Here is a 72089-nt window from a genome sequence, read left to right on the forward strand (position 1 = left end):
CGGGTGTGTGGTGAAGGGGTTGATCTTCCGTAAGTAATGAATTTTGAATATTAGGAAACCCTTATGCATGTATATTAGATTAACGGATATGCAACTGGAGAAAGTAAATAATGCTGAGATTCAAGATTTGCCAAATCCGGAACGAGTACACAGAATAGAATAGGGTGAGGGGTGAATCTCACCGAAACTGCAAATACCAAATAGGTAGGGTCTTTCACCTCCGAAATGGCGGATTACAGAACTCCAACAGGAATTCACACAATAGAGAAAAAATACCAAAATTCGCATACCTATGACAAAGACTAACTTGGCCATATATATGGGCTCCGGAAAACTTCCCGAAGGGTTACAAACGGACTGACACAACCAAACTAAGACTTGCCGAATCTAATTAAATAAAGGGCCCGAAAGATTTGTTATTAAGTTTGGGGCCTTACAATAAAGTAATTAAATTTATTATTTAATTATATCGAGGACATCACAGTCCTCCCAGGCCAAAAATTACTTGCCCTCAAGCAATTGCAGGCTTGGATGCTCCAGAATTTGCTCACCTTCCCAGGTGGAATCCTCGATGGGTAGATTCTTCCAGCGCACAAGGAACTCCTTGACTGTGCGTGATCTCAGCCTCTTTTCTCTAACCTCGATGATCTATGCCGGCTCTAGAATTAGTTTTCCTTCCTTGTCGATGCGTGGCAAATCCTTGGACACTATGATGTGCTGCCTGACGGCCTTCTTGAGACATGATACGTGAAAAACATTGTGAATCCGACTCCCCTTAGGAAGCTCCAACTCGTAGGCAACTTCACCCACCCTCTGAACCACCTTGTAGGGTCCATAGAAACACGGCTTCAACTTCTCCTTACCACTCGTCTTCAAGGAGGATTGTCTGTACAGTTGAAGTCGGAGGTATACCAGATCGCCCACCTCAAAAGTTCGCTCAACCCGGTGTCGGTCGATATACATCTTTTGCTGGTTCTGAGCCTTCTACAGGTTATCTTTGAGAGATGTCAGGATGTCTAAAATCTCCTAAAGCCAATCTTTGGCCCTCGGTGCACGATTGTCTCCCAATGCTAGATCAACAAATGAAGAAGGTTCATAACCGTACAATGCTTTGAAGGGTGGCATGCCTATCGACATGTGATAGGTGGTGTTGTAACAATGTTCACCCAAATGTAGCCAGTGAATCCAAGCCTTCTGTTGAGCTGAGATGTAGTTCCTGAGATAACCCTCCAGCCATTTGTTCACAATCTCGGTCTGTCCGTCTATCTGCGGATGGTAGCTCGTGCTGGGCGACAACTCAGTTCTTGCCAACCGAAATAACTCCATCTAGAAGGTACTCAAAAAACGGCTATCCCTGTCACTGACTATGTTTCGTAGTAGACCATGTAAGCGAAATACATCACGGAAGAACAACTCGGCCACTTGAACTGCTTGGTATCCTGTGGGGATTGCAAAAAAATGGGCATACTTGGTCAAGCGGTCAACTACGACGAAAATGCAATCCGTTCCTTGCACTTTGGGTAGCCCAGTAATGAAATCCATCGAGATGCTATCCCATTTTTGGTCAGGGATTGCAAGTGGTTGCAGCAGTTCGGCCGGTAAGGTGTGCTCAGATTTGTTCTGCTGGCAGGTGGCGCAGTCCCACACATACTGTAGGACGTCATTCTTAAGTCCCTTCCAAGAAAACCTTTCTCGGATCTGTCTGGCCAAGGGAGAGTCGTGTATTTCCTTCAGAATCTTTTCCTTCATCTTAGACTCGGGTACCAGATAAATTATGTCCTTGTAGCAAATGATTTCGTCAACCACATTGTATCGGTCATCCTGCACTTGACCATCCATTAGTTCGCAGGCAAAAGTATTCTTGGAGTATTCAACCAACAAGTGTTCCTTCCAATCCGCCGAAATCTGGGATAGAGAACATATGGCAGGCCTTCTTGATAGGGCGTCGGCTACCACGTTATTCTTTCCCTTCGCATATTCAATGTCGAAATCAAATGCCTGGACTTTGCTCACCCACTTCTATTGTCGTTCATTTAGATCCCTCTGCTCCAAGAAATATCGCAAGGTGTTGTGGTATGTTCGTACGACAAACTTTGCCCCAACGAGGTACTGCCAAAACTTCGTCAGTGCGTGCATGATGGCGAGCATCTCCTTGTCGTAGATGGAGTACAACCGCTCAGCTCCCGAAAGCTTCCGACTCTCAAATGCAATGGGGTGATGGTCTTGCATCAACACCGCTCCAATGCCTTCACCCGAGGCATCGCATTTCAGGATGAAAGGGCGAGTGAAGTCTGGTAGTGCCAGAACTGGACACGTACTCATAACTTATTTTAATTTATCAAAGGTGTGTTGCGCCCGCGCAATCCAATGGCAGGATCCTTTCTTTGTCAGATCTGTTAGTGGTGCACCAAGCTGTGAAAACCCTTTCACAAACCTTCTATAATAACTGCACAACTCGAAAAATCCACGCAACTCCGAGAGAGTTTTGGGTGGAGGCCAATCCAAAATTGCTTGAATCTTCTCTTGGTGAACTTGTACCCCCTGGGCGCTGATGACGTGACCCAAGTACAGGACCTCGGTCATTCCAAATTCACATTTGGATTTTTTGGCATACAATGATTGTGATTTCATAATTCCCAATACTTCATTCAAATGTCCCAGGTGTTCCTCCCAGGTCTTGCTGTAGATGAGTATGTCATCGAAGAATACCAGTAGGAACTTACGCAGTTGTCTGTTGAAGATGTGGTTCATGCAGGACTGGAAAGTGACCGGAGCATTGGTTAATCCAAACGGCATGACCAAGAACTCATAGTGTCCGTAATGGCAACGAAAGGTTGTCTTTTACACATCTTGCTCCCTCATACGGATCTAATGGTAGCCGGAGCGGAGATCAATTTTGGAAAAATAGACTGCGCCATGTAGTTCGTCGAGCAGCTCATTGATCTCGGGATTGGGGTATCTATTCTTGATAGTCTTTTTGTTCAGAGCACAGTAGTCAACACACATTCTGAGAGTTCCGTCCTTCTTCTTCACCAGTACCACCGAGGACGCAAAGGGGCTAGAGCTGGGTCGGATCCATCCTTTATTGAGGAGTTCTTGGATCGTTTTCTCCATCTCTTCTTTGAATTTCTTCGGTTAGCGATAGGGTGTGGTGATAACGGGTTTTGCTCCCTCCTCCAACTCGATGGTGTGCACAAACCCTCGATGTGGGGGTATACCAAGTGGAATATCAGCGAAGACCAAACTATGATTATCCAAAACCGACTGAAGTTCCTCATCCTGGTAGTAAGTCGGTTGCTCTTTCACAGGTTTTGTCGAGATCAAGCAATGTGCTGCCCAGACTACTTCATCATGTTTGAAGATGGCTTCCATCCGTTTGGCGGAAATCTCCCTCGGGCTGCCATTCGACATTCCTCTGAGAACCACCTTCCTGCCATCTACCTCGAATGAGAACTCCATCCTTTTGAAGCTCTGTGTGTACTGGTCGAGGGTCTCCATCCATGGAATGCCCAATATGACATCTGTGTCATCCAGATCTACTACAAAGAAATCGTCGATCACCGTGTAATTTCCCATGGTGATGCTCAGTTGCGGAACCAGGTGAGTGCATGATAGGAGATTGCCTTTTGCCACCTTGACATCAAACCCTTCATGCTTCTTTGTACACAAACCCCTTCGGGTGACGAGTGATGAGTTTATGAAGTTGAGCGAGGCCCCATTGTCGAGCATAACCAGGACTCGTTGCCCTTGGAGTGTACCACGTACCCTAAATACACTGCACCTTGGGGTACCCGCCAGTGTGGCAATGACGCCTCCCCTCCGTACCAATGTGGAGATTCTCTCCGCCAGGCTGGTTTCTTCGACAGACCCTTCCCTTGGTGGTTCGCTTCCCTCAGGCTCCTCTTCTCCATCAGACATCACTTCAATATAGTGAATCTTTCCTTTGCCCAAACATCGGTGTCCTGGTTCCCATGGCTCCTTGCAGGTGAAACAAAGCTTCTTCCTTCTGAGTTCCTGTTTTGTGGCTTCATCCAGCAATGACCTCTTCGGAAAGGGTTTATTATCCTTATCCTTCGGAACGAAAGGTGGTTTGGTATGTGCAAAATTTCTGGAAGAGGAAGATGTTGCCATGTTACGGGCCTTTTTGATTGCTTCCGTGAGCGTGATGGGGTTGAACCCTTTCACCCAACCTTTCAGAGGTTTCATCAATCATCCATGAACAAGACCACCAATCTCCGCTCTGAGATGTCTGTTACCAACACAGATAGTCTTTGGAACTCTGTGATGTAACTGTCCACAGGTCCCGACTGTTTTAGTTGCGCCGGCTCCTTGAAATTGAGTTCGGGATCCTTCCCATCAAATCGATCTATGAGCTTCTTCGCGAAGTCGGCATAGGAAGTTATCTAGTCATGGCCGAGGGTGACCATTCCATGATGCCACCATTCGTACGTGACTCCTTCCAGGTGAAGTGTTATAAACTTGATAGCTTCATCTTCAGGCATCGGGTTGAGTTGGAAGTAGGTATCTTCTTTTTGAACCCAAGCTCGTGCTGAGGTTGCTCCGGTCCCATCAAAGGATGACAGGTTGATCTTGCCAACCTTCTGCTTGATGTCATTGTTATAGTGTCGATAATAGCCCCGACTTCTGCCGCTCAAGTATTTCATCTGGAGCTTAGCATAATCCTTGAAGGATATGTCCCCCTCGAGATTTGCATCCCTCCAATCTTGGTTCAATTGTGTTTGCATCTCCTGAAAGGTGGGTTCTTGCTCCCTGCGTGGCGCTTCTGATTTCTGAGGAAAAGTTGGCATCAGCGGCCGTGAATGTGAGTGTTGGATGTTTGACCTTCCAGTGACCGAATCATCGCCTTGCCCATTCTGTTCTCCATTCGTTTTTCCCAAGGCCAATTGTCGTAAGGTTTCCTCCATGATTTGTTGTCGTTGCTCCCCTCTAGTTATGGTGTTGTTGAGCTGAGCTTGGCTTCTGGTTAGCTCCCTTAATAGTGCCATGACTTCTCTTGCAGAGTCCTGTGGTTCCCCCATTCGATCGGTCGAACGGTACCTCCTTCTAGTGTACGCTTGCATCCACTACACGACAGGCTGGCAAGATCACTAGCTCTGATACCACTGTAATGTTCCTTTGTCAATGTACAACAAGATTGTGAATGTGTGGGGTGTGACCGTACGGTGAGGGTGAGGGTGTACGGTGGAGGTGAGGTTGCAGGTGAGGGTGCTACGTACTGTGAGGGTATGGAACCATACGGTGTAGGTGAGGGGTGTACGGTGGGGTGAGATGTACGGTGGAGGTGTGATGTACGGTGGGGATGTACGGTGAAGGTGAGATGTACTGTGGTATAACCGTACGGTGGGCTTCAGCGGGTGTGCGGTGAAGGGGTTGATGTTCCGTAAGTAATGGATTCTGAATATTAGGAAACCCTTATGCATGTATATCAGATTAACAGATATGCAACTTGAGAAAGTAAACAATGCTGAGATTCAAGATTTGCCAGATCCGAAACGAGCACACAAAACAAAATAGGGTGAGGGGTGAATCTCACCGAAACTGCAAATACCAAATTGGGAGGGTCTTTCACCTTTGAAATGGTGGATGACAGAACTCCAACAGGAATTCGCACAATAGAGAAAAATACCAAAATTCGCCTACCTATGACAAAGACTAACTCAGCCATATATATGGGCTCCGGAAAACTTCCTGAAGGGTTACAAACGGGCCGACACAACCAAACTAAGACTTGCATAATCTAATAAATAAAGGGCCCGAAAGATTTGTTATTAAATTTGGGGCCTTACAATAAAGTAATTAAATTTATTATTTAATTATACCGGGGACATCACAGAACACCAAAATAGGAAAGGAAGGAAAGGGGAAGAGGAGCAATTGAGATCCAAAAAGACAGCATTGAAGAAACAATTCATCATCATTTTGATACTGTACCTTTTAGTTTGAGGCCTGACAGATTGAGTTACATTAGAAGGGGAAAGAGGAAGATGTAGATTGTATTTGGTTGTTTTTATCCTCCAAAGCTATGATCAGCAGTTGTAATGAGCATTTTAATGTATTTTCAGGCCTTTATGTCAGCAAATGTTTGCTTTACACTAGTTACTATTGATATGCTTATTTGAAAGTCACATTTCTTCATGAACATTGCAAACACTTGTAAAAACATCGAAACTTCAAATCAGAAAATTTACAACAGCCAAGGACATGTTATTTTATATGATTGAATGATACAACAGTTGCTACAGCTGTGACCTGTCATATTCCATATTGATTGTTAGAAAGTTAATTGGCAAATCTTTGTCAAAATAAAAAAAATAATTCAGGGGTGTATGTTACAATTTTTTAATTACCTATTAAACTAATGAATGATACAAACAAGCTTCCTCTTCTTGTATATGTGGGCACAAAATGGAAGTAAAATTAGAAGTCATGGAAAAAGTGAAGAATAAAAGTGGACACCATAGAACAAAAATGAGAAAGATAAATCAAAAAGAAAAATATTAGACGGTAGAAAAGGACAAAATAAATTAAAAAATAGAAAGGAGAATGTTATGTATTGAAAAAATAACAAAAGAAAAAGAAAAAGATTAGACGAGGTAGAAAGGGACAAAATTAAATTACAACACAGAAAGAGAAAATTATGTATACCTATCATACAACAAGCAAATTTAGTAATCGTCATATTCCTTGAGACCATTGTACAGACTAAGTTTCTTAACTTATCCATATGATCTGTTTTTTCTTGTGAATGCCATACAGTTAGAAGGTTTACAATTGGTGGTGTCATATGGTTTGTCATACATTGTGAATTTTTTTACTCAATAAGTATCAGCATATGGCCTATTTTTCCATTACTGTACTGTCCTTCATCACTATTGGCATATGCTTATTCATAATTGTACAACATTAGTTATTGATTTCCATATGATTGACCTTCCACCCTATCACCATACAATTTGAGTCTGTGCATATAAGTGCTTACATTGTATGCTTTGATTTCCTTGGCATGATTATAAGGTTGGGGTTGGTCAAAGTTTTAGTTCCTACTATACCGATTACATCCCCTACTTCAATGATACGATTGAGGGTACCCATCACTATGGTTTGTAGGAGTGTTGAATAGTCTAAAGTTCTAGCTTTTTTCTTGTTTGTGGAGTTGTTCGAACCTTCTCTATGGTATGGGTTTTTTGTCATATTACTATGACTAGAGATTGTTACCAGAGTGTGGATTAGATACATGCATAGCCTACACCTCAAGACACTGACTATATGACATCCAGGACAGTTTCAGAGGTTGTTTGTATAGTTTGAACAATTTAAGAAGTTGTTTGAACAATGGGAAAAGGTGCAGATTGTTGTGAGGCTTGTAGTTTGTAGTGATCTAATCTTCAAGTTTTATCTAACAGTAGCATGAAATAGGGAAGAAGGGTTCCAAGTCAGTTGGAATAAGTACCAGGAGTGTCACATTATTTATTCTGAGTATCCAACATAGTCATTTTATACAGGCTGCCTAGAGATATCTTAGTTTGTCATCTAGCCAATATAGGGACTACAAGTAGTAATCATGGCTGGGAAAGAGAAGAAATTAGCTTTAGATAGTGAATTAAATATACTAAGCAATTCCTTTGTGCATAGACCAAAAATTTAAAAATTAGCCATAGATAGAGCTCTTGAAAAAGAAAGTGGTGGCACACCAAGAAAATCACTTGCGATAAGGATGAAAGGAAAGAGAAAACAATGAGAACCTCAAATGAAAGGAATTGATAACATAGAATCTCTCACTTGGAAGAGTCCTACGACTATCGAATGTTGATCATGGTGGGCAAGTAATCAAGAAGACCATCCACTCAAAGTTGCATGGGCTTCAACTCAAGCGGATAAAATGATACAAGTTTGCTACTTTAATATCAAATAGTTTGAACGTTATTTAAATGAACATGCATCTAATTACGATAATGATGAACAAAAATCAGTAGTGCAATACATGGATAGCAATCAGTAACAATACACTCCTATTTTTTGTAGAGTACTTGGGGTCCCATGTTTGGAAATGTTAGTGTTAAAACACACAAATCATTTCACTCAAGGACAAAAGGAAGTGGCTATTTAAATGCTATGCAAGGACAACCTAACTAGTAAATAACATACACACATATTGAGTAAAAGCATAGTTCACAGACTTGGACTTGGAGAGTACTCAGTAAGCCCAAAATTTTCAACTCGGCAAAAACTCGGTAACTTAGAAAGTACTAAAAATTAAAATCTCTTAAAAAAACATATTTCTTTTGTAAAATTCAGTTACAAAATGTTTTAAATTAAAAGTTGACATCTCGAAAGAGAAAATGCATGGTTTTATAGCAGAAACATGTGAAAAATGCATGTTAACCAGCGTTTTACCTGCTTCAACATTTTACCCATGTTTTTGCATCTATAAAAACACGAGTTAAACTTGTGAAAACTTGCCTAGCAAAAAAAAATAGAGAGTACTCAGCAACTTGGAGAGTACTTGCAGATATGAGTAAAAGACTTAAAACCTCAGAAAAAATTATTTAGCCAATGATGAATGGAAATATATTTTGGACCTTATAAAAAATGGGTTAATGGGAGCTACACTAGCTTCAAATATTGCAATTTGGATGACTAAGTACATGGTTGGGACTAGCAAGGGAGAGATTTACAATTTGACATAACTACTCTCGGTGAGAATATAGGAAGTCCTATCCTTGAAGCATAAACATTTTTACAAGATACAACATGCAATTGCACTATTATTGGATGTGATTTACAAATAAAAACCATCCTTGGTAGGTGGTAAATGTCAACCACAGAGTATAATTCTACTTGGCCCTCTATTTTCAGATGGAAGTTCTTGGATATAAGGATAATGGAAGGGAAAGAAGAGGAAGCCAGGACTAGAAATACCATTGCAAGAAAGAGAAAAAGAACACAAGTTGAATCATTATCTAAAGAGCCCGTAGAAGAAGGTGATAGTGAAGAGAAAGAGGAGGTTGAGATCAGAGAAATAACTACACCTCCTTTTGTCACAACACCTGTAGAATTATCCAAAGAGACCTTAGAACGCATGTACATTTGGTTGAGCTTATTGGGGGTTCCTATTGACGTCATTGAGTATCCTCCTTTGAGATTTATGCATTAAACAAAGCAGCAATTAGAACAAAATACTTAGTCACTCCCTACTCTTCAAGCAGAAGCAAGTCCTCAATAGTTGCATGCTGACAATGTACCATTTGGGTCGACATAGCTACTTAGCTCAACATAGAGTGAGAAAGAGGAGTTTTTCATTCATCTCTTGAAGCCAAATCTTGCTGATCTAATATGTGCTATACAACAGTATATTTAGGATATTGAACCAATGGCACAATTATGCGTGACGTAGTAGATATTGCACACAAAGTAAACAATATTGATTCTCCCCCATTCAACAATTTTGTCATGTCCCCTTTCTAGAGTGGAAATCAGAGACGGAGGAGTTGGCCTATCATTGGAGTCTTGTAGGCTAGCAGAGGTTGATTGGGACTCATTTAGTGCATATAGTGACTGGATTCTGGCTTTATAGGCAGTTTGGAGCAGTTCCTAGATTTTTGCTTTATAGCCTTTACCCGATTGCAAGATCCGTATGTGGTAAGTGATGCTTCGGCGAGGGAAATCTACTATTCAGCTCTGGACTACCTAACAGCTATGTTTGTCCGACAGTCACACCCCGCACCGACCACATTAACCGAAGCCTATGCCAAGGCTATGGAAATCAGTAAGGGACTAGGCCAAAACATCGCCGGACCATTGGTGCAATTAGGACCTCCTGCTATGCCCAATCAAGTTCAAGAAATCAGCCAGGCTTTGGCTTACCAAACGCCTGTTATGAATCCAATTCCGCAACTGGCATATCAGCCTCAACAATCTACCAATCAGTTGGTACTTCATCCAGGACCACCTATATCCCAGATCCCTCCTAAACAGCCCATATATCTGCAAAATACCACAGTGTCATCTAGAATGTAATGTCCCAACTTCGCAAATCTAAGAAAACACGTAAACAATGAATTTTAATGGTTGATTAATCCATTTAGGGTGTAATTTGTCTAAATTCATTTGAGTTTATTTGTTATCAATAAGTCAATTCCATATTTAATTCCTAGTGGGATAAAAGGGATAAGCTACCTTAGGATGCCCGTAGCGCTTATCAGGCCCAAGGACGGTACACACCCCCTTGGCCCTCCTGCCAGAAGCCCTTTGTCAACTGCAGTGGGTGGCCTACCTGACAGAGGCCTAGTTCCTGCTATCCCTGTTGCCTAATTCCTCATCTATCTCACTGGGTTTGGATATGCAATTGCTTTATTTATTTACTTGGTAGTGATTATTCCTATTAGTTCTTAATTGCATCATGTGGTCTATTCCTTGAATGATAGTTGTAGTTTATTTATTAACTTATTTAATTCATGAGAATTTATTCATATCTTATATCCCTAAACGTTTATATATATATATATATATATATATATATAATATCGTTGAAATATTGATTTATGTTATTAATCTTTACTACATTATACTCTCACTATGTCTATGCATGTGCTGTGAACTATATGAAATAAATTACATATTTTTATGCAACCATGTTTTAATAAACAACAAACATTAAGTACGAAACCCTACTAATTTTGATTAAGCTTACTGCAGAAGTATTTAGGGGCGGATGTATGACTTACCTACGCACTTACCGCCTTCCCTTTGTCTTCTCTCGATCCAATTCTTCCCGTCCCCCTTCCCTCTTCCCCTCGCGTTATGCTAAATACCCATCGCGAGGGTCACGCGGCTTTTCCCACGGTCGTGACTGCTGGAGAAAGGGTAAGCGGTGGTGGCTATTGGAGTCACCGCTCCCTGGTTCCTCGTGACTCTTCTCAGCGCTTAACCTTACGCGCCGTTTTTAGACTTTTCCCCAAATGCATTGCATTACATATAATGCAATTTGCCAATAAGGATATATTACATAGTTTTAATAATTCCGCATGAGGGTAATCGCATTTCAAAATAACAATATTTATAATGCATTAAATTCTATATTGCATATTTATAGTATATATATTTATTTAACAATATTTTATGGTAAAGTTAATTTAAGGATTTAATAATAAAAACATAATCATTATATCAATATCAGTATAATTATTAATTTAATTAATAATAAAAACATAATCATTATATCAATATAAACAAGGAGTCATTTCTTCTTTTAAATAATGGTAGGTATAATTATGCAATAATTACAAAAAATGTGGGGTTATGACAGGTTCTCTTCTCCCTTTTATATCTCATTGTTGAGGGAGTCACAACCTTTCCTTTCATTTCTTTTGACTTTTCATTAACTTAATTAATCATATTTAATTATTTTACTTTATATTTTAATTTAATTTTAAATATTTTAATTTTATTATTATCATTTATTATTGAATTTTATTTCAAAGTGGGGACATTACATAGAACCCAAGAGGAAAAGGACGAGATGTGGGAACTGACTGAACAAATGAAGAAGCTTTCCTCTGAGGTCACTTATCTGCGAAATCAGAATAATCAATTGCAGAATAGTCAGAGGAATCAGCAGTATGCGAGCCAAGGTCAACACCAAGGTCAGCACCAAAACCAGGGATATCAAAGACCCACGAGGACATGGAACACCCATCCCAACAACGGAGGGGTACCCACTCCACTTGATAATCCACCAACATCAGAAAACAGGCCAACAGATAGAGTATTTTTGGCAAAAGCAACACTTTCTAATTGGTGCAGGTTGCATAATACTAACCAGCACTCCGAGTTACAATGCGACGAATTTCAGGTTGCAGCCAATATATTCTAGTAGGAAGTTGAGAACACAATGCCTCAGCCAGTGCTTCCTCCCTCCGGATTTGAAATAGTGCCGTCACCAAGGTACGATACAACACTTGTCTTAGAGACTTACATTCCCCCATTCTTCTTCCCTAATTAGGATGAAAATGAGGTGGTAGACCCAAATCAGCTTGCTGACATGAATGCATTTCAGCAATACCAGTGCGGAAATCGGGGATATTACAACAATAATAACCAGAACAACAATAGTGGTCCTTACACTACTTCCACGCCTCCCAAGGACATCCAAGTTCCTCTAGATCAGAATGCCAGCAACAACCCAAATTATCCTAAGGCATCGCAGCAGTATGCGAGCCAAGGTCAGCCGCAAAAGACACAAGCCCCTCCGAGAATACTTACTCCACAGAATCAGCCGACTGCTGCCACGAATCAGGGCTCCAGTGATAAGCCATCTAGCAATATAGAGATTACTAAACTAGGCCAGTTGGTGGCAGATGAGTTCAAAAAGATCAAAGTCAGCTTATCCCTTGTTGAACTGATGAAAGTCTCCGAAGTCAGGGATGTGGTCTTGAGCAGCCTTAGGGAACCCTCGCCAGTTCAGTCCAAAGGAACCGATGAGAACTCCAGACAAAGAGTACCACAAGGACAACCCCAGAAGATCAGCAATGAGGTAAGAGGACCAACAAATCCTAGGGGTGCAACAGTAAATTATGCTGCACCACCTGAGCTCTCAATTGATCAACCTATGGAGACTGGTTTTGGAGTGCGTGCACGAGGCAGAACTCAGGACATCTCAATCATGAACAATGACACCTTGCCATCAGAGCCTACTATTAGTTTGTTCACTGAAAAGCTAGAACCCCCCCCTTTCCTATTAACTCTCAGAATCTTCGGTAAAAACTTGCACAACTGTCTAATAGACTCAGGAGCTTCGGCTAATGTTATGCCTCTATCGGTATGCAGTGCCCTAGGCCTAACCCCCACCAAGGCTAACCGAAAGGTTACTCAATTAGACAAATCTGAAGTGACGGTAGTAGGGGAGTTAAACAATATACACATGCAATTGACGGTAGATCCGCGTATCCAGATGTACATTGATATCCAAGTAGTGGACATCCCGGGAGCCTATGACATGCTGCTTAGTCGAGATTGGACCCGCGTCCTTAACGGCTGGCTGCATTCTAGTTTCACTCATATTTGGCTACCATGGAGAGGGGTAGCAAACCAGATCCGGATTGAGTCCGAACCTCGGCTCAAATTGATGATTACGGAATATAATCAGGCCAATGAGACCCTGTTTCTAGAGTCAGACATGGGCACATACAGGGCTGACCTAAGCTCAATAAACGAAGTTTTGTTGGTACAATGCTCAAGTTCAGTCCAAAATCTGGAAGGAATTGCAGAGAGTTATGATAAAGAGATCCTGTCACCGGAAGAAAGTGAGTTATTCAGCAGCCTTAAGGAGTTTTTCTGCAAATACAAAGAGCAGGTGTCCCATCTCAACCATCAAGATTCTATTAAGAATTTGCTCCTAACCGGCTGGTGCAGAGTTCACAATGCCGCCCATTCAGAAATAACATGCTCATTATGTAGAACAGCATTAAATCAGGCATGGAAGAGACATTCAGAAGTGTTGCAAACCCACACCCTCAGGCCGGAAGACACTGCTTTCCTAGAGCTCCCTGAAAGGAGGCCTCCTGAGCAAGAAAAGTATGAAATAATAGGCCCAACAACCGCAACGAATAAGGTTGCTAGCCCAACTCAAACTTGGACTCTAAGGTTTGATGGTTCAAAGTCCAAGCGAGGAGCTGGAGCAGGGGTAGAACTAATAAGCCCTACCGGTGAGACCTATTTGGCCTCCTACCGACTACAGTTTCACTGCACCAATAATATAGCAGAGTATGAATCTTTGATTCATGGTTTGCTGCTAGCCATCAAAAAAGGAGCTCAGATCCTGCATTGTTTCGGAGATTCCGAAGTGGTAGTCCGGCAAGTACGAAAACAATATACCTGCCATGATGAGACTCAACGTCTACCGCAACCGTGTGTGGGATATAATGGAAAGTTTTGACGCTTTCAACATCAAGACCATATTCAGATCACAGAACCAGGTTATTGATTCATTGGCACAGGCTGCAAGTACGCTCGAGCCTCTATCAATGCAAAGTTTAAAGAAATTTACAGTGGAGTTAACATCAGTCCCATCAGTCCCGGACAATGTTAGTAATTTCCAGGTGTTCGATGATGATAAGCACATCATCGACTTCATTACAAGCTCAGATGTGTTTGCAACACAGATTATTGATGAGGAAGAACCTCAAGAAGCCGAGATCGACATAGGAGTCTTGAATCTCAGGACAAATACCATTCCTAGAGGTATGGTACAGTTGGAAAGGATTTTCGACTGGGAACAGCTCAAGTCTCGCAAGGAAGGTACTTCTGAAGGAGGCACCTGTGATAAAATCAACGTCGGCACACAAGAAAATCAAAAGAACGTGCTGATTGGCAAGGTATGTACACCCCAGGAAAGAGACGGAATCCTCAAAAACATGAGAGAATTCCCAGATATCATCACTTGGGGGTATGAGGATCTCAAAACTTATGATACTTCAGTGATAACCCATACCATACCCCTTAAGCCAGACTCAAAACCTTTCAGACAGAGGCAGCGGCCAGTGAATGCCCTCCTCAAACCGTTGATATATCAAGAAGTAAAGAAACTACTGGCTTCCCGCATCATCTTTCCAGTACGACATTCTACCTGGGTTGCTAACCTAGTTCCTGTAAGGAAGAAGAGCGGTGAAATCAGATTCTGCGTCGACTTCCGCAATCTAAATAGAGCATCAGAAAAAGACAATTACCTGCTGCCCTCTCTTGATGAGGTCCTGCAAATGGTCAATGGATCCCAGATGATGTCTTTTTTAGACGGTTATTCCGGGTACAACCAAGTAATGGTCGAGTATGAAGACCGACTCAAGACTGCATTCACCACCAAGTGGGGAATATTTGCCTATAGAAGAATGCCTTTTGGTTTGATCAACGCAGGAGCTACATTTCAACGCGCCATGGACATCGCATTCAAGGATCTTGTAGGCCGCTGCATCATTATCTATATGGACGACTTGACCGTCTTCTCCAAGCAAAGGGGGGATCATGTGGGTGATCTGCGGAAAAATTTTCAGCGCTGTTGTCAATTCGGGATATCTCTAAATCCCAAGAAGTGTATGTTTGGCGTGACCGAAGGTAAGCTCCTTGGTCATGTTATTTCAGAAAGGGGGATATCAATCGATCCTGATAGAATCAAAGCCATACTGCAGATCAATCTCCCTGCAAGCAAAAAAGAACTTAAGTCATATTTCGGGAAGATAAATTTTGTCAGAAAATTTATAACTGGATTTGCCGAAATAGTTCGCCCTCTCAATGATATGCTAAAGAAAGATGCCAAGATAGAGTGGACCCCAGTGACCAAGAAGGCGTTCGAAGAGATCAAACAAGCTATCGTCCAGGTGCCAGTTTTGGTAAGCCCAGACTACTTAAGGCTATTTTACATATACTCCTTCGCTTCTGAACACACCTGCACAACAATTTTGACTTAGCAAAAGGAAGAAGAGGGGGAACACCTGATACCATTCATGAGCACACCGCTGAAGGAGGCTGAATTAAGATACCCGAATATTGAAAAGCAAGCTTATGCACTGGCCAAAGCCATTAGGAAATTCCGCCACTATATACTCAGGAGTAAGATATATGCCATAGTGCCGAATGTTGCAGTAAAGACATTGTTGATGCAGAATGAGCTAGGTGAAAGAAGAGGCAAATGGGTGACCATCATCCAGGAGTATGACATTGAAATCCAGCCCATGAAGCTAGTACAAGGTCAAGCTTTGACGCAGACCCTCGCGTCTGAATTCTCAGGAATCGTGCATCAGCAGTACCTGATTGAGCAAGTCTCGCCAGACGAGTGGTATGATGACATAACCTTCTATCTTCTTAATCAAAAATGTCCATCACACCTTAACCCAGTACAAAAGAGGGCACTAAGGATGAAGAGCAGTCGTTTCATGCTGCAAGGCGCCGTCTTGTATCGAAGAAACCATGAGGGCATCTACCTAAGATGTGTGAATAGAGATGAAGCACGCCAGATTATAGAATAGTTCCATACTAAGTTTGGAACAGGTCATGGGTCAGGCTTAGCAACAACCCACCAGATCCTCAGGGCAGGCTATTATTGGCCTACCTTATTCCGGGACACCCATGAGCATGTGAAGATCTGCCATGTTTGCCAAGTATCTGCAACTAGGGAGCGAACCCCAGCCATGCCACTTCGACCAGTCATAGAGGTAAAACCGTTTGGCCAGTGGGCGCTCGACTTCATAGGGACGATCAACCCACACTCCTCCGCGCAACACAGGTACATTCTAACCGCTTCTGATTATTGCACGAGGTGGTCTGAAGCTCAATCGTTGAAACAATGCAATGTTGATGCTGTTATTAAATTTTTAGAAGAGAACATTATTACACGTTTTGGCTGTCCTCATGCTTTGGTCTGTGATAATGGTTCCGCTTTTGCATCATTAAAATTTTCAAATTAGGCCTTTGATTATGGGATTACCTTAAAATTTTCATCTAACTACTATCCCCAAGGTAATGGTCTAGCTGAATCCACTAACAAGAATCTGCTGCAAGTGATTAAAAAACTCCTAGACAAGAACCCGAAAGATTGGCATACCCAACTTCGATTTGCCCTTTGGGCAGACCGCACCAGATGCAAGGCCGCCATTGGAACTTCACCGTACCACCTGGTATATGGTCTTGACCCCATCTTTCCTATACAATTAAGAATACCAACTTTGCGATTCATGAGCGAATATCTAGGAATCGACAACGCCGTAGAGGCTAGGTTGTCCCAGCTGTTATACTTAGAAGAAAAGAGAGACAACGCCATAGATAATTTTGCCAAACACCAAGAAGTGGTCAAGCGTTGGTTCGATAGAAGGGCGAAAGTAAAGACCTTCCACATTTCCGATCTCGTTCTTTGTTGGGACAAAGCTCATGAACGGAAAGGAGAGCACAACAAGTTTGATAATCTGTGGCTCGGTCCTTTCCAGATTTCTGAAATTTTGGAAGAGAATGCATTCCAACTCAGGACCCTAACAGGTGAGGACGTCTCCTTGCCTGTGAATGGTCAATTCCTCAAGCATTATTTCCAACCTTAGGTTTCTCGAAGCCTTTCCGCTGTATATAATAGTTTAGTTTCCGTTTCCTATTTTAGTTTAGTTTCCTGTTTTCTTGTTTTTTTTGGGACCCCTGTCAATTTTGAAAGGAAGCCTATGTCGTGTACAACTTTGGTGCAATGCCAGATTTCTGTAACCTTCTACTTCTAGGATCCCAGCTCGGGGAGGACTCTTGATTGATGGAGTGCCCCATGATGAGGTCGGTTTAATCTAGATGACCTTTCTCTACAAGATCTTGTTTTTGCCAAAACCTATCTCCGATATCGTGATTACTGCACAAACACATTTTAAAATCGCATACAATCAGTTGTTAATCAAAGGGACACCACATCGATGAAAAGTCCAGAGCTATGCTTCAGCGACCATTGTTACGCTCAATCCCGCACAGGCTTCGCTGCCTGCTATGCCAAAAAAAGAAGAAAAGAAAAGAGAGAAAACAATCAAGAGCAAAGAGCTCTAAAATCAATTTGATTCCAAGCATAAGATTGGCAAATGGGAATGCAGGCATCTCTGCCGGTATAGAGAAAAAAGGTAAAACTTTCTTGCCGGAAACAGAGCAATCTCTGTGAGCTAACAGGCTATAACTCCACTGGGGCTACGAACGCTCGCTGGCAGCGAGGCTCTATCCAGGTTGCTTTTGAAGTATCAGCTCGCTGGGCATATCGACAAGGTGAAACGTTGGTGCCTCAACTTTTTCTAAGCTGGAATAAACTCCACTTGCACACACTAGCTAATCCGATTTGCGTGTGATTCGATTTGACCCTTAACACTATCTTGTTTTGAAAGACTCTTCTCCTTTTCTCGTCTGAATCGTGGTGGTTAACCAGAGACCCTGAGTTTGATCCGGACTTGCGTCCCCGAAATGACTGGGAGCATTTCTCCAGCAGAGTCGCCATTTGTTGTGCATTGCACACACTCCCTGTCGCCGACAGGGTCCCCCCCTTCCTGTTTTTTTTGAGCCTTTCGTCCTCACCTTGTTGAGTTTCGCGTAGAGTGTCTCGCGTCCTTTCGAGCGAGTCCGCAACTAGTCCGTTGAGTGATGATGTCAAAGAAATGAGCCGATGAATCCATCCGGCTAGTCTAGCCCTCGAGCACGGTGCCAAGAGTTTGTTCAAAATTTTGAAAATCGCCTTGGATAGGCGTAAGGTGATAGAAATTGGCGAAGCCCGCCAAGCAAGAGTAGTGCATCTAAAGATCTCACGAGGACCAAAGTCGTCGCTTTTCGCATAACAGCTACGAAGTAGATTGCATAAGGTTTGTCTCCGCGATGTTTGTGGGATTTGAGTAAAAGATGATTTTCGCCTGCTGGTGGAGGAGCGAATTTCTTGGCCAAGATGCCGAGGTTGCGAAACTTGCCCAAGTGCCTTAGAATTCCGAAGCCTCCGAAATCCAAATTTGTAGAGTCTAGCGAAAAATTGGTCTGGAGTCCGAAATTTTACTTAAGTTCCCAAAAATGCCTTATGGGCCGAATTTCGGACCCAGAGGCCAAAAGGTTAAAATTTCACAAGGTTTAAAAGGTTGCTAAAATCGCCTAGGGGGCCGAATTTCAAACCCTGGGGCGAAAATTTCGAAATTCAAAATATGTTATTTGGTCCGAAATTCACTTGAAATGCTCAAATTCGGACCCTGGGGTGAAAACTGAATAATGCGAAATCTTGCAAAAAGACCAAATGCTCTGAAAATCACTTAAACGCTCATTTTCGGACCATGGGGCGAAAATTAGAAAATATGAAATGCAGGCAAAATTTTGCCAAAAGCGCATTTAGGTCTGAAGGTATTCCCAGTTTGTAAAAACGCTTGAAAACTCCGAAATTTGCAAAACGTGCTTAAGCTCCGAAAATGTTTGGAAAGGTTGCAAAATAGTGTAAAGGGCCGAAAATTCGCCATAGACGTCCGAATTCGGACCCTGGGGCCGAAATTCAAAAGTTTTATAAGTTGCCAAAAGCGTGAAAAGGTCCGAAGTTTTATAACTTGCAAGAAGGGGGCCAAGGTCCGAAGTTTTATTTGCAAAATAAGGCAAATGCTCCGAAATATCCCCAATTGCGAAAAAGAGTTTAAATTCATTCAAACACCGCGCAATTTGCAAAAGGGTGGTTTAGGTCCGAAAATGATAGAATTCGCCAAAATGTTTAAATTGTCCGAGTTTCACTTAAAAACGTCCAAATTCGGACCCTGGGGCCGAAATTCAAAAGTATGACAAACTTACAAATAGCGTTAAAAGGTCTGAAGTTTTTACTTGCAAATAGTGTGAATGCTCCGAAAATATCTCCAAGGTTGCAAAAATGTCTGAGCGCTCCGAATTCGCCAAGAAGGTTAAAAAATGCGAAATTCTCATCTTGCTGAATCCTTCGAAGTTTCTTCGACTTGCAAGATTGGGCTTAGGGTCCGAAGTTTCCTGTTGCAAAACGTGTTAAATACTTCGAAGTTCGCCAAAGTTAAAATCGCGAAAATCCCAAGAAGCGATGAATGATCCGAAATTTTGAATAAACTCCAGAATCGCAAAAGGGTGAAATAGCTCCGAAGTTCACGTAGGCTGGGCAAAAGCAAATTTTAAATTTCGAAGGGCCTCCATATCCCCAAGGCCGCGAGTTGGGGGATAGATGCAGAATTTGCAAAACTCTCCAGAAGGTCCGAAAATGAGAAGATAAACGCCATTCGCATTTGAGAAAGCCCCCTCCATGCTACTGCATTTTGTGTAAAGGAGATCTCATCTGATTTTGAAAGGGAAAGAAAGCTAATTTTGCACGATCCAAGGTAATTCAAGGTAAAACGCTGCATAAACTATCCCAAATCATTCAAATTCAGATTGCCAATTACCCAGGGTAAAAAACCATTTAAATGATAAATTCTCTTTCATCCAACAACTGCGAGAAATTTAAATCAAGGAGATAACCATTGGAATTCGAAACTTTGTAGAAACGTCCATTCGCCTTAACACAGCAAGGTCGGGCAATTCTTCGCCATCCATTTTCGTCAGGTAAGTACGCTCTGTCTTCCTTGATCATCTGAAATGCTTATAAATCAAACAGACGTATGTGTGAAATCTGATTAAAATGCCTAAATTTTCGAAATCTGCATCTCTTTTGCTTGTAAAACGTTGTTCAAAGCAGTCAAAATTTAGAATTCACTCCTAAGGTTTAGGCAGAAATTGCATTTTCAAACTTAGGAGAATTTTTCATGCTTGGTCTCTGTTGAAAATTAATCCAAAATCCAGAAAGCGTTAAGTATAAATTCGCAATAAAAAATCTTCATGAATGCTGTGGTTAAAATTAATCAAGCCCTTTTAGCTAGAAATGTTGCTCCATGTCCAATCTAAATTTTGAATTAATCTTGGCATGCTGGAATATTTTCTATCTAACCCGCTCTACTTCTTTTGTATCGCCTCATAATCCGCATCCGACTGTGCAGGATAAATGCCTAAATCGGCGATAGAATCATCAAAAACGCTTGCTGTAGCCAAGACATCGCGAGCATCCAAATCAGATATCCCGCGCAAGGTTGAAAGGATGAAGTATCAATATCAGAGAGGAGGATTGAGGGAGTCAAAAGTGCAGAGCGTCTGGGACAATGTCGGTGATACCGACCTTGGCCATATTGACATTCAAGACTTTAGGAATCGGGTCTTCTCACCTAACGCATATGGCAAGCCTAGACAGATGGTGGAAAGTGGCATCGCCCAAGTGGCGGGATTTCCTCCAGCAGTACAGAACTATGAGTTGGTGGTAGAGGCAGCTCAACATTATCAGCCGAATTCCAGACTGGTGCTCCTTGAGAACATGACCATCACCAACTTCACTCCTGAGGCCATTGGCGATGCATTTGACATTCCCTTTCCAAACAATCCCACAGCCACAACTATAGATGAAGCACAAGGGGCATATGATATGAATCCGGCCCGATGCAAAGCATTGATCAACGAAGAGTGGTACAAAGAGAAAAGGCCTCCAAGCGCTAGAATTGTGAAAAAGACCCCCAGAAGTGATTTTCATAATGAACATGGGGATATGGTCACATTACTCAGCCGAGTTATGGGACTCCCTAAATCCAACTACTTTGAAGAGTGGATGTTCTATTTCATAGAGCAAGTCTTCGTTGGGAAGTCTAAATTCGGCTGGGCCCAGATCATAAGCGACAACATTCACACCCAGCTGATAGAGCTTGAAATGAAGAAATACTTCACCATGACCTCTTATTTGGTCTATATGTTCGTCAAGAACCAGCCGCTGCCAGGTTTGATAATGAAAGGTGAAATCGGGAATGGGCCTGGTCAGGTAAAGGTCTATGATTGTTACCCACAGCTGCATTACCAAGATATAGCTCAAAGGGAAAAGAACAGCCCAGCTTATGCAGTTGGCCAATATGAGCGCGTCAATGACGCCTTCACGATGCGCCTGGTCAGGCTGATGCAGGGAGGATTACACATAAGGCTCTCAAAGCAAGCTACTATCCTAGTACAGAGGTATGGAGCCTGGTTCATTCAGTTCCCAAGGTTCTCCTATATCCAAATAGCGGGCTTTGATGGTGCCCCCTCTCCGACTTCCATGGTACCCAATCGACAAAATAATTCTTATGGAGGTCGCAAGGCAGTCATGTCCGGCCGACATCTTACTCAGAGAAAGCAAGCAGGCTAGATTCGCATTCCCTATGATCATAGGCAACCATGATGTCCACCTAAAGACCCCTACCCTAGCAGAGGAATCCCTTGCAGAGCTGGCCTCTTATGGCCTACAGGACCATTTTCCAAGAAAATATTTCGATCATGATAATCTGGCGAAGAGAGCCTATGGTAGGCAGTACAGAGCAAAGGAATTAGTTGAAGACTATTGGAAGAATTGCTCTAATGACTACAAGGTCAAGAGGTGGGAATATTCTAGACTAAGTGTGCAGCAAATGCGACTCTTTGAATACCGTCGGGTCCCAGATCAGCTCACAGATTCAGGGAATTGCCTCCAGGTCCGAGAATTTGAAGCAGTAAGACATCTCTTGCCAGGCGTTGATTGGTCCCAGGATCCAATCACTGATTTCGAGGCAGTCATGGCAGCCCCAGCAAGGTACATAGATCAATGGTTACATTAGCAAATTGAGAGGCTAATATATGGAGTCCAATTCACCTACCACCTAATGGGTAGCCTTGATTCTCAGTCCTCCGAAGATGAGGGAACGTCTAGTGCACCCGGGGAAGAAACTGAGAAACTAGAGAAAAGAAAGAAGACTAAGGCTTGCAGAGGGACTCGGATGTCCAAAAGAACAAGAAGGGAGAAGATTCCTTTAAAGAGACCAGAGGTCACGTCATCGTCAAAGGACCCCAGTTCGTCCGACGATGTAGTGGAATTAGATTATATACCTACTCCGCCTTCTCAAAGTGACATTGATGCGTTTGGAACTGATGATCCTCCCGCGCCTGACATGCTGGAAGCTGAGCTAAGAGCCCTTGAATCGACCGAACTGGGCAACCAAATAGAGGAAGGAGAGATTCCATCCACCCAGGGGGTCAAAGTGCATGAACCTACTCAACAGAGCCGCCACAAGTTGCTGCTCCACAATACAGCCAAAGATGACTCCACCGTCGAAGGAGAGCAAAGGATAGATGAGACTCATGAGCTCAAAAGGACTGAGGAACAACCATCACATGAAGATGTCAGACAGTTGTTCAGTGAAATAGAAGAAAATTCAGCTGCAAGCAAAGAGCTTTGCACCTCTTTCACTCCCCCGGTAGCCGAGCCGCTACGAATCTATGGTGAGTTGGCTGGGAACGTCAAAGAACAGAATGTAGACTTAACCTTATTATCAGCCCAGACAGTGCCTCAAGAATGGTTGATTGCCAGAGCCCAGTGCAAGGCCGCCACCAAACCACCTATTGTTCTAGAGGATATCTTCTCGCGCATGGACCAAGCAAAAGCTAAGGGGAAGAAAAAGCCCAAGGCATATTCCAGAGTGACCAAAGATGAGCAAAGGAACCGCACTCTCCACATTGCCACCCCGCCTGTAGACAAGCCAACAGATCAGATTACACTGGCAGATTATAGCATCACAATTGTCCCCATCGGACGAGCCACTAAAGAGCAAGAAAAAGAAGAATTTAAGGATTCAGTGCAGAATATACTCAGGCAGCTCGAAGAGATAACAGCTGAAAAGAACATGTATCGAGCTCGTGTTGAGCAAGCCGAGGGATACATCGATCAGCTCCTAAGGCCACTACACAATGCCTCCGAATCCCATATTCCCCCGACGGCATTGGCACAAAGGACCACAACAGAATTTGAAGGAGTACGGGACACCGCAAGGGCCGTCAAGGAATGGATACAAGACATCAAGAAAAGGGGAGAGCGAATCCTTAAGGAAGTAAAAGAGATGGCTCGCCATCGAGAGCTCACTCTAGTCAAGTTATTAGAAGTAAAGAGGGAATCCCTTCACATGCACGAAGTGGCTGCCACTACCCTTCCCCTCATGAGAGCTCTTTTCTGGACACACGCGCAGATTCCTACATTGTCCGCCATCCTAGATCCTCATAGCATCAGTACACTTAAGGAATGGTACTGGACTATCACCATGAAAAACGACACCAAAGAAATTATTGACAAAGAAAGTGACGCATGTGAAGTGATTCTGGGAAACATGCAAGAGCTAAGTAAGACCATCCTCCGATCAATGGTTTCGGGATGGATAAATGACTTGTCCGATGATGCAATCCAACCGGACTGGGAAGAAAGATTGGGAACGGATAGGATTACCTATTCCACTAAGGACTTGAGTTTTGCTAGTCAGTTCCATTCAGACATATTATGCTTTGAGCATAATCGCTCCAGCTGGAAGGACGGTTTAAACTTTAAAGCACATGGACCAGTATCTCGAAGGCATGCAATACAAAATTCGCCATCCTCCCATGCCTCCGTTCAGTCTGCTTTGCCAGTTATGCATCAGGTTCCAAGAATACGTTCATGAGGAACGAGCTGCAGGTCGCGATTTATGGTGGGAATATTTGCATGGAGAAGATCAATTTCTAGAAAAGGAGTGGGAGACTGAAATAGAGAAAGTAATTTCTCAAAAGTGCTTTTTTCCCTCTAAATCTTAAAAGTGCACTTTTGCACCAAAAGGTGACATTTGACTTCTAGTCAACAAAATGTAAAACTTTATTGATACACCTTTTTGGATTATTTCAAATTGATTTAATTATCCCTTTTTGGGTAGTTATTGCCCATTTTGGGGTGGTTGTTGATATTTGCATCCCATTTATGGGTATGGGCAGCCATGCTTTATGGATGAATCTAGGCCACTTGTTTAGATTAAATCTAGGCCATTCATCATTTTTGAAGTCTATTTAAGGGACTGGTTTTCCCTCATTTTGGAAGAAGGTCTTGGATTGTTGCAAAAGCTTTGGCGAAATTTTACGGGAATTAATTCAAAGATTAAGACTGTTTTCAAGTTTCCTTGTGAGTGCATGGTCTCCTTCTTCACTTAATTTAGAAATCTTTCAGTTATGTTTATTTCCTTTACATAGCATTTTCAAGCAAGCATCTGATAGAATCCTTGCAGTCCACACCATTAGGGAACGACTGATTGCCTTTCTTTCTGCATGGTTAATCTGGACCTTTCATGCTTAGTTCGGTTATCAAACACATACTATGAATGTAAAAGTTCTAATGTTGTACTTGATAACATGAAAATCTTGTTTTTCCTTTGAAGATTGCACTGGATTTATGCAAACATTGTGCTTGAGTAGCTGGTGATGTTTAATCTAGTTTCTTGGAGGTGTCTGTCTGCTTGATTGAATTTGCTATCTTAGTTAGAATTTACATTTCATGTCTCTCTCTCTCTCCCTATCCTTCCCTCCTTTTTTCCCTTTTTCATCCAGAAAATCTGCAGTCCCATTAAAACAGTATCAACTTAACCGAAATCATTTGATAGAAAGATTATAAAAGTTCCAGGGAACTTATCTATAAATCACCCATTCAACGTAAGTCCCCCTTGTGTTTCCAGCTAAACACATCAGACCACTGAGAGATCCTGCAGTCAAGACCTGACAATCAAAACCTTGAGGTCGTCCCCTTTGATCAAACCAAAAAACAGCATTAGGGACTTCCTTATCTCAAGAGAGGATAGGATACTCAGCTGGTTATTCTATTTTGCGTTGGCCGTATGGAGTTTGTAGCAATGCAATTTCAAACACATCAACAGGATCCATCAGGGATCTTTCAAATTTGTTGAAGGAGATTGTCAAACAAGTTCATGGGTGGCTTGCTACTGAACTATTGGGATTGAAACACAAATGGATTCTAGTGTGAGTTCCACCATATTTTGGAGGATCAGATGGGAAAGTTTTAGAGGTTCTAACTCCACCAAACATCAGTTCCGATATCTATATATGAGCAGACAGTGATGGCAACCCAACCTACAATTTGTGCTGAAATTGATGAATCTGTGAGGATTCGAAACAATTAAGAGAGGAATGAGAAGGTCAAAGGGTTAGACTTGAAGCTGAGTTAGCTCAATAGGCTCAACTTTTAGAGCTGGAACAACATAATCTACTAAGAAAGATTGAGAAATATCTGGACTCTAAATGGCCAATGAATTGGCCAAGACATAGTTAATGGAGGCTGCGTAGATGGTCAAAACATCAAAAGAACAAGAACTCATGACTACATGTCACCTCAAGTGACAAATAGAGGAAGTCTATAAGTTACATACAGTTGTCTCTCATAATTTGACTCCTTGTTTAGTGTCTTCAATATCTCCAAGGACATCTCCTAACTCCACCCCTTAGTGATGATTGTTTATTTTAATTTCAGCCATTTGAAAGATAACTTTTTCTATTGGGGATTTGTATTTTTTTTTACTCGTTCGGTGGTTATGGTTATGCCTTGTTGGCTGATGGAAATAGTTTTGGTAGTTGCTGACAGTTGGAGTTCCTTGGCAACCCTCGACTAGTTTACATAGTCCTTATGTAGTTGAAAAAATGAACCATGTATTCAAATTGTTCTGCTACAGTTGGAGTTCCGTGGCAACCATCAACTAGTTTATATAGTCCTAATAGAGTTGGAAAAAGGGACCATTTGTTGGAATTGTTCCCTTATCAGTTTTATATAAGACCATCTAATGAATAAAGAAAGCAATTGTTATATATCATATGAAAACTCTCTTAAATTGCTCTGCAATTCTCATATGAACCATTTATGTATATGAAACTAGTTTACTTTGCATTGAATAGCATGTATACATTTAGAAAGCAAACATTTAGCAGTACCTTACTACAAAATGGTGGATGGTGTATTTTCTTAATTCATGCTCTTGTAGTGCGGAATCTCTTGAAAAAACTGATACTTGTGCCACTTGCTTTTATTGCTTAATGAAATAACCTAAAGAATTGTCAAAAGTAATATCATATATCTTCTCTTTTATTGGTATGGAACATTGGGTAACAAATCACAGGTTAACATAAAGATGTCTTGAAGACATTAGAAATATGTGGCAATGTAAGATTATGAGAGCAACAAAACCTTCGTAGCAGAGTTTTTTTCGAGTCTTTTAGCCTGAGAAGAAGATTATACATATGAATCCATCAAGAGACAATTTTATTAAGTTTGAGGTCCTTGTTACTTATAAATATATTCATATCTTATTCCACATTGACTTGATGCATGATTTGCTCTTGTTTTCATATGGTCTTAAATTTTAACATTCCGGAGTTGTTCCATGCAGGTTCAGAGGATGTTCAGGTAAAGATGGCAGATTGCTTGGCTAAGATGACCCTTGCAAACAATGGTAAAGAACTCATTGCAAGGAAAGGTGCAAAAGTGCTTGTAAACATGCTTTCATCAACATTGGAGGCAAAAACATCAAGCTTACAGGCTTTGTTTAATTTATCAACTTTGGATGAGAATTCTGCTGTTCTTGTTGATGCGGGTATCTTGCCACCATTAATGAATATTCTTTTCAAAGTGCATTCCTTACATAATCCTGCACCAACAAATTTGAAAGAATTAAGTGCTGCTACATTAGCAAATATTGTTTCCAAGGCAGGGCATTGGGAGTTTGCAGCTGCTGATTCAGAAGGTAATTCATTGCAGTCTGAAGTCATTGTTCATAACCTTCTGGCACTATTGACTCATGTTGGCCCCAATTGGAAAGTTAAGCTTCTTCAGATACTCTATGGCATTGCATTATCACCACAGGCAGCAGGTAGTACACTTCTACATGTTTGAGATTCAATTCTTTGAAAGTTCAAGAGAGGAGAATTTGATTCTAAATCTTCTATCATCCATAGAGATAACCTTATATTTATTGGACTATCTGGTTAAATTCCTGTGTTTATCAGACCTCTTTGTGCTCAAGCAAAACCTAAAACCAATCACCACAAAACCCTATAGAAATTATCAATCGAAGGCAGAATATTGAGAATCTAATGGTTGCTATACCATCCCATGTAAATACCAGGGTAGGTTTCAATGGGTACAAGTACTGGTGCAGGTACTTAATCATTTCCATAATTCCAGATACAGCAGAGTACAAGATATATATGATATATACACAAAGATTAAAAAAAAATATGTTTATTCAAATAAACACTATCTTTTCTGATTCAACATTTGATAAACATTTGACAAGCATCAACCCAAAACAAAATATTAGGGAATATTCTACTCTAGGCTGGGTTTTAAGGTCATGCACAACTGAGACACTGACATGGTTTATGAGACCCTCCTTGGTAGCTCACAAAAGAATTGTTTTCCATTACATATTGTTCAAAGTGTCTAATCTTCAGTTCTTATCTCATGACCAAGCTCAGTAGTAAACTTGGATTGGAAAATTCGCAGATGCCTAGAATACCACAAAATCCTATAAAATGAAGTGCTTGTTCTTGTCAATCAATTTAACTTCATCATTATTCACTTTCAGACTTGCAAACAATGTAGCCCTTTATCAATTCAATTCTTAGTGCAATAGCCTAAAAGAAATGGACTTATACTATCTTTTTTGATTTAATCTACATTCTTAGTCCAATTAGCCATGGGTAGTTTTATTTGGGCGAATCACCATGATGCCAAGTATGGGCTCAAACCTCACTGCATGTGCTCTTTGTGTAGAGCTGTCATAGTAATCTGTTCTTTCTTTGTGCCTTGAGGCAAGTTGAAAACACTTATATTTTCAGATTAAAAAAATCTGTTTTTTTTTAATATTGTGAGGCAGTTCAATTTATTGCAAAAAGGGTTCCCACAACATTGAAATATTTCTTATATCTAATAAAGTGTTATCATGTGTAGACATTGTGTCATGCTGTAGTCATGGGCCATCAGCTGTATACATTCTTTTAATGACTTAAAACAAACAAGCATATATCGAGCTGCTGGATTTTTGTCAGTAACAAATAAGCCAAACAATTATGAAGTGAGGGGCTAGACTCATTTAAATGATAAATGAAACAAGCATGAAAGTGTTCATCACAATTACCTTGATATAATGCTAGGAGATGTCGTTATTGTACATTGAAGATTAAGATCTGTCAGCAAGCATATCTGTAAAGGTACCAAATGGATCTGTATGGGGTACACGTACCATACCTAACGAGACATGTACCTTGGTTTACCAGGCCAATAAAAACTATCACAACACCTAGAGGTCTGTTCAGATCTGTCTGTAGGTCCTCAAAAAGCAGTATATTCTATCCCATAAACAGGGTGAGTATTCCATTCCCAGTTTTTCAATATGAAGAATGGACTGATATACTTGTTTCAGAATTAGAACTTGTGGATGACAGTTTGAAAAATTCTTAAAAATGTATTTACTTCATGAAAACACTATTATTGGATGTAATTAACTGTAACTAAAGTGTAAACATTGCAGGAAAATGAAGCATGACCAAAGAATTGGCCTGGAGAAACCCAATTTGGGAAAGAGTGGGATAGAATCACCTTAGGCCACTATCTTCACTTGCTGATTACAAGGCGTATTGCTTCCTTGAGGCTTTTATGGACATCTTACATCGCAAATTAACACGCAAACAACTATTACAGAAAAAAACACCAACTGCACTAACATTCATACAAACTCTTAGACTGCTCTATATGCTTATATACAATCCAATAGTATAAAAGGAACCCCTTCTACAAGCTACAAGGGGATTATTATAGCTTTTTCATCGGTAACAAGAGGATCTTGAAGAAGCCTGACATTGCTAGAAGTTCTAAGAGATGATGACTTCCTCGTTCTTGGCTGCTGCATATTATTCTTGACTGTATGCAACAGTTTGTCGCCTGCAAATTGTTTGACACAAACAAATTAAATTGCGGTCAAGCTTGTCAGTTAGGACAATTTCAATCTTTTGGGTGTCTGGATCACTTCGGTGGCTCCCCTGCAACTGTTCCACCTTCATGTTCTCCTGCAAGCCAAATTTCATTTTGTTCATTCCAAGACAGAAGATTATCTTCATGTTTATGCATCAGGAAAGGTCTAGGAAGCGACTTATGAAGTTTTTAGTTGTCCAGACCAAAACAGTTGATCAATTAAGATCAGTAGTAGAGCCTATGATGCAAGCTTAAAAGATAGTTAATTATAAATATTTGGTGGCTGATCTTTATTTGTAATGCTCGAGTTTTACTAAGGACAAAATGGGTGAAAACAAGTCCAACAAATTATTCTCCTTCACAAATGCAACTCTAAACATGATGCAATGCATGTAATCTCACAAGCATGACAACACTAAGGTAACATCTCTATGCAGGTGTAATAATTGTGTAGATACACTTCTATTATCAGTTATTTCATGGTTTTTTGAACTTAAAAACGATTTTGGGTGATTTCAGATTATCTTATCAGTCTTCATAGGCAAATATTTTATACATCTAGTTGTATCAGTTTATTTCCTAGTTATATAATTTTTGGTGGTAGCCATACTTTGTTTGTTATCTGGACGTACGCCTCATTATAACTGTACTAGCTTCCATAAGTTAGCGCTACAAGTAATATCTTATTTTGAAAGTATTTGCAGCCATATGATAGTCCAAGTTCAAGTTATTAACTTTGACTGCTAAACCTCTTGCTAGCCGTGGAGTCTTTTGTCTTTTTAGAGCAGTTGCCCTCACTTGATCGAGGGTTATGATTATCTGAAGGCTCAACCTTGTTAAAGTGCCCGTACAAATCACGATGTTGTAGTTTGCCATACCATAGTATATGGTGCGATTACTTTATGGAATTTGACTTCGGCGAAGCTTAAATTATTAATTTATAAGCCATATTATACATTCCCTTTTGGCTGTTGTGCCACCTCAGTATAGGTTGTACCACTGCTGCAGGCATTATTGTTATGAAGTGTCAGATTGTATAGTGGATTGGGTTAACATAAGTTGGAGAAACTTATTCAATTCCAGTTTCTATCTTTGGTGTTTTCTATTCTATCAATGTTCCACTATTTGGTATTTTATTCTGGAAATAAGTTATAACGTCATGCTCAGTTTGGTGTAGTATATTTGTATTAAAGTTGCATGATAGTTTCTATCACTAGTATCACATTTGCTTGGTTGTTTTAACAATGATATTCCAGTTCTAAATTGATAATCAAGATTCTTAAAGGTATTGTTTTAGGGCCTTTGGATACTAGAGACTTGATGGATGAACTAAGAATATAATTCGGTGCTTCCTTCTATCTAAGATTTTGTATACTTACAAGGAAGGTAATAGAGCAGCTGATGCTGCTGCTAATGAGGCCCTTAATTATCAAAACTGGGTACAATGGAACTATGGACAAATTCCTCCAAGAATTAAAGACATTATTATCAATGAAAGACATGAAAAGAAATTTTCTTTCAATTTTAATTTGGATGGTGATGGTTAATTTTCTTCTGGTGAGAGAGCACGTGTTAATTATGAAGAAAAAAGGTGTGAACTTTTTTGTTATGGGATGAGGTGTTAGTACGCCAAGTTTAATGTCTTATATCATAAATAATATGCTTTATGATGATTTGAAAAGTTTAAGTCCTTCAAATTTTTATAGCATTTTATTTTATGGTATCTCCATCACTTCTCATGTGTTGAATGACCCTTGAACCCACTTGATCGAGACCATATTAGAAAGCAATAATTTTGATAAGGGAGATTGTATTACGACAAATCTCATAATTTGAGGGAACTGGAAATTAAGGGTTATAGTCATTATTTCCCGATGTGTTAATAGCTGGCTCTTGGCTTTAAAACGCAGTTACCGAGTTCGCCTGTTTTGGTCCATGAACCCAAACCAGGTTCACTTCGGTTTGGGTTTGCCCAGGGGTTTGTCTGGGTTTGCCCTGGGTACATTCCAAGGGGTTTGGGTTCACCAGGTACGAACCCAGGCATATCCAAAGGCTCTAAGCACCAAAACATAACAAAAACTCTAAAATGTCCCTAAAAGCACCCTTTCTATAGTTGGGTTTTCCTCATGCATTGATCAATGATGAAGTAGCATACTATTAAATGTTTTTCTTCTGCCATTTTGCATTGTTCCATCTTCCAATTCAATTTTGAACTATCAATTGGCATTTGGCATTGATCAATAATGAAGTATATGTTGTCCTCATTTTTGGTTTTCAAAAATATGGGCAATCCCCTTGAATTTTTCTTTAAAATTCATGTTTTTGTGTCTCTAGTGTATGCTTTTCAAGGTTAAACTCTATCTTGAATAAATGTCCATTTGAATGTGCGTGTTCCCTTTGGTTTCCCTTGTTAATTTTTAGTTGTTTTGAGTCTTGTTTTTGCCCTTCTTAGTTCAAAATCAGGTTTTTGAAGTCATAGTGCAAGTTGGGGGTCTCTTTTTAGAAACAACAAGTAGCATAACTTGTAGTTGGGCTTCTAAAGCTCTATTACAAGTTTTAAAGTCTTTGTTATTATTGGTCAGTTGTATTTGGGAGTTCAAAACCCGATTACAAGTGTTTCCTTTCTTATTGCACATACAAGTTAGTCTTTAACTTGCAATTGGGTCCTAGAGACCTGATTGCAAGTAGATGAGTTAAAGTGCGTTTTTAGTCACTTGTACTTGTGTGTTTAAAACCCGATCGTTAGTCTTTTTGAATATAAATCACTTGTAGTCGGGTCCTCAAGACTCGACGACAAGTGTGTGTTGAAGTTCCTTTTCTTTGTTTCCCGTTTTCTTTGGGAGGCATGGCTTTGCATTTATGGATGGAGAGATTGCATCCTAGGAGGTATCTTTCTTCTATATTGACTATAAGATCTCTTGAGAAGTTCTTTTCAAATCGCGTTGTTCTTGGTTAAGTCTTGTTCCTTGGCTAAGACGGCTTTCTCTTTTCAGGTATGGTCTTTCTCTATCTTTCCCTTTGTTGTTTTGATGTTAGGGTTTCTGCATTTTAGTCTTTATGTTTTGAATAATAGCCATTTTCTTTGCTTCATTTTCGTCTTCCCTTGTGCATTTCTTTAGTTCGCTTCTTGTGCATACATCTTTTGGTGACATACAGTCAGGTTTCTTCAAACCAATTGCATGCACTTACTCTCATCTCTCTGCCATTCAAATTTCGTTACGCTTTGGGTGTTCTAATGCGAGGCGATTTCAATTGGTTTCAAGTTTGGTCACTTGTAATTGGGTCATTATGACCCCATTACAAGCTTATTCACCCCAATTCGATAAGACTTGTAATCAGGTCATAATGACCAAATTACAAGTGAATGAGGATATTCTATTTTCCCATTATTTCAAGAAGACATACTTGTAATCGGGTCATTATGACCCGATTGCAAGCCTTTGCCAATCACGTTTTTAATTTTGGCAACTTGCAGTCAGGTCACGATGACCCGATTACAAGTTTAAAATGTAATCTTCCCCCATTGTCTCATTTGATTTTCCAAATGTGCATCGTTTCCTTTCTTGCGTTTTGGCAAATAAAGTCTTTATTTACTTGTAGTCAGGTCCTAGAGACCCGACTACAAGTATAAAATGCATTATTCTACCCTCCTTTCGCACACTTGCAATTGGGTCTTCAAGACCCGACTACAAGTGTGAAGTTTGTTACTACATCTCAACTTGGCAAGCTCATCCATAAAGCGTCTTTGAGTTAATCCAAGTTGTTTCATGATAAAATCCCACCCAAATCTTGGTGTAAGCATTGGTTTTCAAAGCTTTTAGGAATATGGAATCCCCAATAGTTGCTGAAGATGTTCTTACCCTCTTGAGTTTTCATCACAGTGTTGCAGATTCTTGTTCGATGACAGAAGAGACAACATCTCCTTCCAACAAGAAAATGAAGTATAAGTATGACAAATACCAAAATGAGATTGCTCCCACTCAAGTAGTCTCTCTCATTGATGAGATCCGAGACACAGAGATCGGGCATGTGGACATGTCTGAGTTCTTGGAAAGAACGGAGGGCTCACCAACTCATGGCATGCAATTGCTTTTGAGCAGTCATATTCATTTGGTCTCTTCTTTCCCAGTGGCTGCATTGGAACCTGAGTTCGTGCATGCATGTACTTCTCATTTTGACCAGGAACTAGAACAATCAGGGATGATGATGGGAACGTCATAATCAGATTAGATGCATAAACTATTGATAAGATCTTCAAAGCCCCTGCAACTTTTGTGTATGCAGATATCACTATGAAGAGTGCTCTGGATCATTATAACTTGAGAAGATTTGACTGCATTAGACAAATCAATGCTAAGTGGCTTATTACTCCCAAGACTTGCTTTTCAAGATGGCCCAAGTTGTATCATTGCGACTTCATTAAAGAAGTTGGCAACATGATCACTCTTCTCAACAGAATAATGGGTTTGAAACACTCTAATGTGTTCGAAATCTGGATCTACAAGTATATTGTGATCATGAGGAAGGGGCAATCTCACATTTTCTGGGGAGAAGTCATCAGTGAGAACCTGTGTGAGCAGCTGTCACAAGTTCCCACTACTTTCACTTTCTGTATGAATTCATATTTGGTGTATATCGTAGCGTCACTCAGACGATTTTTTAGTCTTTCTACTAAGGGTGACAAGTCGCTGGTGCTAGTGTGGAAGTACTATGAGCAGCTGACTTTGAGGCCTAGCCGGATTCATTATAGAAGGGTGCAAGATCTATTCTTTGGTCACTTAATGTGTCTTTTTGACAAGACACTAAAAAATAGAAGGGTTTCTGAGGCAACGTGGAAGAAAGTGAATGAATACGGGTGTTTGTTATTGCAGTTTCCAACTTTCACCTACATGAGAGTTGAATGTTTTGAAGGACAACCATACATGTTACCCGGATATCCCACTGACAAGATCCTTTTAATGGAGTTGGCAAGACAGTTGATGCCAGTTCATGCAATACAACTTGCCAATCACAAGTTAGGTATCAACATTTCCTCATACAATCCATTGCAAATCGGTCAATATTCTCTGAACACCTCAGCAAGGGCCAAGGCAACGGAGACGGATCTTCAAGAAATTAAGTTGAGGAAGTTCAAAGAGAGGAAAGATTTTGATTATCAAGGGATGAAGGACAAAATCAAGAGGGCCTTCACTCATGTTCATCGCCTCGAAGGTATATGGGTTGACCTTCGCACTGAAGAAGATATCAGAAGAATCAACTACAACAGACTTATCCTGGAGCAAATTGTAGATCTTGATTTGGCTAAGATTCTAAAAGGGATGGTAGATGATGGAAAAATTCTTGAATCAGAGTACATAGAGCAAAGGGTTGTTGAGGCTCCTCTTCCTTCTCCTCAATGATCAAAGAAGGAATGTGATTCTATCTTTGACAAATTTCAGCCCATTCTTGCAAACACCAATGCTTGTCTAAAGAACAATAACATCGAGACCCTAAAAATTAAAGGTGGAGCAGAAGGTGATTCAGCTGGACCTGTTGGGCGAAGATCAGAGGTCAGGATCAAATCCAAAAAAGGCGCTTCCTCTTCCGACACTAGAATCAAGCTGAGGTTCAGCAGGGCTTTGGTCATTCCTCCACCAGAAGTGTCACTGAAAGGAAAGGAGAAGCCACAGGTGCAAATACAGGTTATTGATGTTGACAATGATACTAATGAGGAGAATACAACAGTTTCACCTCCTTTGGTAGGCTCGGATTCCCCTCATACAACCCTTCCCCAATTATCGTTGGATGTACCCATGTCTCCAATTGATACAGATGTGGATTCTTTCTCCACCGTTCATGTGGAACCTGTGGAACCAAGTACATCTGCTTGTGCTAGCATGAATTTTTTGTTGAGAACACTCATGATGGCTTGGAAAATGTCTTCGATGTGAATCCCTCATATGCCATCTTGTCCAATGTTTCTTTTCTTGAGGTTGATACTTCTGCGATGAGTTTTGATAAGTTCATGACAGAAGCAAGTCATGATTTGTTATCCGAACAGACGCTTGTTGCAATTTAGACAGAGGCTCCTCCTAGAGTGACAATTGTGGTACAGGTAGAGCCTGATTCTTCTCAAACCACAGTTGCAATCTCAGATGCGAACTCATTAGAACTACCCCCTTGAAGCAGGAGATCTCTCTGGATATATTTGATTTTCAGCAGCTCAGAAAACCAAAACCAAGGGCCAATAAGAAAGCAAAGACAGTTTCACGAGTGGTGGTAGATAGCAACAAAATGAAAAATGCGGAGGTGGCAGAGCCTCTAGTTGAGAAACCGCCAGAATAAATGCAACTGTCAAATTACAGGCTCACGAGAGTGGAACTTGGGAAACAGGCACATTCTGGTGTCATGCGTGATGCCACAAATTCAATGGCTTCGCTGGTCCAAAGCTATGATGAGCTGCTAGCAAAGAAGAATTCACAGCTCATCAAAGTGATCCAAAAGATCACAAATTCTTCAAAACAAGTTGATCCCTTTGTTGGCAATTGACACTCATTGGATTCATATGTTGTCATTGATGGCAACAAGATTCTATAGAAGGCATACACCGACAAATACCGGCATTGGAGGCATACGCCGACAGATACCGGCATTGGAGTAATTAGGGTCATCACCAGCACTGGCACCGGCATCCAACACTTCAGTGAAGCCGACATCAGTTTGGGATCCGAAAGGTTTTATGTGTAAAATCATTTTGTAATTATTGTATAGGACCGACATTGAATATCTTTTGTAATGTATTGTAAGCCGACATAAGGCATATTGTTTGTAAAGGGTATATAAGTTAGTCTGTTAGGTCATTTTGATATAGGAAAAGGTAGAAGAATAAAGTGATGTGAAGGATGTGTATGTAGGTCATTTGTATGCGAAAAATAATATCATGCAATGATTAGTAGATGGTTTGTAAAGCATTCTTGGAGGAAAGGAGATACCGGTAAAAGGGTTCAGGGTTTATGAACCGGTACAGAGCAGAGCTATAACCGGAACTCTTTTTGGCATTGCAGATGCTTTTTGTGAGTTCACCATTACTGTTTTATCTCAACAGAAGCTTGTAGTCAGTGAGACGCTTTTGTGTTGAGCAGTGTGCTCTAGGCAGTGTGCCCTCCTGCATGTGCAAGCCCCCATGCTATGTAATATATTTCATATGGCCAATGAATTGATATTGTGGGTCACAAATCCCACCGTGGTTTTTCCTCTTTAAGGTTTTCCACGTATAAAATTCTATGTTATGGTGTTCATTCATGTGGCTGGTTTATTTACTTCATGTTATATGTTTCTTCATTTACCGGTTTATATGTGTATGTTATAAAAGGTTAAAATCTTGTTATACCGGCATAACACTGATTCACCCCCCCCCCCCCCTCTCAGTGTTCTTGGATTCATTGTATTCCAACACCCGTAACCTCCTCCACATCTGAATAATCTATAAAACAATTGGAGAAAGCTGCTCAAAAGGCGAAGGCGGTTGATTCTTGAGTAGATCAGCTAATTAATCAGAGTACTCAAGTGGTAAAAAAAGCATTGCACGTGTTGAGCAATGTAAGAGCAGCGAAATTGAAACTGAATCAGACTTTGGAAACTTTCAAGCAGTCTAGTTTCAGTTGAGAAAGACTTGAAGACCTGGCATGAGATGGACTAGATCAAACTAGAAATTCTATGCAACAATATAGTAATTCCAAACAAGGAAAGATACATAGATTTTGAAGAGCTCGTGACAAATAAGTCATCAGTCATCAAAGATCTCATCAAAGACGTGCAAGCCATCCTTGAAATGAGTCATGAAGCTGAGTAGGATATCCTTTCCAGTTTTGACAAAATATCTTGCATGATTTTAAGTCATGATAGAGAGTTGCTCACTGAAAATGTAATACTTACTGACTTAGTGTCAAGCCTTCGCCAGGAATTAGAATCAGAGTAGTTTGTTGTAGCTTCGATTAAAAGTTCGTGAATTACCAAGTGTTCTTTGATAAGATGCAAACTACTCTTGAGAAACACAGAGAGGTAACAGTAAGAAATTTCGATGTTATCATCAAGACTATTACAGTTGCCAGGAATACGGCGGGTCCTGATCCTGATGAGTTGCAAAAATCCATCAGCAGTTTCCAGTCCCTCATGGCCAGAGATGGAAAAGAATAAAAAGTGTCTTTCGACACTTACATTTTGTTTATGAATTTTGTTTTTGACAAATTACATGTAGTGTCAGGATTCATGATTACAAGTGAATTACCACTTGTAACTTTGTAAATTGTAATTACATGTAAACAAATTACAAGTTAGTTAGCAATGGAACTGTAATTTGAATAAGTCATAGTTAGTTAGTTAGTTGTGAAAAAAGTCTTAGTTAGACTTCTCCCACATTTTGTGCTCAACCCCTCCCCTATATATTCACGAGGGTGCCCTTTGTAATGAGGATCGTTTTGGCAAGAAAGAAAACTCTGCAGAATTTTGCACTCATAGAGACTTTGAGCTTTATAGTTGTAAACTGTTTTCTCTCAAGTAATATCAAAGAGTTGGAATTTCAGACTTTGTGTTGAAGCCATACTTTGTATCCACTGTGTTCTTATGTCATATTGGGACATTTCTTTGTACTTGCTTGAAGTTGTGGGAAGTTGTTGAGAAGAGCTTCACTCTAAATATCTGCAGACTTTGTGCTGCAAATATTGAAGGTTGAATTAGTTTAGTTTTTTATTAGAATCTGAGAAGAGTTGCAAGACTTTGTGCTTGTAGTAATTCCCATTTAAAGTGACTTGAAGGTGCATCATGCTCGTAGACTTTGCGCTGCCATATGTTGTATGTTGTTCTTATTGCATCATTCTGAAAAGGGTAGACAGGATATTAGAAACTCAAGACTTTGTGCTTGGTTGCTACTTTCCCGTCCCAGAGAAGGTGACGGTAGTCTTTGAGCTTTCAGGAAACTTCATTTCCTCTCTTGGTTTTGTTTAAAAGTTGTTATTATTCCTTCAAAATTGTTGTTTCTTTTCTGTTAAGAGAAAAAAACATAATCTTTTCTGAAACAAGAGGAAAGGTTGCTGTCCTACCCATATTAGATTAAATTAGTTTTAGTTAAGTGGTAGAAAAGGGGGATCTTTCCCTAAATTAGAAGAGTTTATACTCACATGCTGTGGTTGAAACCACAATTTTGCACATCCTCCTAGGTGTACAAAATTTTGAACCAACAGTATCATACTATCAAATGTATTTAGTTTTATAATGTTGTATATTTCTTTAAATATATATATACATATTCATTCTCCACTTTGAGTTTGTCCTTCTTTACTTCCTCTTTCCTCAGCCTTTCCTTGATGGCCTTGATTGAATCATCTAACTCCTTGACTTCCTGTTCCTTTGTAGCTGGACCTGAGTCCATAGTCATTAGCTCATAATCTTCAAGAGTGATGTCCTCTTTTGTTTTGTCAACTTTTGGAATGGCCACCTGTACTGAACGAGATCCTATGCCATCTTTATGGATCAAGGAATATTTATTTGCCTTCTTCTTTTCAACAGTCCAATTCAATCTGTCTAAGAACTCTGTTGAATCGTCCACTAGTTGGACTTCCATAATAGCTTTTTTTTTCATTCTTTCTATAAATAAATTTGGTACCATTGGCTGTTCAATGCCATCACCTTTTTCATTTCCTTCATTTCCCCTGAGTTGTTCTGATCATACTCACTGATATCCTAGACTACATTATCTTTCTTGTTTCAACTCATTAGCCGCATTGGCCCAAAAATCCTCAAGATCAACTCCATGTTTGTACTTCTTTCTATTTACCATCCCAATATGGTGATGGTGATCAAAGTTGGACCTCGATCAATAGAAGGAGAATGGGTACCATTGCATTTCCACATCTACCTTATCAGCTGCATGTGCTGATGGACATGATTCTAGCATCTTTCCAACGAAAACAGTTAAATAAATTCCAGCCTTTTTCTTGCCTCTTTCGATTTTCTCATATGTGTCCATGTGTCTGATGACTTCTAGTAGTATCATCTTATGTGTAGGATATCTTGGAAGTTTTTATGGCATCCTATAAATCCTTGGACCCTCATGTATGTGAATCTGGGGAATTGAATATACCAAGATCCAAACTTGCTTATCAAATCCTTGGCCTCTTGTGTCAATCTTTGATGAGTTCCTCCTTGAAATATTCAGGTGATGTACATTAAAAATGCATCATTGACTCTTTTGAAATGGGATTTCTCCTATATATGCAATTGCGGATAGCAGTCATATGCTTTGAATTGACCATCCTTATTTCCCACAACACCTTTTCAAATCAAACCCTTACATCTGTAACATCTTACCAGCATGTAAATGATGTAGGAACTCATGTAAAAAGACTTTGTGTGCTCCATGTTTCTCAGCTATCCATCTATGCTATCATTGATTATTTTTGTCCAATTTATCATCTTGACATCGAAAGTGACCTTATCGATGAAGTAGAACATCCAAGGCTCGAATGGGGAGGCTTAAGGGCTTCCTGTGACTTTGTTTAGCAATAGGGTGAGGTCTCCATACTCTTCTTTGAAATCTGTCCGGAAAAGTTTCTTAGGTATTTTGGTATGATGAGTCTTTGGCTTTCCATTCCTTGTTGATTACTTCAGCACAGGAGTCGGGTTTTACTTCAAAAATTCTTAAGGTCTCGTCTTTGGTCTTGTATATGGTGGAATGGTTATCTGGGATTCCGAATGCTTCTTTAATGGCCATTTCTCCAAGGTAGGCCAGCACTCTGCCATCAGGTGCCACAACTTGTCTCTCCTGGATGTTGTAATATCTGGCACATTCTACTATCAGCTCGTTGCATTGCATAGCTGGAGAAAATCCAGCTGCTTGGACAATTCGATTTCTCATCATTATGTGTGCTAAGGGTGAAGGAAAGCATTCATCGAGCCCATACATTCTTTTCTTGAAGTCATCGAGGTCCACATGGCCAAGGTTGGTATCTCCAACCTTCTTCCATTTTGTCACAATCTTGGACTCCAATTGTGGTCCTTTTTTATTGAACTTCATCTACACCTTTCTGGAAATCCCTCCTTGAGTCGACATCTACCACCTAAAAAACATGAAAAATTTCTAAGTTAAAAAAAAATAGGGGATTTGATGTTTGTTTCCAGCCTCTTTGCAAAGTTTGATGGGATTTCAAAGGATAATTCTGACTTAACTTATGAAATTCTAGAAATTGTAACTAAAATCAGACAGTGAAATTTTTGAAATTGAAATTAAGTCTGATTGTGAATCTTTTGCCTCCAAATATGCAAAAAATGTAAAAAGCAAGATGATCTTGAGTAAAAATTTGAAGAATCTGAAATGAAAGTTCCCTTGCAAATCTGGAAAATTAGATATTCAGACCGAAAGTTGTCTTGAAGTCTGAAAGAAATTGGAATTCTGAATGAAAATTTGTCTTCAATCCTTAGTAAACTTGAGAATTTCGATGAAATTCCTAAAATTGCTTCAAGGAATCGCTTTCAACTTTATCTCCAAGTGTAGAAATTGGCTTGAAATTCTCCTAGAAGTTGTCTTGCACCTGCAATTTACTTTTAAATTTGCTTTGAAGTTTAGAAAATAAATGTTTCCTAAGCGAACTTTTAGCCTTGAGAAGTGACTTGTGAGTAAATGAAATGCCAATGCTCTTGTTTATAAAGAAGGCGAACTCTTGCTTTGTTTTATTTTTCTGTTTTTGGAAACGAATCTGGTCTTGTTTTGAACATCAAGTCGAACCTTCCCTTGCTTTCTTGCTTTTATGATCTCAATGTTGATCTCTTGTGCTTTCTTCTAGAACCTTCTCTTATTGGCAAACTTCATGCCTTGGTTTGAATTTTTCACATCCATCAACACTTAGCCAATTGTTTACCCACCTTGGGCGGACTTGCTACTTGTTTGAGGAATTTTCTTATGCATAGAGGGCAGATTGCATGCTTGTTCAAGGAATTTCATTATGTCTAGGCGGACTTCACTTGGAAACAAGGAATTTCTTCATGCTAGGCCAGACTTCACTTGGAAACAAGGAATTTTCCCTAGGTTGGAGCGGACTTTGCTTGGAAACAAGGAATTTCTTTGATGCATAGGGAAGACTTCACTTGGAAACAAGGAATTTCTTCATGCATAGGGAAAACTTCACTTGGAAACAAGGAATTTTCCCTAGGTTGGAGTGGACTTTGCTTGGAACTAAGGAATTTCTTAGCCAAAACTTCATACTTAGCCACTTTCTTGCGATCTTTCATTAGCATTCCTGACATTATCCTCTAATTTCGAAGGTGGTTCCATGTCTGGTTCATTCTAGATGAATTCTCTTGGCTTGACACTTCTTCTGACTCAGTAACTACCTGAAGATCCTGGGAAAAGCAAAAAGCAACTTTCTCTCTTTAGAAAAAGTAGAAAAAAAAGTAGGTTTTTGCGAAAAATTGGAGTTTTACTCTTTCGACCTATCTGAGCACATCCGTAGCATCAGAATGCTCTTTTGATCATTCTTTCTCCTTGTTGATTTGGTGACTCCTCCGAATTTGAAGAAGTTGGCTCATTTGCGAAGGCGAGAGACTAGAAACAAAACCTAAGACACCAAAACACTACTCTAAAAAATGAAAACTGGGGGGTCCCCATTTGCAATGGGGTGGTGTGAAAACGTCACAACAGATAGCTATCTCATACTCGTCCCCATATCACCCACAAGGGAATGGGCAGGCAGAATCTAGTAATAAGAGCATCTTGAAGATTATCAAGAGGACCTTGGAGAAAAACAAAAGAGCATGGGACTCACAACTTAGGCTTGCTTTATGGGCTGATAGAATCATTGTTAAAAAGCAACTAGAAAATCACTGTTTGAACTGGTTTACGGAGCACAAGCCAGATTACCTGTGAATAATTTGTTGCCAATGCATAAGTTTATCCAAGAGAATGATTGGGATATACTAGAGCCCATGGAAGAAAGGATGGAGCAATTTGCAAAGTCGGATGAAGTCAGGAGTGAAGCCCAAAGGAAGAATGCAAAGATGCAACACCAAAGCAAGTATTTATTTGACAAAAGGGTAATAAATAGAAAGTTCAATGTTGATGACTTAGTGCTCATGTGGAATGCAAGGAGCCAGGGCAAAGGGAAGCATGGAAAATTTGAGGCCTTGTGGTTGGGCCCATTTTTCATTTCTGTGAAAAATGGTGAAGATTCCTATTTCTTGAAAAATACATTAATGGTGAAGTCTAGGAATTGCCAATGCATGGACAGTTCCTGAAACACTTCTTTGCTTAACAGTTCTTCATGCACAGTAGCTTAGTGTACATATTGTATATATGTTTGTGTGTTTGCTTGGTTAGTTTGGTCTACCCTCCAAAATTCTAGATTCTCACCTTGATCCAAATGATCAAGCGTCCCCAACTAGAGCCCTTGTTAGGACTGCTAAATTTTTTACTGAATTTGGCTAAGTGTGGCTTGGTTTTTTCCCCTTCGCAAGTGCTAGGGTTTTAAAAATTGTGCCTAAGTGTTGAAAATGCCCATGTATTCCTTGGTTCGTTTCCCTTTTGTTCTAATCCCTTGTTGACTTGTTGTGCCGAACGCTTTACCCTTTAGTTATGACTTTATGTATCCTTCGTCGTTAGGCAACTAGTCTAATGTCAAATGTATTGACTTTCCTAGTGGATGACGCCTTCACCCTTCCACAAACAAGTTGTTTGAGCATGTGCATTTCTAATCACTCAAGTGATTCCCACTCCACAGATCCGCATAACATATTTAAGAGTTAAATAGCTGCTTGCGGATTGCAAAATGCATGACGTAAGTGTTAAAAATTCTCCGCGGGTCTGCAAGTAGATTTTATGGCTTTAAGGCTCCCTTATGGAGTTGAGGAGAGGAAAGTATGAAGCATGCAAAGTGAAGAGTAATACTGTGCAAGTTACAGGTGATCAAAGGGCATAGTGAAGGCACTTGCAGAGTTGCGGAGAGAAGGATGCAATGCAGTGAGTTGTTCGTGGTTCCGCAATTGGCAAAACACAAAGGAATATTAGACTGCGTAGCTACGGGTAGCCACGAACAAAGGAATGTTTGTCTCCGCAAGTCTGTAGATGATAAAAGGTAAGAGGAAATGACATTGCGGAGCTGCAAGTGGAGCTAGAGTAATGTAGGTGGGCCCGGGCATGTTAAGGTGGCGCCACCACGAGCACAAAAGGTGGAGTAAAATGGGATGTGGCCTCCACAGTGGAAAGAAAGCTGCTCAATCAGCAAAAGTCAAAGCAAAAGGAGTAGATCATGGCTGTTCAAGTTGCAAATGTGGCACAATCGATGGCACAAGTTTAAAGAACACGCATGACTACCAAATTTGAATTGCTCATATCAAGTGCATTAATGCCGACATGACTAGAGTTTGCCGCAAATAATGAGCGATAAATTCATTGATCAAAGTGACGTTTTCTCACCTTGCGTTCAAAGATTCAAAGGCGAAGAAGCATAGCAAAGCGAAGGCGATTTTAGCATAATTGCAGAATTGAGGTTTCAAAGGAGCGAATTAAAACAGTGAGTCAATTTATTCCTCTTATGCTTGAATTGTGAAAATTGTAGTTGCCTCTATGTCTGTTTATCTAGTTTCCTTGTAAAGCAAAGTTATAAAGAACCCTAGGTTATTATAGTTGTCAAAATGCTGAAGAAGGGTGAGTCGTCTGGTAAAATGGGAAAAAAGGTGTTGGAGGTAGTAGTGGTGTCACCAAAAACTAGTCAAGAACTGAGTGTAGAATCCCGTGTAGAGGTGGCTACGGAACTTGACGCAGGGTCTAGTGCTATTCATGTCACTATTCGTGTTGAGGCAAAACCTAAAAAGCCTAGGGCTCCTAGGAAGAGAAAAGAAGAGGCTTCTGGTTCTTAGGAACCTAAGCCAAAAACACATTGAGCTCCAAAGAAGAAGAAACGGGAGCAAGTTCCTGCACAATCTTAGGCCCCAACGCAAGAGCAAGCATAGAAAAGAGAAAACCCCTATGTTGACATGGTGAGGGTAGATCCTGTGGGTGCTATAGAACAACCTGCGAAACACGAAGAAGAGGAAGGAAGAAAACCTTTTTATCAAGACATTTTGGACATTCTCCCAGACTCGAATGCAGACTAGAGAGACAAGGATATTTTTACTAATTCATGTGCTCATTGTGGAAGTGCTTACCTTCCTGTCATAGGGTGGACTCCGTTCTCATATTTTTACAAAAGAAGGAATGAGCCTGTCCCTATGTCTAACCCATGGTAATTGGAATTGGCAAGGTTGATTGTGCCTGATGTCTTCATTAAGCTTGACCCAATCAAAATTGTGGCTGTCAAATATGATTATGCTACAAAAACGGTCAAGGATACTAAGGGAAAAATTATTTTGGATTTGAACAGGGCTGCAATAATTGAATGCTTTGGTCTGAGTGGGCAAGCGTTAACAAGAGTTGACTTGGATAGGTTCCAAGCAGATTATGATAGGAAGAAAAGGCTTCTTATGGTAGATGAGGTGCCTCTATTCAGACCCAAGGGATGGGATAACAGGAAGGTCCCTATTTTTTTATTCAGAAAAGGAACCCTTCTTGGTAGAGAAGTTTGAGAATACTTGGTTAACACATACTATATACTATGCCAAGTTTTAGGAAGAGATCCTGAGAAGAGGATGCCAATTGGGATGTTGTTAATGGAAATGAGGATCCAACACAAGTATGTGAATGTGCCATGTGATTTTGGCTCATTCATTGAAGAAGAAATACATCAAGGTTTGATTAAAGTTAGAGAGAGTGGAGCAATAATTGTTTTCAAGTATTATGCTATGGTGTGTCACATGATTTTGTATCAACATAAGTATGAATGGAGCAGCAAGTTAGGATTAAGCTTTGTTGATGAAAATGAGAGACCACTACCAATTTAGAGGTGGTGCTACTCGTGGGACAGTCAGTGTCCAACTGCAGATTATTTGACCTTCCACGAGTACTTCTTTGTTAATGTTACTTCATGGCATGGGTATTATCTTGATAGGTTGCCTAAGAAGATGATGCAATTGCTAAGGCCAAAAGCAATAAGAATTAATGAGGATGGAGAGTTTAACCATGGTGACTGGAATATCTTTTTCAATTATACTCATTAGAATCTATTGATGTCCTCGGGGACCACACCAACTCCCTATTTTTGTAACTACTAGGTTGGCATTTCTTGAGTATATGTGGCAATTCATGTGGAAAGAGGAGTTGATGCATAGGTAGAAGAAGGGATCTTTCCTTCCCAAATGTGTTAGGTATAATGATTTTTCCATTGGGTCTAACACTTTAGAGAAGGTCTAGGATTATATAAATGGTAGATTTGCTTTGAAATTAAGACAAAAAAGGTATTATGATCTAGAAGGTATCATTAACTGGTTGACAACTCGAATGCATAGAGGGAAATATCTCTATGAGTTATGCTGTGTTGAGGGTCTGATTAGGAATTGTTATGACTGGAGAAGTACGTTAGAGAAGGAAAAAATGGTCTATTCTACTCAACATTGAGATTGAGAAGAAGAAATGGGACCCAAGTTTTTTTGGGCTTTACCCTAAGGGAAGAATGAGGTAAGAAGAGTAGAGCTCATGATCAAAAATTTTGAAAGCATTTATACTAGAAATGTTGTAAATAAGGGTTAAAAACCCATGGTTGCTCAAAAGCCAACTGAGGTAAAGGAGCCAATTATTGAAGAGGTGGCAGAGAATGTGGTCCAAGAAGTTGATCAAGAACCACCACAAGTGCCTTAGCAAGAAGCGGAAGCTTATGAATATGTCCCCCCAAGGTTAGAGGAGCTACTAGCAAAAAGGAAAGTAGTGCTCCCTGACTAACCAGTAGTGCAATAGGGTCATCCGCTCCCATTGTTGATTATGAAGTTATTGAACAGACCCTTGGTATAGATGAAGCTGCTCATGCTCTACAGGACTTAGCAATTTAACAAGAAGTGGAACAACCACTAAGATCCCCTCCAAGGGAGGTTGTTACAGATCAAGAGCCATAAGATAGGGTTGATGTGGACGCACTACTTTGGACCAGATTGATGATGATTGTGTTGTGGTTGTTGCAAGGTTTTTATCAAATGATGAATTTGTGAAGACACCAGAGTTTAAAGGATTGTGGCTAAAGATGAAGGGTCAAGCAGAGAGCAATGCATTTGGCGATGTTACAACTTTGGATGAGCTTGACTTAAGCCACATATCTGCTAAAGAAGCAAGGCAAATGGTAAAAGATAGTGGTATGTTGTTGATTCCATCTTGGAACTTGGAAGATGTATTTTTGTTAGATCAAATAAGACAGCAACAAGACCCATTGTTTCTGGCAAAGTTCAACAATAAAAGGGGTGTGAGTGGTACCGGGTACCATCCTACTTTGAAAGCATTATCACAATGGGCCATAGCCCCAAACATGGGAAAGACACAGTTATTGATTGAAGTGGAGGAAAAAACTGGTGATGGAGGGATAATAAGAACTTTAAAGGACACAACTGCTTTGCAAGTTGCCACCATCACCATGCATTCTGCAAAGTTTGCTTGAGATGCTAAAGAGCATCAACAAAAGATGTTGGAAAGATCGATTCAGGAAAGGGTGGACATGAACAAATCATACAATCAGTTGTTTCAAGAGAATGCTAGGTTAAAGATTGCAGTGGGGATAAAGGACCCCCTCCTCTTGCCAATAGATGCCACACCCCATCCAATATCAATGCCACCTGGAAAATGTTAAATGTTTTAATTCAGGAGTTGCAATGCATTGAGGGCAAAGAAGTGGCTGTAAAGGAAAAAATAGATTCATTTAAAACACTTCAGCATTGGACTCTCCAAGATATATTAGATAAAAGTGGAGAAATGAATAGCTTGGAGATGTGGAAGAGAGATTTTGAAAAAAGCACACAGGCAACCATAAACGAGATTGATAAAGGAGCTCAACTTCAAATAGCCACATATCACCTGATAAATGATGAAGTGACTGAGACAAATGCCATATATGGAAGGATTATAGCAAAGGTTAAGAATGTAGTGGATAACAAGTGCAAAGAAACTCCAGGCAGGGTGCAAGACATCCAGAGTTTCAAGTGGCCAACAAGTTACCAAATTGCACATTGGCATCAAGAGCATTGTACACTCAAGGAGGAGTGAGCAACAAAGCACTATGCTAGGAGGGATAGACTGTGTTTTAAACATAATTCAACTTCATAATGAGAACCTTGCCAGATCCACTGATCACAGGTATCTCACGTTGATTCAAAGCAGTTGGTTATGTGGAGAACACAGATACTTTGGTCACGAATTCTTCAATACCTTTGTCAATTCACAAAGTTCAAATGTTACTTGTTTATTTCCTTTTCAGCTTCATCATCAGCAGCAGCGTCAACAACAATTTTGTCTTCTAGTTAAGTGGCCATCCAGCATTGTACACATTAGCATCACACCATCTCACCAAATTTTATAGCGGCAATATTGAAAGGGTAGTTATATTTGTATTTCCCTTCTTGTGGAATACAAATAATGTTTGTCCTATATGGTGTAGTAAAAGGTACCTAGAATATTCCCACAGGCAAATAAAATTTTGACACATCAGCAATTTGGCCCGAAGCTTGTTTTGCTCCTTCATTTTCTATAAGAAGGAATTCAAGGCCAATTGCATAGGGTTTTGAGATTCCAAATTTTGTATTTGGGTAGGTAGAGAAGCGAGTAATGAATCAGAAATAATAGAATGCCATTTTTTATTTGAGATCTGAACTTTCCATGGATGTACCAGCTGTTTTTGATTAATAAATGAATAAAGAAAACTTTGAATTGTCTCCTAATTGTGTCTCTTGTTTTGTATAAATTGCTTATATCAAGGATATATCTGTTTGTCTCTGCAAATTGTGTTGTAGATGTGAAATTTGTTGACAAGTTCGTTCAAAGGAAGGATTAAATTTTGTGAATGGATTTCAGCAAAATAGAAGATGCACTTAGTAATCATTAAGAAGAATTCAAAGTATTATGTTGATTTGTGTTGATGTTAAGCGTCATTGTATGGGATCTTTGTAGCTGAGTAATTAAAGGTTCATGAAAATGTTCAAGATTCATGAGATTATGACTCTGTGGCCTGGATTTATCCCTAATCTTTAAGGACTTCAAGGGAATTTCAGATACCGTTTTTAAATAATGGTGATCTCATTTTCTTTTTTCTGTTTGTAGGAGTAGGTTAGAACTCACTCCCAATTGTTCATGAAAAGTGTTAAATAACTATGAATTGAGCCAATATAGAGTTATATGCATGCATTCTAGTTAAATGTGTTGGGAGCAAATCTGCATTTTTGCAATATCTGTCATTACCATTGTAAGTCTGTTAAATATTGCACAGGGACACCCCCTAGGTCTTGTAGAGCCTAAAGTGCAGGGTATCATTCAATCTTTGATTGAAATCCCATTAGTTAGCCACTAATCTAAGTTCATGTCAATAAAATCTTGCTCATTCTTAGGTGAACTCAGGTAATTAGTTGGAAACACCAACAAGATCAATTGTAATCCTTGGCCGACCTTCTCTGGTCTTCTTTGTAATAATTTCATGTGAGAATAAAGACGTTTACTCTTGTATCTGGTATGCATTGTCATCTTTATTGTTACTTCCTATATTTAATTTATCAGATATAGTAGTAAACAAAGTCTTTTGACTTCAAGGTTGTGTTTTGGTTGTGGGCTTTAAGGTTGATGTTGTTGATGTTTTTGTATAGCTCATGAGCAAAATGGAGTGGTGGCAGTATCCTGTAGCCTTTGGTATCACTAGGATCTCATGCTTGTGTTCTTTGGACTAGTGCATATTCACCTTGGCTTGTTCCTTTTCTTCCATAGGTGGCATGTTGGAGGATGATAGGGATTGTTGCCAAAGATGGTGGACATCTTGGATGTTGTTGTTGGTGTCCTGGTGGAGCATGAGAGCATGGTTTGGATATGTAGTTTCATGGATGGCAGTGATGATGTGATTTCATTGGGTGGCTCGTAAATCTCGGTGTTTCTAATGACTCTTGAAAGGTCTTCGTCAAGTGGGAGATTGTTGGGATTAAGGTGCCTCGACCTTAGGAGTCCCAAGGATAATGATTTAATTAATTAAATGGTCCTATGTTGCAGATTTTATTCATTTAATGATATATTATAAGTTTCCAAAGTGCTATGCTACATTGCGGAACCCAATGGCAAGTTGAGTTGCAATTAGCATTGAGAGTGGGAAATTGTGACACTTGTCACAAGGAGGGACTTTTGAAGAAGAGCAATGCTTAGGAGAGCTCCTCAAAATTCCTTCCAAGTGACATGTGGCAATGGTTTTGTCTTATTTTATGCGCGGATTTGGAAAGATTCTCAGCGAGACCAAATCTTCTACTCGGATAGGCTTGGATTAAAATGGAAAGTCCTAATTTGGCAAAAGGCTTGTTTTACTCATCTTGGACACCTTGTATGTGAGGATTAAATAATATTTGTATTAAATATTGTTTATGCCAGAGTTACACAAAAAAGGAGTTTCTATATTACATGTTGAGGATACACTGAATGTGGACATATTTGCAAATACATTGAATGTGGACACATTAGAAGCTGCTATTTTTTGCATTGCAAGCTCTATAAATACAAGTGTTTGTGAGAAGAGATTATGTGAGAGGAGTTCATTTCATAGGGGTTATGTTGCTAGATTTTCTCCAGGATGGAATAGGATGTAAATCTCCATGTAAAGGCTTACAGCCAAAAGATTGTATTGTAATTGTATCTGTTGCTGAATAATACAATGGCTTTGTGTTTTTGGAGTGTGGGGTTTTGTTACCAGATATAGTTTTCCCCCTATGTTACCCCAAGTTTCCGAGACAGGGACGGCAGGGGACAGGGGTACGTGTTTCCGGGACGGTTTTTTTTTTGCCAATTTTGGGGACAGCTAGGGGATGGCAAAGGGGACTGCTATATAAAAATAGGGAAAATTAAAATATATAGGGAAATTTAAAATATTCATAGATAAAACATGCACATATACATTATAGAACACATATAAGAACTAGCAGAGTTCTTATGGCAAATTTGTGTCAAATTGAGAGTCAAAGTCAATTTGCGTATAGAATTCATTGTCAAAATTCACTGTCTACATGCAGAAATTATGGGGATGTCCCCTAGGAGTCCCTTGTCCCCAAGACGGGGACGCCTGAAATAAAAAACCGGGGGCGCGTCCCCAGGTAACGTAGTTTTCCCCACATAAATTTGTGTGTTGTATTCTTTTGTCTCTTTCTTTCTGTTTAATGATTCTGTAATGTTGAATCTTAATGTATGCATGCTGTTGTTGAAACAGATTGATTTGGCAAGATCTAAAATTGCAATCACTTTCCTCTAAGGTTTTAATCGTGGGAAATAAATTGTGCCTGATTCTGCTTTATGGCATAGTAGTATGTGTTTGTATCAACATATTGTCATTTGTTTGTGAAGAAGAAGCAATAGATATTGGATGCGCATCTTGATCTCAAATGGCTTTTCTAGGATGCCCAATTTCCCTTCAACTTTTTGCTGATTATGTTATTTGCTCGTGGTCCATTGTACATCTTTAGAAGATCTATATTGTTTTATGTGAGGTGGCATGCACGACAAAGTGGCTTGCATGAATAATGGAGAAACAGTTGTTATTGACCGCCATACGCATAAAAAGGTACCCTATTATTCTAAATATTAATTGATTTTTATAGAAGCAGCTGCATTTGTCTCCATTGGCTGTCATACCACCTCGGTTTATAAAGACTACAAATTGCTACATTCTCTAATTCATGAGTGGTTGTACGACCAAACTCAGGGGTAGGCTTCATTTTTTGGACTTGTAAACCCCTTTTTCTAGGCTATTGATAGAGGATTGGGCCTTTGGGAAAAAAAATTATGTGGACTTGATGTAGGTATGAGCTTAGCGTATTTGTGAAGTGGGACGTGTGGCTGCAGTTTCCTCTTTGAGTGTAGTATTTTACTCCACCAAAGCTGGTCAATATTGGAAGATGGTGTGAGTTCCTTGGACTGAAGTATTTCCCTTTTGCAAGCCATGGTTATCTGATTGCCAGCAAATTCTTCCTCAAAGTGATGTTAGAATTACAGCAGAGGCAACTTTAATCTGTCGACTGCGATTTGAAGTCAGCAAGTACAGTTCGTGTGGGTTCACTAGCCTTATTGCTGAGTTGGAAGGGGTCATGGTATTCCTGGAAGGCTCTGTTTGCTGGTATATTGAAAGCTCTAGTATCTCCATTAGTACTGTAACCTACAAATTGAGGTCAGAGATCTCACTTGTATAAACCTTCAAGTCATTTTCTGTTACAATATTGCTGTGCTCTAATACTATCAACTGTCCATGTTGCATATTTGTATAAATTACATTTCTGTTCTGAACATTTTATGAGTTATTTCAATATAAATCAACTTAGATTATACTGAACCTGCCAATCCACAAAATACTATGATTTGAATGCAAGAAAACTATTAGCTATGTTATTTGATACTTTGACTTGGGAAGAAGGGCAAAAATTTGGTGCAGAGTTGGGGTTGGAACTTTACATCAAAACAAAAGGATAAAGACAATTCTTAAGGAGTAATAATGCCAACAACAGAAAATGAGGAAAGGTGCATAGGGGATCCCTTGCAAAAGTGAAAGACATTTATTGAAAAGAATTCATACAGTAAAATGTTTGATAATATCATGCTTTAAAAAACATAAGACTTACCTTTACATTTAATATACAATAAAAATGAAGCATAACTGGAAGAGACATAACTTTTCGAGACTTGTACTAAATTGAAAGAGCGCATATGACATATAATATAAGCTATATATATGGGTTCATAGTTTTACCAGACATTCCTGAGCTTTGATGTTTTCAAGTATACTAAGTTATTTTTTAGGATTTTAAGAAGCCTTTTGCATTGTGCTGCTTCATTCTGCCCCTCCTTTCCTCGAAATGTAAGGTCACTTTTGAAGATTCTAAGATTACTATTGGGGATTATATCTCTAGTCTTTTAGATGAAAGCTAGTCAAGTATGTGCCAAACAACATTTTTTTAGGAAGCATATTGTAGATGACAGCTAGTTAAATTTGTGCTAAGCTTTTTTTGATGAAAAAATACTACACAGTTTTTCCCCAGAAGCGTTTACAAATTCATTACATGGACTGTGGAAATATCATGTCTTTAAGTATATTGTAGTTTCTGATCTGGTAGCCTCATCAGGGATCTTCTTGCCTAGATGCTTTGAGGAATTATGGTTCTTTAGGCACTCCCTTGTTATTTATTCTGTACATCTTATGTAATACATAACCTGGTTTTATTTATCCATACACCCACAAAAATAATAGACCATTACTAATACTGAATAGATCAATGGTGATTAGTTTGAAGGGCCCTTTATACATTTGTCATGTCAACCTGCACAAGAAATGTAGATGATCTGACTTGTCATGTAAACCTGCACAAGAAATGCAGATATCAGCCCAATTAACCAGTTCAGAAAAGCTATTTATTGTCTCCAACAAGAAATGAGACAAAATGACATGTTAAGTGTTGTTATCTCCAATTTATCAATTACACGTTCATGATTAATTCTACCCTATTAAATCTGGATGTTCTTTAAGTCATTCATTTCATGGTAGCAAAAGTCTTACTTGGGAATAGCTTGGCCAACCCAAAGACAAAGATTTCCTTAACAATTCATACTAATATACTATTATCCCCAGGTTTTATTTATCCCCTTACACCCACAAAAATAATAGAGCATTACTGATATATGACAAAAATTAATACTGAAAAGATCAATGGTGTTTATTTTGAAGGGGTCTTTCTAGGCTTGTCATGCCCACCTGCACAAGAAATACAGATGTCTTAGCCCAATTAACCAGTTCAGAAAAGCTATATATTGTCTCCAACAAAAAATGAGATAAAATGACATATAAGTGTTGCTGTCTCTAATTATCAATTGCACATTCATGATTACTCCTACCCCATAGCATCTGAATATGCCTTAAATCATCCATCTCTTAGGAGCAAAAATCTTTCTTGGGAATAACTTGGCAAACCCAATGATAAAGATTTCTTCAAAAAACAGGGATTTACTGAGGAAGAAATTGGGTTAAGGCTAGGGAAAAAAACACAGCAGATACCCACAATTATTGTGGAATATCACAAAAAAATCCAGTTGCATTGTTTCTCCTGGGTTAGTCATACTTTTCTTGCAATTTAATGATGCTTTATTCAGTTAAAGATGTTGACCTAAGTGTTTCATAAAATTTTGATTTTGTTTCATTGAAAATTTTGGCAAACCCCTGCAGTGGTGACTTATCATGATTAAATCACAATTTCTGCTTCTATGAGTCATCTAAATTCATGGCCTCTTGTTAACTCCCTTTGTTGCTTACACATATGTGAACAGAAGATTAGACACATTGTACACTTTAGTAGCAGGAGTGAGCTACAAGGATCTTTATTATTTGATTCACAATGTCCTAGTTTTCAGTGCACAAGACATGCATTGCTGTTGTACTCAAATGATTTCAATGTCACTTCTCTTGTATGAGCACTTATGGTTTCTTTTTCATCCACACCTACTTTACATATCCACCAAGATAAATAATTACTTGCTAATTTCATGTTTGTCTTGACTGGGATGAAATTTATGGTTTTTCTGTTTCCTGGAATCCACCTGTGCAGAGTTTGCAGCAGTACACATTAAAAATGGGAATGGCATAATTACCCTAATTGCTTTTCTTGAAGATCCAGAAGTGGACCATCGGATACATGCATTCAAGCTGATAAGTGTTCTCTCAGAGAGATTAGGCCAGCAATTTGCAGATGCCATGAGAAGCAATCAACTAATCTTGCTGAAAGAAAAATTGGTCAGTCCTGGGTCAAATACACGTGAAGAAGGATCAGCAGCTGCATGCATACTTGCTAACCTGCCTCTTTCAGATGAAGAAGTGAAAAGGGTATTGGGTGTAGATCTTATTGGATGGATTGTTAATGCCCTTACAGAACGAAAAGGGAGTAGAGTTGGAAGAAATGCATGGGCTGAAGCCACCATGGTGGAGGGCCTCCTTGGGGTTCTGCTTCATTTCACTCGTTGTACAGACAAGATTGTATTAGATTGTGTTCAACAAAATCAGCTGATGCTTGTTTTTAAAGAGCATCTCATGCACTATAGGCAACCTAAGGCAAAGCAACTATCTGCTAAAGGACTGCAGTATTTATCAGAGGCAGCCCGTATTGTAGCTAGGGACTTAGAACCTCAACGTCCACAAGGCTGGTGTGTTTCTATCAGGTTAATGTGTATGAGCTCTCCACCTTCTCCAACTTTATGTCCTGTGCATGGAGTACCATGTGATGAAGATAGCACATTCTGTTTAGTTAAAGCTAACGCAGTTAAACCCCTTGTTGAGCTTCTTGAGGATAACAATTTTGATGTTCAGATAGCAGCTATAGAAGCCCTATCAACTCTTCTTTCTGATTCAAATAATTTAAGACTCTGTGTGGAAGAACTGGATAAAGTAGAAGCTGTGAAGGGAATCATTGATTTATTCTTTGTGATTAGACCTGGGCAACTACAGGAAAAAATAGTGTGGATGATAGAAAGAATTTTACGTGTGGAAGATCAAGCCCAAAAGTATTCTATTGATCAGAGTCTAGTAAAAGCATTGGTAGAAGCATTCAAGCATGGAAATCCAAGGACCAGAGATTTGGCTCAAATTGCTCTTACCAATCTTAAGCAGCTGTCTGGAGTTAGCGGTGGAGTGCAGCCTCGTTCTCGGCAGCTAAGAGTTGGGAATCACAGGTGAAATATGTGTATATGTTGTACAAAATATCTAAACAATTTGTACTCTTTGTCTTCTCTTTTAATTTATGAAACCTTTAATTCATAGTAGTAACCAAGGGTTATCTAGCATCAAGACGTGGTCAAAATCCTGTATGAGTATACATTCATTTTGGGACTCATTCTTCTACATGATATTAGTGTGTATTAGTTTCGGATCTATCGTTACCCCCTTGAGAATGCTCATTGGATATTTAAAGAACAATTTTGCAGAGAGTAATAAGCTTCTGTTAGTCTTTTGGGGATTTCTGGTTCAAACTTATCTTGATTTTCTCTGGTTTGTTTTGTGTTTCTCTATTATTGATTATTAAATACATAACCTAAGGTTTGAATGAAAAGCCCCTTAATGTTCAAAGAGCATTTATTTGATACAGGAAAGACCATATAGTCTACCTTGAAAACATTTAATTTACAATAATATGCTCATATGCACTAAGCATAAGGTATAGATCTTAGCTTATCTCATGACAAACCTAAGTTGGGCCGTTATATTTTCTAATTCTTAAAAGAGCTATGCTGTGTCCTCATCTTTAGTTTTGCGTAGATGCTTTATCAAAAAAGAGCACATCCTTTTGCAACATCAACTTCTAAATATTATTGTTAGAAAGAAAAGCAAGATCAATTGCTTTCCGTGTAGTGCAACAGAGTAGGGTTTTTCTTACTTGAAATAGATCTTTGACTTTGTTCTTGCATGTGTTAAAATACAGTGCAGATATATGTCTTCATTTCTTCTTCGATAGTTTTGCAAACTTAATTATTCAATCTCATTTGATTTTATTATGTTTGCCAGTGTAGGCTGTGTTTCATATTTTCTGTATACCTAAATTTTTTTCATGCATCTTTTACACTGCTAAACTTTTATGTTTTTTCTGTTTGTAATCCAATCATTGGAACTTTTTGTAATGCAAGTAGCTAATTATTTTGCACCTCTTTGTTTTGGGCCTTTAGTTTGCATTCTGCCATGGAGTTGCAGGATCTGAGACTCAATTCTTTTGCCCTAGCTTTGTTTTCTTCCTTACCTAGCTATCTTCCACCTGCTATTTTCTGCCATAATTGCAATCTCTCTACCTTTATTTGTTTTGCATTTAGTAATTTGCAGATGTAAAATTTGATGCCTGATTCTTCTCCCAACCTATCTCAACCTTCCCACTCTGACTTGCTATCCATCCTTTCTTGTCACTTTCGCTATGCCTGGCCCATGACTTTCTATACTTAAGCAATTTTTTCCATTTTGAGCCTGAATTATAGAGAGAAAGTATCTAATATCACTTTTAATACTAGCATATGAGCTCAGAAAGTGGATTTCTGACCCGTAGTCCCAAAGGTTTTGTCATCTTTAGAGCCCCCAAGGATGATTTGGTTGAAAAATGTGACCTATGAGCTGAGGATTACTATTTCTGTAATTTAGGATTTCACATCTTCAAATTACCTAAAGCTCCTTTCATTTCTCTTCATTTATATTTTTTCTTGTTTTTTTAATTGACATACAATATTAAACATAGGAGAACTAACTAATATAGGATTAGAGATATGAAAATTCTCTCTGCCATCATTTATTTAATGTTTTTTTCTAGAAATAAAAAAGGTAAGTTTTCTCCTCTTTTTCTTTGGCTAATATTATACTTTTCTTACTTTTTCCACATTTGAGCACACCCTACTTATGTCTACAACCAAAATCTACAAAACCATCAGCCAACTTGTGACATTTGAGGTGATAGCCAAGATAACCAAAGGATCAATTTGCTCTATGTGTATCAATTTGGGGTTAGGTTCCTATAGGTTAACTCACTATTGAATCTTTATTTGAATTTACCCTTGCTCATTTTCCCTCTTTCTTTTTAATAACAACGCTCAATTTTTGCTGTAAATTTTCACCAACTGAAAATGATATGCAATGCACTGTCTTCCACACTTTTTGGTCACCCAAATCCCAACGTGGGCAAGGTGAGCATAAGGTGCTTCCAATCACATAGCTATATAATGGATGCAATTACAAAGTATTGGCAGCAAGCCATCCATAGGACACAAACAGTATAGTTGATCTTATCTACACCTCTTCGGTGGACTGCATGTATAGAATCAAAGCCACTAGAAAAATTTCTAAGGTTGACTTCGACCAAATTGGTCAATATGTCAGCTTGTTCAATGCCAAAACAGGTTGTATATATACCAAAATTGTGGATCATGAAACAAATTAGAATTGGCAACAAACCATCCAATTTTACAATATGATATGCATGAAAATAAATAACAAGTTCCTTCCAATTGTCCAATGGTGAGCGATTACAACAAACCACTTATCTAGTGGGGTAAGTAAAAGGAAAAATAACAAGAGAAAATCTCTAGCAATGAACATGAACTATAATTATCAACTCCAAATACAATGAACTTCATCCAACACACCAGAAATCATGAGATTTTAATCTGAAAGTAGATATCAAATGTTTGCAAGTCTTATATAGCACTTGAATAAGAGGAATGGTGCTTATGTAAGCAACCAAACTCCACCAAAATGCCAAATACCAATGCCAAAGTGACTAGGATTGATAGAGACGGTCTAGGTGACACCATACAAGAGTTATATTACTCCAAACCATAGCCCTTCATTTCGAAATGGCTTACATCCCCTTCTAGAGTTATGTAGTGACATGTAACTATAGTACAACCCCCTTAGAAAGAGAAAACTAGCATTCAAACAATCTGAAAATTGGTGCCAAAACACTCCAAACTACTAGATGTCACACTTAAATGAGAGATTTCACCCTAAAAACAGCACTAGGTCAAGGAAGCTTCATGCTAGTCTTGGATGCATTTGTATGACCTGCTTGGGATGTGGTACAACCAACAATAGGAATGTAATATAAATCACCCTCAACAAAATTAAATGAACATCACTAAAATCTGCAATCTAAAGCACATCAAAAACTTCCATAGCTAGAAGCAGCAATTGGAACTCCAATCTACACAATGGTGATTCTTGAAATGAAACAACACTAGTCTAGTTAGGAATTATCTTTCAAATCCTTATCTAGAAATCTAAAGGGGATTTTTGTCCCCTAAATATTGTGGAAGGACTTGCAAGCTGACAACAATAAGTATCAATTAACAACATATGAGCAAACGAAGTCCCTCAACCTCCATTTATAGTTTTTGGAGAGAAATGAGCAAATGAACCCCCTCAACCTCCATTTATAGATTTTGGAGGGAAAAATATGCAATTTGAGACTATAGAATAATCCATTTACCTCTAAAGACTGTTGGAATTATAAATTTACTTTCATGTGCAAAACCCTTTTCTTTTCCCTGGTCGTCCACTTTTGAGGGGGCCATAAAACAACTTTAATAGAATATATCACTTAAGCAAATATTTTATTAATTAACGTTAGAAACTTAAGGGCATATATTGAATACACTACTCAAGCTAAAAAAAACATTGCAAAGGTGTTGGAAACCAATTCTAAACACACCATGAAGAAACTAAAGCAGTGGGAAGATGATCGAAGCAAGCTCGGAGACTTAATAAAAATATATCTCCAAGAAGTTTGGAGAACATCATAGCAGTCCAAAAACATTTCTAAAAGTGTCATTGCAATCCTCATTGTAAATTGGCCTCAATATTATAAGTAGAAACCAAAATTTATTGAACTTGATGTCTCCAAGATCTTTGAAGTCTCGTTTTCCTTATTGTGAATCTAAATGTTGTAATATATGCTCACTCTCCCAAGTAACATCTTCTAAATGTAAGTTCTTCCATTTCACCTATTGGTTGAAAATTTTATACACCTAGGAAGATGTGCAGAATTGTGGTTTCAACCACTGTGTGTGAGTTAAAAACTCTCCTAATTTAAGGGAAGACTCCCCCTTTTCTACTATTACTAACTAAACAATAATCTAACTTGGGTGGGACATCATTTTCTCTTTTTTTAGAAAAGACGATATTCTTTTCCCTTCGTAGAAAAGAAATAGCAATTAAGAAAACGAATACAACTACTTAAGGAACTTTAATAATAACAAGAATGGTTTTACAAAAAGGGAGTGAAGTTTCCATGAAAGCTCAAAGTTTTCCGTCACTTCCCCGGGACAAGAAAATAGAAACAAAGTTCAAAGTCTTTATTTTCTAGTATCCTATCTACTTTTCCAAAATGATTTAAACAAAAAGAACGTACAACATATAACAACACGAAGTCTACTGATATGGTGCACTTCTGAACTACTTCAAATGGGAACAACCACAAGCACAAAGTCTTGCAACTCTTCTCATTTTTGAACACTTAACTACAATAATTTGACCCTTAATACTTGTAACACAGTCTACAAGAAATTAGATCTAAGCTCCTTTCAACAACTCTCTTAGAACCTAAAGTAAATGTAGAAAAATATACCACTATGTGTAGTACCCGTACTTGTTTGAACTTATTAGACTCATTTTTTATTATTGGTTGTTTTCAGTAGATACATTACCATGATATATTATTCAGATTTTTATAACATTATGCTTTATCTGGAGATGAGATGTATAATTTATTTGCAGTATTTCAGTACTTGTGATTTATGACATTTTATGGATTATTGCTATGTACTAACATTTTACTTTACCTATGCGATGTGTAATTATATGTTGTGTGTTTGCGAGTGTATTGGATGCAAGGGGACGATTTTCCTTCACTCATTTCGGTGAGACAGAGAACGTTGTGATTCTCCTTCATCGATGTGTATGTCGTGTTTTCTATATTGTATATATATGCATGTGTGGTTCGGTGATGCAGGATATTGCAGGTACAAGTACCGGGTAGGTATGGGGTATCGTCTCCACCTGGCTTCACATGTCTGAACGTGCCTTATATTTTCCGATGGAAGTGGAGGAGATAGTAGTTGACCCTATTTTACTCAGTTACACTCATGTGAGTGTCGTTAGTTGGTCGTCTTGTCAGTTTGTTCAGCCTTCATATTTTCTCGTTTGATCTTTTTATAGTATTTGCTTGAGATTTGTTTAATTTGAGTGTTTTAGTGGATTTAATTAATTAATTAATTAAGTTTATGGAATTATCTCATAGTTGAATTATGTATGCATTGAGATTATAAATTTAATTAATTAAAAAAAATTATTAAATTAAGTTGCAAGCTGCATGATATTAGAAATATATTTTATTTAAATTTTAGTGGAAAAATAAATTAGATTAATTATATTTATTGTTTCCTAGAATTTTAAATAAATAAATAAATAAAAGAATAAAAGAATAAATAAATGAATAAAAGAATTAATTGGAATTAAAGTATTGTTTTAATTCTTTATTTTTTTTATATTAATTATAGATTAGTCAAAAAAGGTAAGAAACAGTACGAAGAGTTCACAAGAAGACACCAACTCCGGAGGCAAGCCTCACACGGAGAGAGAGTCACAACCAAAAAGGACCGAGTATAAAAAATATATTACATACGGAAACACAATTTACATAGGATCGGTAAACTGTAAGGAATTAATGAGGTAAATCCTCAAACTGCTCAACCCAAGCAGTCCATCCAAGAGGCCCTTCCATCCAAGCGATGCTTTTATTGGCTTGTATCTGAGCAATCATTTTTATCTGATTATCAGTCGCATTTTTATTTTTGGTAATCTCCTTGTGCAGTTTTTTCACTGTTTTGTTGAAGAGTGCCATGTTGATCATGTGTCTACGGTAGTCGTACCCGTCCTTCATTTCAAACACGAACATTGTTGAGTGTCCCATTTTGAGGAATCTGCTAAGTTTTTCTCTTTCGAACATCATTGTGATATAAACCTGCGAAGAAATTTTAAGAAGTGTGAGTTTTAAGTACAACTCAGTAAGAGATCTATGCACACCTTGAAATCTTTCTTCGTTTCTACATTTCCAAAGCTGCCAAAGAATGTTAGAGGAGATAATGAACCATAGCATATTAGCATCATTTTTAAGACCACGTATATATCCAGTAGCAATTTCAAATACATCAATGTATTTAGGGTAAGTAATTCCACATAAGGCCCAAATCTTTTTTGCAAATTTACATTCAAGGAATATGTGTCTAATAGATTCAGGTTTATTACAAATATAACAGAGATCATTAGACATCAAGTACCTGTTTATGGGGAGTCTGTTATTCATCAGAAGCCATTTAAAACATCTGATCTTAGGATCAATAGGAGATTTCCAGATTCTATTAAAGATTTTACTCCAATCCATCATCTCCAGATCAGTATACCACAAGTTATTCACATGTTTTATAATATCAGGGTTATAATTCAAGTAGTTATATATATTTTTAGCTTTGACTTTATAAAGTAAGGTACCATCAGTGCACTTGCTATTGCTGTATCTGTGTGAGTCAATGAAACATCTGGAAGGGATATTCGAGCAAGCTCTAGTTAACATGCAGTAAGTTTTTTTATGAGCTGCCGGAAGATTGTAATTATTTTTTAACTCTTCCCAACTGACCAAGCAGTCATTTTCAAATAAATCAATGAATGTGGAAATTCCTGCTTTATTCCAGAATTTAGCCGAGCAGCCTTGAGTCAGGGCAAGAGGCTTTCCTTGATGGTACAGATTCCACCATATGGATCTCTCACCATGAAGAAGGCTGTCCATGTGGAAGGAGTTATCAGAGATACAGTGTCTCGAGGACTCCCAAGCTTTCCATATGGTTTTAAAGACAGCAGAACCATGAACAAATGTTGGTAATTTTCCAAATAAAATATCAGCAAATGGTAATTTTTTCCAAGATTTAGCTTTTTTTGGGTATCCCCTCAAAATGTTGTTTCTGACAAGCACTTTCCAGGGAACATCACCTTCCACACAGTGAGAGACCCATTTGGTGGCAAGTGCAATACCCTGGAGCCTGAGGTCTTTCAGTCCAAGACCTCCATATTTTTTATCAGTGCAGCACCATTCCCATTTAACCACGTGATGCTTTTTGTTTCCTTTACCGTTAGACCAAAGGAAGTTCCTTATGGTCTTTTGGATTTCCAATATTTGGTAGTTGTTAAACATCCAAGCTGAAGCGTAATATATGTTGTATGAAGATAGTATTTTTTGACATACTTGAAGTCTTCCAGCAAGAGACAATGAACGGTTGTACCAGTTATTAAGTTTTTTGGTAATTTTGGTCTTAACCCAAATCCACATATCCTTAATAGAAGGATCAACAGCAAAAGGGATACCCAGATATTTGACAATATAGTTGGGGCCCCCCCATTGGTATCCATATTTCAATAGCCAACTCGGAGGTTGCTCATTCCAGCCAAGACAAATGCATTTGGCTTGCGAGAGCCTAGCACCTGAAATCTTGCAGAAAAGGTCCAGCTTTTTGGTAAGATAACTAAAGTTATTATCATCCATTTTGACAAATAAACTAGTATCATCAACGAATTGGCAGATGTTCAATTCTTCATTGTTAGGTAATGTGATGCCTTTGACAGCCGGGGATATAGTATTGTCAGTAAGAATATAAGATAAGGCTTCTGAGGCTATAACAAAGAGAGCAGGGGCAAGAGGACATCCCTGCCTGATAGATCGGGTCAGAGGAAAAGGATTAGATAGGGATCCATTAATTTCAACTTGAGCCATAGCATCTTTCAGAAGGATCTTTATGTAGTTACAGAAGATGATAGGGAAACCAAAAGCCTTGAGCATAACATCGATGAAACTCCATTCAATTCTATCATATGCTTTTTCAAAGTCTAAGAGAAATATAGCAGCATTCTGATTGGAAGACTTAGCCCAATGCATTGCTTCCCAGCTGGTTATGAGATTTTCCAAGATATACCTACCTTTAATGAATCCAGTCTGAGTGGATCCAACAAATTTAGGCAATATGCTTTCCAATCTGCAAGCTAATACTTTGGCAAGTATTTTGTAAGAAACATTCAATAAGGTAATTGGTCTCCAATTTTTTATATTTGTCTTGTCTCCCTCTTTAGGGATGAGCTTGATAATACCTCTGTTGATAATACTGCCCAAAGAACCTTTATTACAGGCTTCATTATAAAGGTCAAGGAGCTCCGAGCTTATCCATCCAATATTTGCTTGATAAAACTCAGCCGGGATCCCGTCAGGACCCGGAGTTTTATCTTTCTTAAGAGAAGAGATAGCATTAATAATTTCTTGTTTAGTTATATTTTGGCCAAGAATGTTTGAATCGGTCTGTGATAGTTTTTTGGGGATAATGGAACAAATTGTGTTCCTGAGAGCAGAGGATTCTCTGTTATCCTCTGAAGTAAATAAAGTACAGTAATAATTAGAAAAGGTTTTCTTAATATCATTAGGATCAACTAACTCCTTGTTATCAACATAAATGCTAGTAATGTTTTCGTTGATATGTTTTTGTTTTAGGTAGTTAAAAAAGAATTTGGAGCCTTTATCTCCGAATTGAAGCCAATGTGCCCTGCATCTTAATTTGGCAGCATTGACAAGTTTTTGTTGATGCAAGCGAAGGTGATCCCTAGCGGCCGAAACAATAGGTATCAGATTGTGATTGGAAGGGTTATTCTGCAGAAGAGTTTCAGCATAATTCAGCTTATCAGCGAGATTCTTCTCAGCCATTCTATAATTCTTGGCCTCTTTTTGTCCAAGAGTTTGAAGTAGGGCTTTCCAGGCCAACATATTTTTTTGCCATCTATCACAGCATGAAAGGGTCGGGTATCCATTCTTGTTGACCGAACTAATGAGTTGGATAGCAATCAAGATGTCATCATCTTTCAGCAGAGAGGTATTGAGGATGTATCTGGTGTTACCATTTCGAGGAGTTTGAGGATTACCAGTGAGTTGGATACTGGCAGATATGGGATGATGATCAGAGAGGGCCGTCGAATGAACTGAAACAACATTTCCAAATTTGTCAGGGACAAAAGAGAAACTATTCGATTGAGCATAGAATCGATCAAGTCTAGCATATATGCGGGAGGAGCCTTGCTGAAAATTACACCATGTGTATCTAATAGTAGGAGAGTTATTACCATTGTTTTTAATAGGATCGAAGAGTTTTTTACAATGGATCATATTATTCGAAGGATCAATTTCAGCCGGCTTCCAGTTAAAGGGTCTGCCACCTGATTTATCAATTGGTGCTTCAACCATGTTGAAGTCACCTCCCACAATCCATGGGATATCAGGAAGGGACTTTAACCAAATCCAAACCTTAGCCCTCTCCATAGGGTCATTAGGTGCATATACAGAACAGATACCAAAGGATACATTATTGATACAGATAGATACCCATACAACACTATTACATGGTGATCTACCTTTATCAATAATGTATTTGGCCCATTTCGGATTGATAAGCAGAGCAGTGCCACCCCTGCCTTTTGAGTGAGCTGTACAAATTTTTAGGGAGTCTTTCCAAATAATGTCAAGACTACAATCAAGCATGAAATCAACTGCTTTGAGTTCTTGTAACATAATGAAGTCTTTGTTCTTAATGGTGTCAACAAAACGCTTAACAATATATTTCCTATCCGGGGATTCAAGTCCCCTTACATTCCATGAGATAAAATTCATTCAAAATTGTTGTTAGTGGGGACGCCTATAAGTTCCATGGACCCCTCTGTCCAGTTAGAAATGTTTTGAGATGATATTTCTTCAGTCCTGAACCCTCCAAGACTTTTGTTTTTTGAGCCCGGCGGTCTACCCCTTCTCTTAGATCTGGGGAAGTCTTTCTGCCATTCTAAGTCATCCACATCCGCTTCAGAGTTCTTAGAGCAGATATTCCCATTTTCAGACCTAAGCGACAGAGCAGACATATTATTATCTTTTGTGGGTTCGGTTGGTATAATTATCTTGTTAGTTTTAACTGCTGGCACTATTTCCAGATAATATCCTTCCTCAATTTCTTTGAAGGTTTTAGCTTCAGCGGGGGTAGGATTAATATCAACATGTGTGGGAGGATCATAGGTCGTAGGAGTCACGGGTGGAATATTAGCTTTGTTAGTTATATTACCACGAGCTTCTGAGTTTTCAGTTTTTCTTCTCCTTTTCTTGTCTGATTTCTTTTTTACTTCCTGAAACCCATCTGACATATTAACATCTATAGTAGGTTCGGCTATTTTGGTAGATGTTTGTTCATTTATGAGTGTTACAGGGGTGGGAGAAAGCACAGGAGATACCACAATGGTATTAGCAGGAGGAGCTGTGTTTTTCTTGGTAGCTAATTCACCAGATTTAGGATTAGGGTTGGCCTCATCATTTTTTTTATTATTATTTTTATTGATAATTCTTTATTTAGAAAAAAAATTAATTGGAATTAAAGTATTGTTTTAATTCTTTATTTAGAAAATTAATTAATTGCATGACATAAGAAAAGAAAGAATAATGATTTTTAATTATTGTATGTTAGCTTATCGTTTGTTATAAAATTAGAAAATAAAATAAAATTACTTTTATTCTAAATTTAGGTTTTTTAGAAAAAGCTATTGAACCTAGAATTTTAGTTTAAATAGGGGAATAGGTCATTGTTTTAGATACACAGGAACAAGTCAGGAATTTAGGTGAAGGAATTTATTGGGAGCTTACTGAAAAAGTTAGGGCGCTTCTACAGATTTCTTCCAGGAAAGCAATACTAGGTTGGATGAATTCTTAGTTGTGGGTTTTTAGTAAATATTTCTATTTTTCTCTGATTGATATGTGTGTGTTAAATTATTGTCGAATACAAACCCTCTTCTGATGAATTCGAGTTTTGTTTTGAAATCCATGCTTGACGTGTATTTCTAGTTTATAGGAAGAAAGTAATTTTGGGAAAATTAGGAAAATTATTATAGAAAATTAATCAAAATTTTATTGTGCATGGAAATTGCAAGATTTGGGAGGAATGAGATTCTTAGAGAAAATATTCCCTCTTGTTTGATTTTTGTTTCGATACTTGGCTATGGGAGTCCTTTTTAATATTTGTGTATCTATGTGAAATTATTTAGTTATTTTAGAAATAAATTTAATCATTAATTAAATTTATTGTGTTATTAAAAGTTAAGGGAATTTGTTTTATTATATTATTTTGGAGAAATTATATATTAATTAATTTCCCTTTTAATAAATTTGATTGGAAATAAATTTTGGTTGAAAATAGAATTTACTGGTTTTTAGGTTATTGTATGTTAAAAAAAAAAAAATTAAATTAATTATAAAAAAAAATTTAAATTAATAAAAAAAAATAATAATAATAATAATAATATTAATATTAATATTAATATATATATATATATATATATATATATATATATATATATATATATATATATATATATATATATATATATATAGTATTTTCTGTGGTTTTAATTATGTTATTTTGGAAATGAAAGATATGTGAAAATTAAATCTTCTTTTTATTATATATTTTAATGTGATAAAATTTTATAATATTATATTCGTAGAATATATATATTTATGTAATTATATTATATATAATTTTTAATTTGGAATTTAATTTAGATTATTTATAAAATCTAATCGGGTTTATTTGTAAATTAATTATGAACATATATTTAGGGGGTTAATTTTTATGTGATTTTATTTAACTCTATTAGACAAATTGACAACATTTGTTTTCCTTTTGTAATATAGTTGTATTTTCTTAATTTCTGGAAGATTCCTTATTTGCAAGTTATTTATGCTTTTGACTGTTTTAAGAAAAGATTGCCTGTATTAGATCTTGTGTAAATGGTGTTTGCAGGCAAGCTTAATTTCATCGCAATTCTGGTTGAGTTGTCATTGTGTCCTATGTTATTATTTCTCCTTGGTCAGGTGTTGTTGTATAACCTTATTGATGTGAGCCATTGTGTGTGTTTGTCCAAATGGTCAATTTTGGGTTAGTGATTATGTATCCTTCACCCGTGCTTTGTCAAGATTGTTTATGGTTGTCTGTTTCACCATAGAGTTCTCGTAGAGAGAGACATTTCTTGTTAGTGTTCTATGAGAGAGAGTGGCTTTCGAGCGGGGGCCGTGCCCGAAGTGGATGACAGGATAACCTGTCGAAAGTTAGTTAAAAAGTGATAACATAATAATATATTGGGGGGGAGTGAGATAAATATTAATTAAGATAAGTGTGCCTCATGCATAGGTGAGTGCTTGTACAGGGCTCATAATGCTATGAGAAGGCCTGGAATGGCAAACTTACCACCTTGTCTTTACGAAAGGATTGGTAGGGTCCGCATGATACTTAGTTGTAACCAGAGGCTCGGGAGAGGTTACCAGGAGAAACCCGAGTATGGGGGCCGGGACCTATGGAGGCTGTACCATGGTAACCATCAAGCTATGCGATGACACTCTCTTCTTAGAGTCACTAATGTTTTGTGAGTTGAGTCACATGGATGTTTGCAGAGTCTTGTAGTCCTTTCGTACTTGTCTTACTTTGCTTGCTTGAGGGTTTTCTACTATCTCCTAGCACGATGGGGTGGTTCCATTTCGGGATCACATGGTCGGGTGGTAGTGCCACTTCCCATCGAATGTTCTGGATTGTATCTTCAGGCGAGGAAAGGCTTCGCTGGTGTTTCTTGGTTCGTGGTTTATGTACCAGCTATTGTTCGAGATCATTGTTTAGTTGAGACCTTGTGGTCATTGTATCAGACTTTTATGTAACCTTGATATTGTATCTTTGTAACCAGTGGTATTATTGGAAGCCATGTATTTATGGATATTGTAATATTATTATGTCGGTGAAATGAATGTTATTGTTTTGATCCTATGGTTAAATGGTTTATGGAAATTGGATACATTGGAATACTTTTATTTCTTTATTTTGAAATTTGGATGTATGTGTAATTTTAAACTTAAGTATTCAATTTATCTAATTAAATGGATTAACTGTGGTGTTAATATAATCTACGAAATTAATCTTCCTTGGTTACCCTTAGGAAAACATATGATAGACTTTCGTTGTGTTGTTAAACGTGTAATGGTTTTAGTTAGTGCACTTAGCCTTTAACAAAAAAAAAATTATTTCACCCTTTAGTTGCCTAGTTGTGTTGTTTTCCTTTAGGGTTCCTAGCGGGGCATTACATTTGGTATCAGAGCCCAAGTTTCAACACTAGGTACTCTGGGTTTGTAGTGAGCCTATCCAGTTTGACCTTTTTGCTTAGGTCTTAATGTTTGTATCGCTCTTGTCTTATCCTTGCTATAGATCTAAACCGTTTTCTCTTTTATGGTATCAGGTCATGGCTAGGAAAGCTAGAGGAGGTGGCCGTACGGGTGGTCGCAAAGGAGGCAGAGGTGGAGGACGGGGCCATGGTTCTGACCATCACAATCCTTCACCACCACCCACTCATGTGAGTGTTGAGCCGGAACAGTCAGTTCATCAGGAGCAGGAACAATCTATTCATCAAAACTCTCAGCATGCAGGAGAACATTTTTCCAAAAGGGAAGAGCTGAGACAAATGTTTCAGGTGGTTCTGGCTAGGTTAGGCCAAAGGCCTAAGTTTGAGCAGCCTATTCATGCTCAGGTTGAGGAGCCGCTTCAACAGGTTCCAGAGGAAAAAGAGAGAGAGAGAGAGAGAGAGAGAGAGAGAGAGAGAGATCACCAAGGCGAGGGGAGATTCCAGCTGTCCGAGATCCACCTTCCTTGGGTCACATAAAGGACTTGATGAGGTCCAATCCTCCTTACTTTGATGGTATGGGTACTGGTCTTGAGGTGGAGACCTGACTTATCGGCTTGGACCGGTGTTTCGCTATGTTTCCATACAGCAGTAACACCAAGGCAAGATGTGCTATTATGCGTCTAAATAAATTTGCTTCAATTTGGTGGAGATTAGAGGAGGAGAAGATCGGTGTATGCATTAACACCATCACATGGGAACTATTTCTGGAGAGATTCAGGGCACGATTTCTCTCACCCCAGTGGAGGCAGACTCGAGAAGATGAGTTTTACGCCTTGCGTCAATATGGGATGATAGTAGACCAGTATGAGCATAGGTTCTATGAGCTCAAACAATATGTCGGGATAGGTAATGACGAGGATATGCTTGTTCAACACTTCATGAGAGGTTTGAATGACCGCATAGGTGGAGAAGTGAGGGTGTTTGAGCCACCTTCAGTGGAGATAGACGTGGCGAAAGCCAGATTAGTTGAGTTGAACCTTAGTCGTGCACTTGGTGGTCAGCCAGGTGTGCAGATAGGGAGTGCACCTTCCAGTGGGAATAGAGCTCGGGGAAATCAGTCCCAGTTAGCTGCACCATTTAGGACTCCTCAGGGACCCGCTAAGGGTGGACAATAGCAGCAACAGTCGAAACCAAAACAAGTTCAGGGCCATTCAGGGCAGTCCTCGCAGAGTGAGTCTCACGCCCCTAGCCAAGGAAGTTTTCAGCAGTCTTGTGGGCCAACAAGTAATAGAGGACCAGGTAGAGGAGCTTGCTTGTCTTGTGGGCAGTTTGGTCACAGAGCCGCACAGTGCCCTCAGCGTTTCCATGATACAGGTAGTCAGAGGCCAACAACATCAGAGCCTACAGTGGGAGATGCAGGGAGATCCCATAGAGTGTTTATGACGGTGGATGGCCACCAAGTTGATCCTCAGGGGTCGAACCATCGACCAGGTAAGGGTCCTATGGGACCCAAATGATGAGACCTCGATGACTTGGGAGGATGCAGTGAAGATGAGAGAACTGTATTCTTATTTATTTTAGGCTTCTAGGAGTAAGCCTAGTTTTGGGGGGGAGAATGTAGTACCCCTACTTGTTTGAACTCATTAGACTCATATTTTATTATTGGTTGTTTTCAGTGGATACATTACCATGATATATTATTCAGATTTTTATAACATTATGCTTTATCTGGAGATGAGATGTATAATTTATTTGCAGTATTTCAGTACTTGTGATTTATGGCATTTTATGGATTATTGCTATGTACTAACATTTTACTTTACCTATGCGATGTGTAATTATATGTTGTGTGTTTCCGAGTGTATTGGATGCAAGGGGACGATTTTCCTTCACTCATTTCGGTGAGACAGGGAACGTCGCGATTCTCCTTCATCGGTGTGTATGTCATGTTTTTTATATTGTATATATATGCATGTGTGGTTCGGTGATGCAGGACATTGCAAGTACAAGTACTGGGTAGGTACGGGGTATCGTCTCCACCTGGCTTCACAAGTCTGAACATGTCTTATATTTTCGGATGGAAGTGGAGGAGATAGTAGTTGACCCTATTTTACTCATTTACACTCGTGTGAGTGTCGTCAGTTGGTCGTCTTGTCAGTTTGTACAGCCTTCGTATTTTGTCGTTTGATCTTTTTATAGTATTTGCTTGAGATTTGTTTAATTTGAGTGTTTTAGTGGATTTAATTAATTAATTAATTAATTAAGTTTATAGAATTATCTCATAGTTGAATTATGTATGCATTGAGATTATAAATTTAATTAATTAAAAAAAATTATTAAATTAAGTTGCAAGCTGCATGATATTAGAAATATATTTTATTTAAGATTTAGTGGAAAAATAAATTAGATTAATTATATTTCTTGTTTCCTAGAATTTTAAATAAATAAAAGAATAAATAAATAAATAAATAAATAAATAAAAGAATAAAAGAAATAAATAAATAAATGAATAAAATAATTAATTAGAATTAAAATATTGTTTTAATTCTTTATTTAGAAAAAGAATTAATTGGAATTAAAGTATTGTTTTAATTCTTTATTTAGAAAAAGAATTAATTGGAATTAAAGTATTGTTTTAATTCTTTATTTAGAAAATTAATTAATTGCATGACAAAAGAAAAGAAAGAATAATGATTTTTAATTATTGCATGTTAGCTTATCGTTTGTTATAAAATTAGAAAATAAAATAAAATTACTTTTATTCTAAATTTAGGTTTTTTAGAAAAAGCTATTGAACCTAGAATTTTAGTTTAAATAGGGGAATAGGTCATTGTTTTAGATACACAGGAACAGGTCAGGAATTTAGGTGAAGGAATTTATTGGAAGCTTATTGAAAAAGTTAGGGCGCTTCTACAGATTTCTTCCAGGAAAGCAATACCAGGTTGGATGAATTCTTAGTTGTGGGTTTTTAGTAAATATTTCTATTTTTCTCTGATTGATGTGTGTGTGTTAAATTATTGTCGAATACAAACCCTCTTCTGATGAATTCGAGTTTTGTTTTGAAATCCATGCCTAGCGTGTATTTCTAGTTTATAGGAAGAAAGTAATTTTGGGAAAATTAGGAAAATTATTATAGAAAATTCATCAAGATTTTATTGTGCATGGAAATTGCAAGATTTGGGAGGAATGGGATTCTTAAAGAAAATATTCCCTCTTGTTTGATTTTTGTTTCGATACTTGGCTATGGGAGTCCTTTTTAATATTTGTGTATCTATGTGAAATTATTTAGTTATTTTAGAAATAAATTTAATCATTAATTAAATTTATTGTGTTATTAAAAGTTAAGGGAATTTGTTTTATTATATTATTTAGTAGAAATTATGTATTAATTAATTTCCCTTTTAATAAATTTGATTGGAAATAAATTTTGGTTGAAAATAGAATTTACTGGTTTTTAGGTTATTGTATGTTTAAAAAAAAAAATTTAATTAATTAAAAAATAATAATAATAATATTAATATTATATATATGTGTATATAGTATTTTCTCTGGTTTAAATTATGTTATTTTGGAAATGAAAGATATTTGAAAATTAAATCTTCTTTTTATTATATATTTTAATGTGATAAAATTATATAATATTATATTCGTAGAATATATATATTTATGTAATTATATTATATTATTATATATAATTTGGAATTTGGAATTTAATTTAGATTATTTATAAAATCTAATCGGATTTATTTGTAAATTAATTATGAACATATATTTAGGGGGTTAATTTTTATGTGATTTTATTTAAC

The 72089-nt window shown here is 38.5% G+C and overlaps 1 protein-coding gene across 1 annotated transcript; it reads left to right on the forward strand.

Annotated features, from left to right (window-relative positions):
• Positions 1–16742: 16742 nt before the first annotated feature.
• LOC131061982 (U-box domain-containing protein 43) lies at positions 16743–55580 on the forward strand. Its single transcript, XM_059214923.1, has 3 exons — positions 16743–17040; positions 26814–27293; positions 54092–55580. Exons 1-3 carry the CDS (start codon positions 16743–16745, stop codon positions 55210–55212), a joined length of 1899 nt encoding a protein of 632 aa, XP_059070906.1. The 3' UTR covers positions 55213–55580.
• The last annotated feature ends 16509 nt before the right edge of the window (positions 55581–72089 follow it).

The sequence above is a fragment of the Cryptomeria japonica genome, chromosome 2 (assembly GCF_030272615.1).
Source record: "Cryptomeria japonica chromosome 2, Sugi_1.0, whole genome shotgun sequence".
In the NCBI taxonomy this organism is placed as follows: Eukaryota; Viridiplantae; Streptophyta; class Pinopsida; order Cupressales; family Cupressaceae; genus Cryptomeria; species Cryptomeria japonica.

Coding starts and splice junctions, on each gene's coding strand:
- LOC131061982 (XM_059214923.1), top strand. CDS start 16,743: ATGAGCGAATATCTAGGAATCGACAACGCCGTAGAGGCTAGGTTGTCC. Junction 17,041..26,813: donor CCAACTCAGGACCCTAACAG/GTGAGGACGTCT, acceptor TGTTCCATGCAG/GTTCAGAGGATGTTCAGGTA. Junction 27,294..54,091: donor ATTATCACCACAGGCAGCAG/GTAGTACACTTC, acceptor CCACCTGTGCAG/AGTTTGCAGCAGTACACATT.